This window comes from Arachis ipaensis, chromosome B7 (assembly GCF_059453495.1).
Source record: "Arachis ipaensis isolate K30076 ecotype BB chromosome B7, ASM5945349v1, whole genome shotgun sequence".
Lineage (NCBI taxonomy): Eukaryota > Viridiplantae > Streptophyta > Magnoliopsida > Fabales > Fabaceae > Arachis > Arachis ipaensis.
Window position 1 is genome coordinate 131,582,993 of NC_142442.1, and position 70,707 is coordinate 131,653,699.

The 70,707-nt window shown below is 31.3% G+C and overlaps 8 protein-coding genes across 21 annotated transcripts; 5 read left to right on the forward strand and 3 right to left on the reverse strand.

Moving 5' to 3' along the window:
* Window positions 1-346: 346 nt before the first annotated feature.
* Window positions 347-1,486, forward strand: LOC107607716 (uncharacterized). Its single transcript, XM_016309637.1, has one exon. It carries the CDS (start codon window positions 347-349, stop codon window positions 1,484-1,486), a length of 1,140 nt encoding a protein of 379 aa, XP_016165123.1.
* Window positions 1,487-13,170: 11,684 nt separating this feature from the next.
* On the forward strand, window positions 13,171-17,339 carry SPDS3 (spermidine synthase 3). Its single transcript, XM_016307891.3, has 11 exons — window positions 13,171-13,305; window positions 14,432-14,652; window positions 14,748-14,792; window positions 15,127-15,203; window positions 15,271-15,393; window positions 15,665-15,769; window positions 15,854-15,926; window positions 16,065-16,136; window positions 16,387-16,582; window positions 16,672-16,801; window positions 17,015-17,339. Exons 2-11 carry the CDS (start codon window positions 14,463-14,465, stop codon window positions 17,090-17,092), a joined length of 1,089 nt encoding a protein of 362 aa, XP_016163377.1. The 5' UTR covers window positions 13,171-13,305; window positions 14,432-14,462; the 3' UTR covers window positions 17,093-17,339.
* A 526-nt stretch (window positions 17,340-17,865) lies between these two features.
* On the reverse strand, window positions 17,866-22,916 carry LOC107605934 (cyclic nucleotide-gated ion channel 1). 3 transcript variants are annotated; one of them, XM_088493791.1, is made up of 8 exons: window positions 22,776-22,916; window positions 22,350-22,439; window positions 21,524-22,091; window positions 21,203-21,415; window positions 19,993-20,273; window positions 19,322-19,433; window positions 18,801-19,037; window positions 17,866-18,722 (listed from the first exon to the last, which is right to left on the reverse strand). In XM_088493791.1, exons 2-8 carry the CDS (start codon window positions 22,376-22,378, stop codon window positions 18,021-18,023), a joined length of 2,142 nt encoding a protein of 713 aa, XP_088349917.1. In that variant the 5' UTR covers window positions 22,379-22,439; window positions 22,776-22,916; the 3' UTR covers window positions 17,866-18,020. The 3 variants fall into 3 exon arrangements, with proteins under 3 accessions (XP_088349917.1, XP_088349918.1, XP_020961958.1); XM_088493792.1 differs by lacking the exon at window positions 22,776-22,916 and adding an exon at window positions 22,733-22,751; XM_021106299.2 differs by lacking the exon at window positions 22,776-22,916 and having other exon boundaries at window positions 22,350-22,527.
* On the forward strand, window positions 22,681-29,401 carry LOC107605937 (uncharacterized). Of its 7 annotated transcripts, none has more exons than XM_088493794.1 (10): window positions 22,681-23,093; window positions 24,087-24,302; window positions 24,590-24,656; window positions 24,814-24,842; window positions 24,932-25,140; window positions 25,456-25,574; window positions 25,708-25,803; window positions 25,877-25,952; window positions 26,200-26,353; window positions 28,831-29,401. In XM_088493794.1, exons 2-10 carry the CDS (start codon window positions 24,096-24,098, stop codon window positions 28,975-28,977), a joined length of 1,104 nt encoding a protein of 367 aa, XP_088349920.1. In that variant the 5' UTR covers window positions 22,681-23,093; window positions 24,087-24,095; the 3' UTR covers window positions 28,978-29,401. The 7 variants fall into 7 exon arrangements, with proteins under 7 accessions (XP_088349920.1, XP_016163373.1, XP_016163371.1 ...); XM_016307887.3 differs by having other exon boundaries at window positions 22,941-23,093; window positions 24,078-24,302; XM_016307885.3 differs by lacking the exon at window positions 22,681-23,093 and adding an exon at window positions 23,735-23,926 and having other exon boundaries at window positions 24,078-24,302.
* An 830-nt stretch (window positions 29,402-30,231) lies between these two features.
* Window positions 30,232-34,552, forward strand: LOC107605935 (uncharacterized). 4 transcript variants are annotated; one of them, XM_088493793.1, is made up of 3 exons: window positions 30,232-30,474; window positions 30,549-30,730; window positions 31,930-34,552. In XM_088493793.1, the coding sequence occupies exon 3, from the start codon at window positions 32,038-32,040 to the stop codon at window positions 34,081-34,083; it is 2,046 nt and encodes a 681-aa protein (XP_088349919.1). In that variant the 5' UTR covers window positions 30,232-30,474; window positions 30,549-30,730; window positions 31,930-32,037; the 3' UTR covers window positions 34,084-34,552. The 4 variants fall into 4 exon arrangements, with proteins under 4 accessions (XP_088349919.1, XP_016163369.1, XP_016163368.1 ...); XM_016307883.3 differs by having other exon boundaries at window positions 30,561-30,730; window positions 31,924-34,552; XM_016307882.3 differs by having other exon boundaries at window positions 30,561-30,730.
* A 4,622-nt stretch (window positions 34,553-39,174) lies between these two features.
* On the forward strand, window positions 39,175-49,930 carry LOC107608252 (putative trehalose-phosphate phosphatase C). 3 transcript variants are annotated; one of them, XM_021106303.2, is made up of 11 exons: window positions 39,175-39,430; window positions 44,709-44,742; window positions 45,871-45,964; window positions 47,066-47,275; window positions 47,367-47,507; window positions 47,710-47,781; window positions 47,876-48,001; window positions 48,101-48,154; window positions 48,440-48,541; window positions 48,631-48,849; window positions 49,491-49,930. In XM_021106303.2, the coding sequence occupies exons 1-11, from the start codon at window positions 39,175-39,177 to the stop codon at window positions 49,650-49,652; spliced, it is 1,470 nt and encodes a 489-aa protein (XP_020961962.1). In that variant the 3' UTR covers window positions 49,653-49,930. The 3 variants fall into 3 exon arrangements, with proteins under 3 accessions (XP_020961962.1, XP_016165584.1, XP_088349678.1); XM_016310098.3 differs by lacking the exon at window positions 44,709-44,742 and having other exon boundaries at window positions 39,300-39,430; XM_088493552.1 differs by lacking the exon at window positions 39,175-39,430 and having other exon boundaries at window positions 44,684-44,742.
* A 36-nt stretch (window positions 49,931-49,966) lies between these two features.
* On the reverse strand, window positions 49,967-51,612 carry LOC148554163 (uncharacterized). Its single transcript, XM_088492997.1, has 4 exons — window positions 51,418-51,612; window positions 50,859-51,051; window positions 50,518-50,584; window positions 49,967-50,084 (listed from the first exon to the last, which is right to left on the reverse strand). Exons 1-4 carry the CDS (start codon window positions 51,577-51,579, stop codon window positions 50,054-50,056), a joined length of 453 nt encoding a protein of 150 aa, XP_088349123.1. The 5' UTR covers window positions 51,580-51,612; the 3' UTR covers window positions 49,967-50,053.
* A 55-nt stretch (window positions 51,613-51,667) lies between these two features.
* On the reverse strand, window positions 51,668-57,574 carry LOC148554164 (uncharacterized). The gene is made up of 8 exons (XM_088495017.1): window positions 57,296-57,574; window positions 56,568-56,750; window positions 53,959-54,051; window positions 53,196-53,378; window positions 52,893-52,998; window positions 52,616-52,810; window positions 51,774-52,370; window positions 51,668-51,681 (listed from the first exon to the last, which is right to left on the reverse strand). The coding sequence occupies exons 1-8, from the start codon at window positions 57,506-57,508 to the stop codon at window positions 51,668-51,670; spliced, it is 1,584 nt and encodes a 527-aa protein (XP_088351143.1). The 5' UTR covers window positions 57,509-57,574.
* Between the last annotated feature and the right edge of the window lie 13,133 nt (window positions 57,575-70,707).

Genomic DNA, 70,707 nt, shown 5'->3' on the forward strand with positions numbered 1-70,707 from the left:
CTTGGCCTAGTTCACTACCCTCATCGCAAAGGCAAAGCACCCGATCAACCTGCTCGGGGTGACACAAAGATCCGGCGAGCCGACCAGGAAATACTTGGATAGGTTTAACGATGAGTGCTTGGAAATCGACGGCCTAACCGACTCGGTGGCCAGTTTATGTTTGACGAATGGACTTCTGAATGAGGATTTCAGGAAGCATCTTACCACCAAGCCGGTGTGGACGATGCAGGAAATCCAGTGCGTGGCTAGGGAATATATCAACGATGAAGAAGTCAGTCAAGTGGTGGCAGCCAACAAGTAGTAGCCTGCCTACCACCAAACTCGCCAGCACGGAAGCGGGGAAAGGATGAAGGAGCATGCCAAAGACAGAGTGCCGGCCAAGATATTCAAGCCGTTTCCCCGAGTCGTAAAGTTTACCAACTATACCCCCCTCACAGTCTCCATTGTAGAAGTTTATCAGCAGATAGCTGAGAAGGAAATTTTGTCGAAGCCCCAACCTCTAAAGGACAGAACCGGAGGAAACAAGAACCTTTATTGTGACTATCACAAGGGCTATGGACATAAAATACAGGATTGTTTTGACCTGAAGGACGCATTGGAGCAAGCGATCCGGGATGGGAAGCTCTCCGAATTCTCCCACCTCATCAGGGAGCCGAGAAGACGGGATCGCAACCGAGAAGGAGACGACAAGAGCTGCGCGGTGAAGCGACGTCACGAGCCCGAGGACCATGAGCACGGTCTTACTATAGTAAACGTGGTAATCAGAAGAGACGCGACTACAAGGTCGAAGTCGGCGCACAAGAAGGACGCCAAAGTCCTGGCGGTCTCGTCATCCATCCCTGCGCCAAACTCCAAGAGGACTCCACCCATATCGTTTGGTCCAGAGGACCAATGGTTTGACGAGGTCACTGAAAACCCTCCGATGGTCATCACGGTCAGAGTGGGAACTGGCCTGATTAAGCGGATCCTCGTAGACACCGGTGCCGACTCGAATACCATGTTCCGCAACGTGTTCGATGCTTTGGATCTCCGGGATGCCGATTTAAGGACTCACCAGCATGGTGTAGTAGGGTTGGGCGACCACTTTATCAAACTCGATGGGATAATCTTCCTACCGGTATCCATAGGACTGGGACAGGGGAAAAGGTCGGTAATGGCAGAGTTCATGGTTTTGCAAGACTCCACGGCTTACAACGTCATCCTAGGAAGAAAGACTATCAATGATCTCGGGATAGTGATCAGTACAAAAATGTTGATAATGAAGTTCATCGCTGACGACGGATCTGTGGGATCTATCAAGGGAGACTTGGAAACGGCAGTCGCATGCGACAATGCCAGTCTCTCCTTAAGGAAGAAATCCAAAGAGGCATCGAGAGTATTCCTCGCCGACCTGGACGCCAGGGTCGACGACAAGCCTAGACCCGAGCCGGAAGGAAATTTAGAAAAGTTCAGGGTTGGCGACTCCGAGGGAAATTCACCTTCGTGAACAGAAACCTCCCCCACGACTTGAAAGAACCTCTAATGGAAATGATCAGGGCTAACGGCAACCTATTTGCCTGGACGCCAGCTGACATGCCGGGTATAGACCCCCAGCTCATGTCACACCACCTGGCCGTCAAGGCGGAAGCCAAGCCGGTGGCTCAGAGGAGAAGGAAAATGTCACAAGAAAGGGCAGAGGAGGTAGCCAGGCAGACGGCCAGCCTTCTTGAAGCAGGATTTATTCGCGAACTCGACTACTCGACTTGGCTGTCGAACGTAGTTCTAGTTAGAAAGCACAATGGAAAATGAAGGATGTGCGTGGATTATTCTGATCTCAATAAAGCATGTCCCAAGGACTCCTATCCCCTTCCCAACATAGATGCGCTCGTCGACACAGCGGCAGGATATCGGTATCTGAGCTTCATGGATGCTTATTCTGGCTATAATCAGATACCGATGCACCGGCCAGACAAAGAGAAAACGGCGTTCATAATACCAGGGGGAACATATTGCTACAAGGTAATGCCATTCGGGCTGAAGAACGCAGGGGCCACATACCAAAGGTTGATGCACAAGATATTCAACAACCTCATAGGCAAAACGGTGGAAGTATACGTAGACGGCATCCTAGTAAGGACCACCCGACTTGAGGACCTCATAAGCGACCTAGAAAATGTATTCGCCTCCCTCCGGCAACACGGCATGAGGCTCAATCCGCTTAAGTGTGCCTTTGCCATGGAAGCAGAAAAATTCTTAGGGTTTATGATAACCCAAAAAGGGGTGGAGGCCAACCCAGAAAAATGTGAAGCAATACTCCAGATGAAGATTCCAGGGTGCATCAAGGACGTTCAGAGGTTGGCAGGAAGGCTCACCGCACTATCCCGCTTCCTCGGGGCGTCAACTGCTAAAGCTCTACCATTCTTCAACTTGATGAGGAAGGGGATAGCGTTTGAATGGACTCCGGCGTGTGAAGAAGCGTTCAAGCATTTCAAGGAGATACTCGCAACACCACCTGTTCTCAGGAAGCCCAAGAACGGGGAACCGCTATACCTGTACTTGGCCATAACTGATGAAGCGATGGCGGCGGTCTTAGTGTGAGAGGAAGGAAAGATCCAACAACCAATCTATTTTGTGAGCAAAGCACTGCAGGGAGCAGAGTTGAGATACAGCAAATTAGAGAAGCTAGCACTTGCGCTCCTGACCTCTTCCCGCAGATTGCAATAGTACTTCCAAGGTCATCAAGTGATCGTGAGGACGGACCAGGAAATTTGCCAGGTACTCCAGAAACCCAACCTAGCAGAAAGAATGATGACTTTGGCTATTGAGCTGTCCCAATACGACCTTCGGTATGAACCCAGGCATGCGATTAAAGCTCAGATCATGGCTGACTTTCTGGTGGAAGTCACAGGAGACCCAACTGAGACACCGAGTACATGGTGGAAGCTCCACGTAGACGGAGCTTCCAACCAGACATTCAGGGGAGCCGGGATAATCTTGGAAAGCCCGATGGGAGTTGTATATGAACAGTCAATCAAGTTCGAATTCCCGGTATCAAACAATCAAGTAGAGTACGAGGCCCTTCTGGGTGGCTTAGTCCTGGCTAGGAAGGTCGGAGCCACAAGATTGGAAATATGTAGTGATTCGCAGGTCGTGACTTCATAGATCAACGGAACATATTAGGCTAGAGACTCGTTACTGCAAAAATATCTAGAGAAGGTTAGAGAATTAACCAGGCAATTCGAGGAGGTCTCGGTGCAGCACGTCCCGAGAGAGAGGAACACGCGAGCAGACCTTTTGTCAAAGCTGGCAAGTTCAAAGCCGGGAGCAGAAAACCGATCACTCATTCAAGGCTTGATAAAAGAACCAACAGTTGCCCTCCATTTAACGAAGGTAGATCCCTCTTGGATGAACCCGATCACCGACTTCTTGGAAAGCGGTAAGCTCCCTGAAGACGAGAAGTCGGCAAGAGCGTTGAGAAGGGAGGCAGCCAAGTATGCAATCATACAAGGCCAGCTATTTAAGAAGGGACTCAGCAAACCCTTGCTGAAATGCCTGCATCCCGACCAAATGGACTATGTGCTTAAGGAGGTCCATGAAGGATGCTGCGGTCACCACATCGGGGGCAAAGCCTTAGCGAGGAAGCTCATCAGAGCCGGCTACTACTGGCCGTCGATGATGAAGGATTCTAAAGAGTTCGTGAGAAAATGCATCAAGTGCCAGGAGAACGCCAATTTTCACAAGGCGCCAGCAACCGAGCTAAGTTTATTGACGTCTTCCTGACCTTTTTCACACTGGAGAGTCGACCTCCTAGGACCCTTCCAGGTCGGCCAAGGGCAAGTCAAGTACTTAATAGTTGCTATTGACTATTATACCAAGTGGATAGAGGTCGAGCCACTGGCCAGCATATCCTCGTCTAATTGTCGGAAGTTTATGTGAAGGCAAGTAGTAACTCGGTTCGGTATCCCTGAGGTCGTTGTCTCCGATAACGGGACACAATTCACCGATAAGAAGTTCGGAGAGTTCCTCGCCGATTTGGGTATAAATCAAAAGTTCTCATCCGTGGAACACCCTCAAACCAACGGTCAAGTCGAGGCCGCAAATAAGATCATCCTGCTAGGCCTCAAAAAGTGACTTGATAAGAAGAATGGGACATGGGCTGACGAGCTTGCTTTAGTCCTCTGGTCGTACCGCACAACTCAGCAATGATCTACGGGGGAGACACCATTTCACTTAACATACGGAGTGGACGCAATGATACCTGTAGAAGTCGGCGAACCGAGCCCGCGACTACTCTTGGGAGGAGTAAAGGAAGCTGTGGAAAAAGATATGATAGACAAGGCTAGAGAGATGGCCCATTTGTCGGAAGTGGCACTGAAGCAAAGGATGGCCTTGCGCTACAACGCCAAAGTGCTCAGGAGAGAATTTGAACAAAATGACCTGGTCCTGCGGCGCAACGACGTTGGGCTACCGACTCAGGGGGAAGGAAAGCTGGCGACAAACTGGGAAGGCCCGTACAGGGTAAAGGAAGTAATCGGTAGGGGCGCCTACAAGTTGGAAAGACTTGACGGCAAGGAAGTCCCGAGAACGTGGAATGCGGGCAACTTAAGAAGATTTTATTCTTAGGCCAAGTGCGCCGAATAGATGACCCGCCAAGCTTAGTAAGACCCAAGTTGCTTTATGATTAAATAATTTGCTTTTGTCAAATACTTATTATTGCCACAGATTTAACTAACTGCCGATTAATGTTCGCTTGTGATTAAATTCACTTTTTCCCCTTTTATATCTCGTGTTAACGAATTTCTCATGATACATGTTAAATGTGGTGGCGATACGGTAACCCGGGACTGATCACCCCGGGAACCACCCGAATTAACACCACAACAAATGGCTATAGCAACAATAAAGCCACGACTTGGCTTCGTCAAATTACCAACGCAGCGGTAAATAAACACAAGCGACAAGCCAATACCAACAAAACGGTAACAAAATAGAACGAAAACGTGTTGCCAACTAAGCGAGGAACAAACAGTAACCATAAGCCGACTAACCGGCTACAAGACCACCTAGGTAATTAAAAGTTGCAAGGTCCAGCATGCAAAACGACAAAGTTCACAAACTACGCGACAAAGTCCACAAAAACAAAAATTACAAAATTTATACAAGAGTACAGAGATAATTTATTTGGCATATCGATAATTTTACCATCCTTAATGGTGTTAAAAACCCCAATTATCGATATGTCGAAGTCAGGAGCCACGAGTTTTACTTGGGCTTTAAGAGCCTCTTCAGTCATCAATATGGCGCTTTTCCCCTATTTCACGGTCTCCTTGTACTTCTTTTTAAATTCAGCAGCCTCAGTTTGAGCAGCCTTAGCCGACGAGGCGGCCTCATCGCGTTCCTTCTCCAATGCATCCACCCGACCCTGAGCAGCATTGAGTTGATCCTCCAAAGTCAGCTCTCGCTCGATTAGCCGGGAAATGGTGGCATCAGAAGTCTTCAATTTCTCCTCAACCACTTTGGCTTTCTCCTAGGCAGCTTTGAGCTTCTTATCCGCGCTAGACAGCTGCTCCCGAAGTGATTCAACTTCAACTTTGAATTTGTTATTGGCTTGAACAGAAGACTCAAGTTTCCTCTGAACGGACTGCGTCCCCGCCATTGCGAATTCTGCCTTCCTTGCTATGGCAGCCCCATGAAGAAGAGTTCGGTACACCCACCTCGCTTGTGAAGGAAGATCCCCAACATGAAAAAAATCCTCCGTGCCGGAAAGCAACTGGGAATCAATAAAGTTCCCGGCATCGAAGTTCCTCTCCATCACATTGAGGACTCCTTTGGGGCTGGAGGACGACCTCTTCCTCTTCGGACTGCTCACAACAACCACATCCTCCTCTTCAAATTCTGGCTGAGAGGTCGAACCCTCGCCAGTGTCGACCACTTCACCTTGGGTAGGTGAGACATGCACCTCGGCAGCATTATGAGGCAGCACCTCGGCAGCATGAGGGGAGGCACCACCTGGTTCTTGTTATTTTCAGGGGGCACCTCCTGGTTCTCATTGGCCACCTCCTCATCGCTATCGCCAGCCAGAAACGTGTTAAATAAAAACAAAAACAACAAACTCAATCATCATATCGGGAGGACAGGTAATAATAATAATAAAGCAGACACCATTTAGCAACCACTCACGAATATAGTTCCTCGCCATGTTCCGATCACCCATGAGGAGATGGGATTGACGTGATTCTTCCCAAAGACGGCCAACAACACGTCGGCAATTTTTCTGTTCTCTGGGGTCATCCCCTTGTAAGTCACTTTAGTAAAAGTATTAGCTCCCGCCCCGAAGCTCCAATACGTCGGGATACGGCATTCCCCCTCCAATGTCAGCCAGAAGGGATGCCGACCTCTGACGGGGCGAACCTTGAAGTATTTGTCCTTGAACCCATGATAAGAGTCCTCGAACAAACCAAATATCCTCCGGCCTTGGGCAGATTGGAAGGACATAAAACCCTTCTTCGCTTTTCCTTGTTTCAAGGGGTTCGTCAAGGTGAAGAGGAAAAGAAATACGTCAATGGAGACCGGCAGCTCCTGGTATTCACATACCATCTCGAAGCAGCAGATGGAAGCCCAGCTGTTCGGATGCAACTGAGACGGCACCACGTCACACCGATTGAGTAGCGTCATTTGAAAAGGGGAAAAGGGGATTCGAACCCCCAACTGGGTAAATATTGCCTTATAGAACCAAATCCAGTCGGCAATCCGGGAGGAGTGCAGGTTGAGTTCATATATCCGTTCGTGAGCGACAGGGATAGAAACCTCGTAATTAGACTCCTCGTCAGTCCCTCCGCACAAGTACCCGACTTGGCAGAACTCGGTAAGCTCCTCTAGGCCCATCTGGTTAGGGGTCTCTTTTACGTCAGAAGTCACCCAGGCATACCGGTCGTACGCGGCTCTCGCAACGGGAACCCGAGCAATAGGACGCTGGGACATACCTACAGTGGGGCACCACTCACAGTTAGCCTAAGTGATCGGGAGGTCGGAGCTAGCCCAGAAACTACATCTTACTTACTCTGTGACTACAATCAAACAAGGAGCGAAATCTATTGCCAAAGTAAATCCTAAAAGAGAAAATGATGGAATGGTAACCCCCTAACCCGCCTATCTAAATGCTGATAACGCTCGATATACGGAAGCAGCATGCACACAAAAGCAAAGGAAGGAAACGAATGGCATAAACAGCAAGGTAAAACCGCAGGGATCAAAAGACAAGAAGTAAAGCTTACCAAAATGATTATGCTGATCTGGAGAAGCAGGAAGAACAAACACAATCGACCCAAGGAATTGCAGCAGGAAATGGGAGAATGCAGAAGGCAAATGCAGAAAGAATGGGATGATGGTAAAGAAATGAGAAATGCAACTGAATAGGGAACTAGGAAACTGACTCAAGAAGCGCGAAAGGCAAGGGTAAAATGGTCTTTGCTCACGGGGTTTTGAAATAACCCATTATGAGCATTAATGGTCAGCGCGAAAAATGAGGCGTCAAACGGCACACCTCTGCTCCAAAGAAGCTCACGCGTGTGGGAAGCGCGTCCCGAGCACAAGATACCGGTAAAGCGACAACACGCACACGGTGAAGAACGCACCAACCACGGTGCTCACGACCATGGCTGGCGCGTTGGGGGCACTGTTGCGGCCTGGCACAGCTGGCCTCATGGCCGACCCGACCCGACCCGGGAAAACGGGCAAGGAGGTACCACGTGTCCGACCCTTTACCCGGACACCTCCTGAGAGCCAGCTATTGACAGCGGGAGATTAGGGAAGCTTCACGAAGGTGGGCCTGCCCTCGCAGGACCCACACTAACAGGATATAAAAGGGGAGGGACCTACCCCTCCCCCAAGGTACATCACCAATACCACATTACCCCCATTTCGCCTGCGCACTTCACTGACTTGAGCGTCGGAGTGTCTTTGCAGGTGTCTCCCCCCTTCACACGAAGTACTCAGAAGCTTGGCTGCTCTATCATTTATACCCGCATTCGAAGACAGACGGGAACCCACTTCTCCATCCCAGAGACCTCCACGAACTGTCCGGTAACCCGACCTACCGAACAAGAATAAATAAAGAGTGTAATATATGAAAAATGCTTTTTCAAAATAGTTATACAAAATCATTATTCAATTTATATATATATCAAACCAACTTTTTATAAATTAAATATATAATACTAACAAATATGGTGTTAGTTAAATTGATAAATATCTAATGTTTTAATTAAAATGTTTAGATTGGAATCTTCGAAATAAAATGTATAGGTGGGAGAGATAAATTTAAACACATATCTTTAAAGTTATATAGTTGCGTTTGTTTATAGATATTAGATATTAACATATAGGTGGGAGAGATAAATTTAAACACATATCTTTAAAGTTATATAGTTGCGTTTGTTTATAGATATTAGATATTAAGATAAAAATATAGAATTACAAAATTATATTTAGTAGATAAAATATAGATAGATATTATATCTGAAAACATTAAATTAGTGAATTAAAACTCAAAATTTATTATGAATCAATAAATTGTTATATATACAAAATAATACTTATTTAAACAGATAAATGAATTAATTAAAAAAATTAGAATATGCAAACCATTTATTTATACATTGCTCTTTTAAACAATAAAATTAGTTGGTGTTTTATTTTATTTTTTTCTTGATAATATTGTCAGACTCAAGGACAAAGATGCCCTAAAATATTGACTAATAGTAATGACATCTCTTTATTTGGATCTAGTTGTAACACATTTTTTGAAAAAAAAATAATCAAATATTGACATGAAAATAGGTTCTTCATTCGTTTTAAGCTATATATATATATATATATATATATGATTAATTGGATTTTGTAACCCCTTTTTCGTCCTTTTGATTTTTACATTATTAACCAGAAAAAACTAAAGTAAATTACAAATGAGAGAAGATATAGTAAACTAAGGACTTATATATGACAGCTTTATTAGATGCTTTTCCACCCTCTTTTGTGAGTTAAATAATTGTGTAACATTGTGATCCCATGTTGAATTTGGTGACATGAACCAACCAGGCGAAAAGAAATAAAGGAGTTGGGTTAATGGGGTTTCCTAATACGACACGTGCTATCTATTTAGTTCTTATGATGTGACACTCCACCACCACATATACTTAAACATTATTCCTTATTTTTTCAGTCCCTATTATTATTATTATTATTATTATTATTATTATTATTATTATTATTATTATTATTAAATAACAACTAACTATTTTTCTTCCATAATTAATTATTTTTATTTTATATAGGTTAATCTATCATAAATCTTTATACGTTGAATATTTTTAATATTTAAATTATATTTTTTACGTATTTAATTTTATTTTTAACTTAAAAAATTAAGTGAAAAAATAATATCGATAAAAATGGTTGTACTTCTTTTTCTTTATCTTTTTGGATTACTTCTATTTTTATAAGAATCATCGGTAATATAATGGGTAAATTTTTATACAATAGCAATTATATATAAAGCGTCTGTTGGGCTAATTGTGGGGAGTTCTCGACCACCGGAGAAATTTTAGAAAGAATCAAGCGAAAGAACATAAGATAAGAGAAACACGGAGTTTAAATTTTAAGCCGATCCAACGGTGAACAAATGAGAAACTGCCATTTGAAATTTACTGCTTTGCATAAAAACAAAAATTCTATTTTTTCTTTTTCTCTCTCACTTTGTGGCTACACTCTCTACCTCTCAATGACCCCCAAAATCTGATTAGGGTTGTCGCACAATGAGTACAAAGAGGCACCCTCAAAATGTTAAGTTGAACCTCATAAAAGAGAGAAAAAACTCAACATTATCAATTGTATTCTACCTTCATTTAGTAAAGTTTTTATTATCTATCGTATAAAACATTATAAATTATTTTAATAAGTCTGTCATTGTGGTAACAAGATATTATGCATTTATCTTATCTTTATCGGTTTTCGTAAATGTTTAAACTAAAAAAATATGAAACAATTTTTAAATAATACAACTGAATCAACTCAAGAATAGACAAAATATATTAGTAAATTTTAAAAGATAACAACACTAGTCATATTACTTTGATTCAAAAAATGAATATAATACTAAAATATAAAATAATTTTAGATAGATTTTAACAAAAACAATTTTCCATAATAATGTTTTACTATAATAATAAAAAAGATAATTCAAGGACAAATTTTATCTCATATTAGGTTAAATTTGTTCAAATCAATTTTAAAATAAGATTCTAACATAAATATTTTAATTTAATCACAAATTATATATTATTCTTAATGAGTTTTGTTATATTTTGAAAATAAATAAAATTATTATTAATTAATTTTATAAATTTTTTTAACAAAAAACTATGCTTATTTTTATTTAAAAAAAATTTAAAAATATTTTATCTATTTGTGTATTATCCCGTGAACCACACCAGGAGATACACTAGTTATATAAATAATTGGAATAAATTTTTTACACTAACTTACTATTCAAATAGTTAATGATATATAAACATTTTTTTTGACATTGATAATGAATTTATTTCATTTTAAATTTTTATTCATAATTTTTTTTAATTCATATTTATTATAAGAAACTTTGGAACAAATATATAAAAAAAGTTATAAAACAGAGTGTGTTAACAAACAAAATAATTTGATAATAGACTCTTCATACTTTTTTTTTTTTTACATTAAAATGAAATAAATATTATCTTAATATATACCGGTGGAAGAAGGGGGGAAGGAGAGAGCATTTATACAATTATACTAGTAAATGATTAAATAATGACCATCACACATTTTTTGGTTTAAATTAGACTTTTTTTTTACTAATAGTTTAAACAAAATTAGATCAAATAAATACACATTTCTTATTAAAAAATAAATGTATTATTTTCAAACCGATTTTAACCCGAAAAATTACACCTATCTTAAAATCGGTTTAAGATTGAACAAGAAAATTAACTCTTAAAAACACATTTATGATCGCGATTAAAAAGAAAAAAAACACATGTCAAATAGGGTAGCATTATTATAATTAACAAAAAAAAAAAAAAGAGAGAGAAAAAAGAAAGAGAAAAAGAGGAAGCATGAGGTATCAGGTGCACATGTTTATTGTACTTTTTTTTTGCCTCTCTCATATAATGCATTTGTTCCAAATTCTATATTAAAAAAAAGTAAATAATTATTTTAATTTATGAAAGATTTAGACATTAATAAAATTAATCATAAAAAATTAAAATTAAAGTTATATTAATATAAGATAAGTTTTATTCGATAAAAGTAATCAATTGTTAAATTTTTGTTTATATTTCAGTAAATATTCCTCCTTTACCGAATTGATTCATCTATTTTTTCTTTTTGTCACTCACTCGTAGACTTTGTAATTTTTCATCTACTGTAGCCGTCACTACATTCGCAGCTGTCTCTGAATCAACCGCCGCCACCTCTCTATCAAAACTCTTGCCATCTCGTCATCTCTCCACCTTCTTCTTCAATTATATCAACTTGTTCTTCAATCGTTCATTTTCATTCAAACATTAAATCAATAATTCTAAAGTCAAAGTAACGGTACGTTTTTCTAAATCGATTCTAAAGCAAATTATTTTTTTCCATTCAAACGGAATCAACTTATCAATTTCCTCTTCTTTTTTAAATCTTTATATGGCTTAAATTGTGTTGGATCACTCCATAGTTGAGAATTTCTATTAACAATCCAAACATTTGCCAGCAAAATAGTGAAAGAGGTGGAGTTTGATGATGCAAATGATGAAACCTTCGCGGCGGGCCTGGAGAAGTGGAGATGGTGGTTGAAGAGGTGCTCGAGAAGACGAAGCAGAAGAAGAAGCCGATGAAGGTAACTGTGTTTAGGACTTTGCTTGTTCAATTCCGTCCACGACACCGCTCTCATTAATCATGATGGCGACGAGGTAACCATCGTAGAAGGTTTCACCTCTTGGAGAGCTTGTTGCCCTCAAATTTCATCCAGGACACAATCTTTTTTTTCATCATGGTTGAGTTTAGTAACGGTATGAAGATCTCCCATATCTTGACGCGAACCACGTCGGGAGTCGCTAGAGGGCTACAAGTGCTCGAGGAGGTCAAGTTGCGACGAAGGGCAACAGAGGAGGAAGAAGAAGGAAGGAAAGGAGTGTGGAGAAGGTGAGCCATTTGAAAAACCGAACAATGTAGAAAGAAATACCAATAGTGTTGAGTGTTGAACTTCTATAATCTTTCACTCCAGGTAACAAAAAGAGAGTGAATGTAAGCGAGTTTCATTGCAAAAGTTCCTGAAACTCCAATTACATATCCAAAATTATTGTTATGATTTGAATTTTGTGGTGATTGTGCTAAGATGCAATTGGAAGAGATGAGAATCGATGAGTAAATTTGGTTAGATTGTAGATTGAATAAATTACCATTTATATATATGAAAGATACAGACGCCGACAAATGTACACATATAAAATAAAACAATAATTGTAACTATGGAAATGGCATTTGTGTGCCAAAAGTACTCGGACATTGGTTACGCAATTGGTCTATTAGGATATTTTTGGCACACATAAGCCATTTTCTATGGTTATAATTGTCGTTTTATTTTTATATAGATACATTTGTCAGCATTTATATCTTTCATGGGTACAAATAGTAATTTATTCATGGTAGATTTTACACGAGAGGTGACGGTGATTATGAAAAGAGGATAACGAAAAAAGAGAAAATGAAAAAGTATTTACGAAATTATGAATAAAAATTTAATAATTAGTAATTTTTGTCAAATGAAATTATTAGATGGATATAACTTTAGTCTTAATTTTCATGGTCAGTTTTATTAGTGTCCAATATTTCATAATAAAAAATAATTATTTATTCTTTAAAAAATTAAAAAAAATTAATATAGTGATTAATTTATTAATATATTTAAGTAAGTGTCAAAGGATTAAAATCGCATTTTATATATACAACAATCTGATAAACTTTTATATAGAATTTTAATATGTGACAAATTAGTTCTCATCTCACTGAACTTGAAGATATTGTAAAAAAACTAAAAAAATTCTTTACTTTTTTTTTAATTTTTCCTTCAAAAAGAAAAAGAAAAAGAAAAAAAGCATAACACAAAAATAAAATAAAATAAAATTGAATACAATGCCGTGGCTTATAAATTAAGGACTCCATTTCCCTGCAAAAAGCAAAGCTTTAGAAGTTGGATAGAGTGGTAGTGCCAACAACTTCTTCTTTCTCTCTCACCGACACTCACGCCTGGTAACTCTTAATCCTCTCTCACTCTCATCATCATCGTTATCATTATCATCATCATCATCATCTCATCGTGTTTTTCACCCTCTCTGTTACATTTACTTTTTATTGTATTTTCCCCATTTTTGAGGGGTTTTTGCTTTACTAAGTTTCTTCCAAAGTTCTTTGCTTTTTCTTGTTCCCTTCCCTTTTGCTCATCGAAACTCTCTTCAATTTCTGAGTTTGCTTCTCTTATTTTATTTTTCTGTTTTGAGCTGCACTAAACCACTAAAACCCTAGTGTCTTTATTTATTTGTTTGATTATTGTGGTTCTGCTAAAAAGAAATAATAAAACTTTGAGGTTTTTCAAGGGTCCACTCTAAGAACATCATGCTTCTTACACTGTTCTGTCATATTCTGCAACAAGTATTTCTTTTTTCTTTCTTTCTTTTTTTAAATTCTTCGTCTTGTTTCACCATGCTTTCTGGTGAAGGTATTTTATACTACTAATAATAATATTTATAGTGTCACTAAGTGTCAAGTGGTGTGCTATGTTGCTTTTTATGATTACATGGGAAATGGGATCCACTCGAACCAGGTCCTTTAACTTATCTGAGAAATAAAATATATTTGATTTATCATGATTTCCTTGCTCTGTACATGTACTGCTTTGGTACCTGGAAGCTAGAATGAGTCATGAGTGAATGATTGATTCAGCAATAACCAAGATTTGTTGTTACTTTTGGAGACTGATATCGACCTGCAGATTCTGCTACTTTAAATTACTCAAATCAAGTTGTGATTTTGTGTCCATTTTGCTTTGAAAAGATATTGCACACCCAGAATTTCTTTAGAAACAAGATTACAAAAGTTAATAAATGTCAAAATTTTATTTATAGAAACAGAAGATAAAAATACAGGAAATTCTTTTCGGATTTGGTATAGTACATTAATGCTTATGGAGATTATTTTCCTTTGGAATTTAAACGTGAGCCTTTTTTGGTAACTGCTTGGTTTTGTAAGTAACTGAGATTGTTCTTTTCTGATTTTAAGTAAAAGAAAAAAAGGGGGGGGGGGATCTTTCTTTGGGCATGGGGTTAATCCATTATCATTTTTTTTCTGCTTGTAATATCTAGATTTGTTATTATTACAGAGACTGGAGCCAGATAAGAAAAAAATCATCTATGGAGGACGGCGCAGGAAGAGGTTTGGGATGCCAGAAGACTATGGATGGGAAGGCGAGTAACGGGAATGGTGTAGGAAAGGAAATTCCTTCCTGTTGTTTGAAGGCTTTGGCTTCATCCCCTGAGTCTGAGGCAAAGTGTCATTCCACTGTTGTTTCTGGCTGGTTCTCGGCATCTCAGACTCATTCTGGTCATTATCTGCTATTTCGTTTTGAATTCATTGTGAGAGTACATTGGACTAAAATTTTACTTTATTACTTACTTCCACTTCATCTCTTTTTTCAGGCAAGTCAAGGAAAGTTCAATATTTTAACAATCCAATGTGGCCAGGTGTGTGATACATACACTTGCATGACTATGATGTTTGATCACAATAATTACAAACTTTTGAATTTGTAATGGTGATAGTAATTCTTCTTTTGATGCTGGTCATGGTCGACCCTTACCTTTGAAAATTTATTTTCTAGAATTTTTTGGCACTAAATATTTTGGAGTCCTTTCATATATTCAATTGTTAACATGCATCATTACCTCTTGCTTTTTTGAAATTTCAATTCTTACCAAATATCCTTTTCTATGGACACATCAAAATCACTTTGTCAAGTGTGCTGCTTCATCTTTTATGCATATGAATACCGCTGACGGGTTTGGTGCCTACTTTTAGGAGAAGCTCATTCCATCAAAGTTGAGGAGATCCTCTTCAAGGAAAAGTCAGAGTACCAAGAAGTCTTGGTTTTTCAGGTTCAGCATCTTCCACATTGTTCTCTAATTTATTTTCATAAGCAATTACCTAATCTGTTTTTTGCAGTCGGCGGCATATGGGAAAGTGCTGGTGCTTGACGGGATTGTTCAGTTGACTGAGAAGGATGAATGCGCTTATCAGGAGATGATTGCTCATCTTCCCCTTTGTTCAATTGAGTCCCCCAAAAATGTGAGTCAATTTGATGCAATGTTTTTTGTGGTTGATCCCGATCTCCCAACTTATACGGTTTCTGATTTTCCCAACATAATGTATTTGTGTTTTCAGCTCCTATGTAATTTTGCAAATGCTGGCTTCATGTATAGTCACCAGTTAAAATATTTGATTTCCTTTAGTGTGTGCGTGCGCCTTTTTTTTTTGTCGCTATTTTAGTAACTTTTCCCCTTTTGTTTTGTTTTGTTTTTATAATTTGCTAAAAATGGTTTTTGTGATGTTGTTTCAGGTTTTAGTTGTTGGTGGAGGAGATGGTGGGGTTCTAAGAGAAGTATCCCGCCACAGCTCTGTTGAACACATTGATATTTGTGAGATAGATAAGATGGTTATTGATGTAAGTAATAGCATAACTGAAATCATTTTTATGTACACTATATTTTGTTGATAAGAACAACTTCTTGCAATTGTTATCTTGCAGGTATCTAGGAAGTATTTTCCGGAGTTAGCCATTGGGTTTGAAGATCCTCGAGTACACCTGCATGTTGGTGATGGTATGCATAGTTCTATTTTCAAATATTCTTTTGTTATCACTCTTTTTGGAGTTTCCAATTCTATGGATGTATATTCATTGATCGAAGACTATACAGTTGCATAAAAACCTTTATTTGACATCTTTCACCTTTTGGCAGCTGTTGATTTTCTTAAACGTGCTCCTGAAGGAAAGTATGATGCCATCATTGTTGATTCCTCGGACCCTGTCGGTATGTCATTCTTTGAACAATATATTTCATTAAACATTCTAGTCAACAATGAATACAAGATTCGTCATTAAGGGATGAAACTTAGTGTTTTTGAGGTGTTCTATTTTAAACGCTGTTTTCACAAATTTCGTGCTACACGCTTTTTTAATTGTTGATCAGCTGTTAGTTGAAATCGATCCACTAATTTTAAAGTAATTAGTGGTATGGTAATTACATATTAAGGTTTTGATGATCAACCATGGTTATGTAGGTCCTGCTCAGGAACTTGTAGAGAAACCATTTTTTGATACAATAGCTAAAGCTTTAAGGCCTGGTGGAGTTCTTTGTAATATGGCTGAAAGCATGTGGCTTCATACACACCTTATTCAAGACATGATTTCCATTTGTCAAGAAACATTCAAAGGTTCTGTACACTATGCATGGGCAAGTGTTCCAACATATCCAAGGTATTCTACTTTCCACACTTTAATTAGCCATAAATTTGCATTCTTCTCTAATTTGAGCTTCTTCTAATACCTTTGTTGTTGGCATGTAGTGGCGTTATAGGCTTTCTTCTGTGCTCGACAAAGGGGCCTCCTGTTGATTTTGTGAAGCCCATCAACCCCATCGAAAAGATAAAAGGTGCTGATAAGCATGGAAGAGAACTTCGGTTCTATAACTCACAGGTGAGCATAGTAGCTAGAATCTCGATTAAATTATTAAAATCTTTCGATATTACGATTTTAAACGTGTCAACTGATTTTACATAATTTCTACTAGCTCGGACGATTCTACAATTTAAAAATCTTGTTATGCTTTTCATGTGAGATAGTGCTGTTTTGTGAGATGGGAGTCCAACATATTTGCAACATTATACACCTCTTTCTGTTGTTGTGCAGATGCATTCAGCTGCTTTTGCATTGCCCACATTTCTGAAGAGGGAGGTGAGCTTGCTGCGAGATAAGCTTGATCAGTAAACAAGGCATGTTTGTGTGTTGTAGCCTCTCCAAAAATCTTGGTTAAAAATTGTTGAGATTATTTGTGTTGTTAAGACCAAATTCTGTATATGGAGATTGACTCTTATGTTAAAATCTGGCAATTTTAGGTTGCTTTGTCTTTGTTGTTTACTTACTCTTTTTGGTTTTATGCTTGTAAGCGTGTTTACATGCGTTACATATATATATATAAAATTATGATGTGGTAATAATAATTTGCCGATGCAAATGTGAATTTCTAGAAACCTGTTATTGTAACTATAAATTGATTCCTTATTAATTTAGAGAATAATTTTAAAAAATTAAACAGAAAAAGATTACGAGTGGTAATATTATTTACTTGATCTTTCTGTTATCTCTGATTTAGGAAAAGCCATGATAAACTATCAAATATTAATACCTTAATAGTGTTTCTTTATCTTTTCTTTTCTTTTCTTCGTGCCTTTTAAGATCTCAACTCTGGGTTTATTTGGTAATTGAATCATGACAAAAATATAGATAATCTCTATAGATAATAATGATAGGGACTTAATGGCGAAGAAAAAAATCACAGGTCAGTCAAATACTAATATTTTCTCTACGAGACTCCAACTTAAGACCTTGTCTTATGTTTTCTTTTTTTGACTGAAGGATATTGTTACATATTCATCTATACGAAGAAATAAAATAAGATAAAATGAGAAGAAAAAACAACTCCGAACACCACTTCGACATTTGCTTTTTTTCTAATACTCCTCCCAAGTCCCAATCTAACATTCACTACAATCGGAAACTTTATATATATAATTTATTTTATATTATATATGTATATATATGTACAACATATTTTACAGACATGTTATATCTTACACTTGACTAAAGAAAAAAATGAAAAATGAAAATAAGTTCCTCTTGCAAATGTGTAACATGCTCAATTTCTCTCTTCAGCAGTAAAATCTGGTTCAGCAGGCTTCTGAAGCAGCATGGGCGGTAATCTCTCTGGCACCCGGCTCTTCCTAGTACCATTTCTACGAATAGCTCTAAGAGCATTCGCTGCGAATCTAGATGCATATATTGTGGCGCCAAGACTCGGTGAGCTACCACCAGCCTTGGCCAATGCATCTTGCAGCCTATTCTCGTCTTCCCTAAGACTCTCTTCCAGCTTCCGTTTGCTGTAACGCCTCCACGCCGCTTGTATGAAACAAGCAGCCCAAGTGCGCCATTGCTGCGAGTAGAACCTGAAAGTGTGGCGAAGCTGCTTGCTGTGAAGTCGCCGGAATTGAGATGCAACGAACTTCAAGTCGTCGGCCTTTAGAGCGAATGCTTCCACCTCTGAAAGAGTTTGGACGGTCCTAGTTGAGGTGGGAAGATTGGATGAGGGATTAGGATCTAGTGCCCATGTGAGGAGCTCTTCTCCACAGAAGTCTCCGGCCTTTAGATATTCCGAGTTAAAGAAACCTGTTCTCCCACCATTTGTTGTCACAGTCAATAGCTTTCCTCGCATTATGAAGAGCATCTCGTCAACCGGATCTCCTTCGCGGACAATGCAGCTTTCTTCTGTGTACAGCACTGGCTTGAGACGGTCACACATTGCATCTAAAAGTTGCTCATCCATTTTCTCAAACATTGGCACCTTCAAAAAAGTTCATGCTAAATTAGAATATTATATGGGAAGTGCATGACTGACTACATTTTCATTTTCCAAGCTTACTCTCATCAGCAAAGCCAAGCAAAGATGACGTTTAATGTCCCTTCTTAAATCCTTGGGAAGATCGCGGATCAAATTGTCTTCATCAACACCTCTGGTTTCTTGCCATTTGTACTGTTCGTGTCGTCTGATTCTCTCTCTCAGGCTGTCGGGGAGTAAGCGATGAGACATCCACTGTTCTGCATCTCTCCTTTTCACTCTCATCTCCTCCAACCTGGTTGTTGTTGATTGCAGATATGTCTGTTTAAGGAAAAGTATCCTTGGTGAATTAAAACTATTTAACATGTAGAAATGTGCAATATGATGACCAATATTTTTAGTGACCTAATAGCACCTATTTTCTGAGAGAAGTATCCGATAGGGAAAATCGAAGTTCAACTAGCAGTAGAAGACTCCATTACACAAAAAAGGGATAGAACTCGAGGGAAATATGGTTCTTGAAATCAAGAGTTATTCCAAAATCAATAAATCATCATTGTCAGTATTGTTAAATCATTAAAATACAAAATATATTTGGTACTAACCTGCATATTTCCGATGAGAAATGAAAACAGTACCAAACCAGCAATAGAAATGAAGATTGCAAAGCAGATCTCCCATACATAGGTACTCGTTTTCAAGTTCTGCCCAAGAGAACTGCAAAAAAGAAATCCAGCTTAACTTAGTAAAACTATGCTCAATATTTACATCTATATCAAGGCATTAAACATGTCCAAAACAAAGCCAAAACCAATTTCCACTCTGCAGCACCAAATCAGACTAACATCATCCCCATGCTTCAGATTATCCAATATTTGTCATTGAAAATTATCTCCAGTTTGAGACAGAATCAGACATGGCAAACCAATCCATTATATCTACAATCGTTACATGCCTAACCGCCCACAAAAACCTGAATTTGACACAAACATGCACCTGGGTATGCATACACTAATTTTAACGGAGGATGCTTTTGAGCGAAGGAGTCAGTGAACGAAGCAACAATATTAATAAACAATTTGTAAATTATAAGAAAAGCATACAGAGAGCTGGTGCAGCTACAAGTTGCTTTCATAACACTCATAGTTGATATCAAGTTAATCTGGTCATATCCAAATCAAATCATACAGACAATTGAACACAGTACAGTTACTTCATAACTAAAATAGTTAATAGCAGTATAGCACATACTGACAATAGAAACACTACAACATACCTCAAATTCTGAAGGCCCCACCAAAAACAATAAAAGAATTTCTGTGGGAAATCTTCTGACGCCACAACGCCAGATTGAAGGGCATCAAGGAATATTCCAAAATCGAAGAGTGTTGTATTTGGCTGCTGTATCGGGCAAGAATTATTTAATAATGTCGAGATTGAGCCCCGATAATCATCACAGTATATTTCTGCCTTGTTACACTTGGTTCTTCGACAGGCATTTTGCCAGCATGTGGTTTCTCTTTCTATAGAAAACAAGTACCAAAAGGCACCAAGAACCTAGAGCAACAAGTAAACTCAGAAATCAGAAGATATGCCAATGATATTATTTTCAACTTTTATAAATAAGATCATTTTCCGTAAAGATACCAAACATCAGTCACATCTACTCTAGATATGCTACATATTAACCAAAATATATTGATTTTAGGCTGAGGATTCGGGAAAAAAAAAAAAAAAACAGAATCCACAAAGACTTTAACAAGGATGGATGAGAGGCATGGCATGAACAATACAAAAGAATTTCTTAGGTCAGTTAGGTGTCACATAACATCTAACACAACGTCCAAGATGTACATGTGTGTCCAACCATGTGTCTACTCTGTCCACTAAGGCATGGCTCTGACTAAGTGTGCTCTGTTATGATTTTCACAAGCTTTTCGTTACAAAAAATTATCCAAATTGACATATAGAGACAGGTGCAAGAGAATTTTTTACACTCATCTATACATGATTAGGAAACATGACCTTGAATGATTGACAAGGAACTTCGCGAATCAACATGTCTAAACTTAAGGCATATAATTTATAAGTTAATTGCACTATACATCCTTTGAACTTTAGGTTGCGCAAATTATTTGCCATCCTAAACTTTGTTAAAAATTGATGGAAAACTAGCTGATGCGACCAATTTTGTGCAGTTGGGAAAGTTTAGGGCATAAAATGCCATCATCCCTAATTCATATGCACACTCTTGCAATATATTAGGCAGACAGATGTATTGGATCTGCACCCAAATATAACAAGGCAACAAATGTTTTCCCCTATCGGTCTAGAGCTTCGGATAATTAACAGAACATTTAAATCCTTCTAATATTTGCACAAACTCTACACCACAGATCCATATAGTAGAGAACAATAAGTAAACAAAATTTTTTAAAAAAATAATAAAACAGGAAAAAGAAAAAGAAAATGCAGCATGAACTTACATGACTTGCGAGCATGTAAAGAAACAGATTAAATGCAGCTCCAGCCCAAGCTGTTTCAGTTAGAATGCCAGAGCTCCTTGTAACCTCTTTATATAATGGAATTATTCTCAAGAACCGTGGCACATATTGGAAGAAGACCACAAACTTCAGCAAGTTTTTTGTATTCAATGATTCAAACCCTTTCATCTTTGGAATGATAATTAGGATCACCACCTAGGAATATTTAAGCAAGTGGCAAATCAAAATAAATTTCGCCTAAAAGGATATACAGAAGATGAAAGTCAAAATAGTCAAACAATAAAAGACTTTCATTTTCTTTACCTGTGGGAGGGGAAGAACGGCAAGAATGTCAACTAGGAAGTATGATGACAGATACCTCATAGCTATTGCCCAAGAATCTTCAACTAAAACCCCTCTTCCAAAGACTCGGGAAGAGGGAGCAATGAATCCGGTACGAAATTGGAAAATTATGTGGATTATATAAAAAATATCAGAGAAAGATCTCAAAACTGTTGCTGTAATTTCCATTTTTTTGTCCAGTGAAAGACATTTCCTGTCATCATCGATCACGGGGACATAGAAGAACAAAGGATCCAGTGATACAGCAATAAGGCAAGACAATACAAATATCTTGTTCCATCTTTGAAGGAAAGGGCCTTGCGGATCAAGGATTTTCTTTCTAGAACTGAAACTCTTAGCAAGAACATTGTTATAGGGCAAAGATTTGAAGGATTTCCTAATTCTCTTTATCCTTTCCGAACTAGACTCAAAGCCCCTTTGAAACTTCTTTGAAACCGAACCAAATGTGGCTCTGATTCTCCCCGATCGTGTTCCATTAAGTGTGGGATAGTTGCTCTCGGAACTCTTCTCCGAGCTCCAATCCTGAAATCTAAACATCACATGAACAATACACCTCAGTTGATCATTAATCTTCCACTGAACAAAACAATTTCATGGACTATGAAAGAGTACAGTTGAACCTTATATGTGAAGTTATTAAAGCATTTTTGTATTAATTGGTACATTAAGAGAGCAGTAAAAAATAGAACAGAACAAAACCTTGCTTTCAATTACAGCTAAAATGTCAATACCATCATAAATTCATTGTAAATAAACGCATGCACCATTAGAGACAGTTGATACTGACCTAACAAACTTGTCTTGCTGAAAATTCATAGCTGCTGCCTAGAGAGTTAGTATATGTTGTTCATGAAGATCAAAACTTCAGCGACTACTCCTGAAACAGTAGGATTGGATAGAGAGTGGTCCACAGTAATATCAATAGGGGGAAAAAGCGGAAAACAAAATCAGTGCACAGAATAACAAGTTTGAGAAAATGAATCAAAATCAAATTTTTGGAGTTGTTTGGTGATCACACAACGAAAACAGCTGTCATGTGTGTATGTACAGTTGTTTCCCAAATAAATTTGTCAGCGCATACATAATCATTAAATAGAATGTGTTTCAGAATCAAAGGCAAAATAAATAAATAAATAAAACAGATAAAGTACTCAAGGCAAAGGGAAATACTAGAGAATGTAACTATGGAAGGAAAGGAAGTCAAAGTGAGAACCTGAAGAAGAAGAAGAAGAAGAAGAAGAAGAAGAGATAGGGTTATGAGTTGATTGATGATGATTCATGAGAAGGTTCTCGGAAAGGGTGGTGGTGTAGTTGTGAATGTGAAGAAGGGATGACAAAGTCTTCTCTGTCGCGGGCCCCACTCCTGCAACTGGTTTCCACTTTTTTCCATTCAACGTTTTTCAAGTGCCTGCCTTCTTTTATTGGCTTACCGTTACCGTTACCGTTACCGTTACAGTTACAGTTACAGACTTACAGTTAGATATCCCATCCTAACACCGCCACTCCCAGCTTACACTCTTCCACTGTCCAGGTATCTCCAAATCTATCCTTCTGGATAATTGCATATTTTGAGATAGATTTTATAAGAAATGATGTAAAGTTTGATGAGTAAATTAAACTTTAAAACATTGACAAATTTAATCACGGATAAATGAAACTAGTTCTATATTTATGATAGTTTCTATGTAACAAAAATACTTAAATTGTTAATTTTATTTATATGCAAAATTTGTTAATATTTCAGACTTTTATATATAGAAATGATATTTTTTATTTTTTATGAGTAAACAATTAGTTTTGTTTATTCTTTTAAATTTTTATGAATAGAAATAATAATTTACTCAAGTTTAAAATTTTAATGTATTTTAATGTATTTAATAACATAAAAATTCTTATTAATAATAATTTTAATATGTACTTTAAGATATATTATAATTAAATTCATATTTTTTTATCTAAGATAGTTAAATTTCATTAATACTTAAATGAAATTAGTCAAATTACAAAAGTTTCATAGGGACAAAATAATAAAAATTTCGTATTTTTAGTACTTAAAATTCTTTTTAATCATTTTAAAATTTATTGAAATACAATATTATATCTTTAAAAATTTTAAATATTCTGGAAAAAAAAAATTCTCCTTAAAATATTCCATTCGAACATAGTCTTAATAGTTTGTTTGGTTGGCTAGAAAATCGATGAAAAGAAAAAGAAGGGAGAAAAAAGAAAATTGAGTAAAACAATATGTGATTCCTTTTGTTTAGTTTATAGAAAGAAAATAGTGACAGCAGAAAAATTATGAGCGTGGGTTCGATATAAACATCATCTTTTCATCCAAGTCATAAAAATGGAGAATAAACAAGGGTAAAATTATCAATTTTTATATTTTTCATAACTATCCACCCTTTGGATCACTTATTAAATCCACAACTATAATTATGTCATGTTCGTTGTGTTCTCTTCCAATCTTACACAGCCATGTATAATAGTAACACGCTTTTTTGTTGTCTGAAAGGAATCACAGAACTTGGCCATGATTTCGTTGGTGAAGGAGCTATGGAGAACCCTCCTCTTCGTTTTCTCAATCCAATTCTGGAGAATGGGGTTGCTTTGGACATTTTCCATTGTCTTTTCTCATTACCAATTAATCAAAGATTTCCTCTGTTCCCAAAGACCTAAATCATATTACAGATGTTCTCCTTGTGTAGTCCCTGTTAGGCCCGTTGCTGTTGTCACAGGTGTAAGTTTTCTTCTATTTGGCTTCAAAATCAAAACTTGAGTATGTTATGCTGATTTTGGAGTTAATTTTTTTTATATCTGATCATACATGATTGGATGTATGTTACAATGCATAAAAGTTAATTTATATTTTTATTGGATTTATCTTTTCTAAAGTTTTGGTTCATGAAGAATCATGCATCTTATGTGTTTGATGATATGTCCCATTGCATTTAAAGTACATGCCATAGTCTTTGGTTATGGAAATTTTGTTATATTATATGATTTGGGTTTCTTTTGTCGTTGTAGGCAACATCTGGCCTGGGATTTTATACTGCTTATGAACTTTCCAAAGAAGGATATGTTGTTGTGCTTGGTAATTGTTTATGCTTATGTCTTTCTCAATCCCCTCTTATTGTTATTATTTTGGGTTTTTGTTAATCATGCCAGAAATAGATTGCGTTGCGGCTAAACAAATAGCTTGTAATCCTAGTCTATGCAATGCATGCTTAAGATTCTAGTTGTGAATGCAGTTGGGCGATCGCAGCAGTTGTTGCTTGAGGTACCTTTTTTTGTACACATTTTGAGATCATGGTGATGATTTCCAATCTCCCTCTTCGTAAATTTCTGATGGGTGTTCTTGTTTGATAGGCGGAAAGAAAGATCAAAGATTGGAATAGAAATGCGCACCTCAAAGCTTTTCAGGTAGACCTGTCATCAGTTGAGTCAATAATAATGTTCAGAAAGTCCTTGCAGCAATGGCTGTCGGATTCTGATTTGCACAGCTCAATACAACTATTGATAAACTCTGCTGGAATACTTGCAACTTCACCTAGAATCACAGCTGATGGATATGATCAGTAATAAACACTCCTCTCTCTTTTTTTATCTCCCCTAACATTCGCTCATAGTATTAATTAGATTTTAGATTAGTTATCGAATGTAAAAGCCTCTTGAGGCAATGTTTGTAATGTATGATCAACATGAACTTTGTGCTACCGAAACAAGGGAAAGACGCATGAAAGTGTTGCAAAAATGAATTTATTTTCTGGGTGTCCTTGATTGAGAATAAATAGCTGTTTTGTACCAACACATTACACATTTGTCTGGCATCTTAGTTTCATAATTAATAGTGATTTTTAAAATCGATGAATGATTCACACCCTTCCTCTCAGGATGATCGGTACAAATTACATTGGTGCATTTGTTTTGACAAACCTTTTGTTACCACTTCTCGAAAGCAGTAATGTATCTTCCAGAATTGTGAATGTCACATCCTTTACTCATCGAAATGGTATGTGTAATTATTATAATCATTACTTTTTTGGTCTATATTTTTGTTTGGTGACTATGTTGCATGAGTTCGAATCTTCTCAATTAGATCACAGTGCTTCTCCTACAAACCCTGCTTAGGCACTGTTTTTCAGTTACTGATATGCAGGTTGATGATCGAACTGTATCTGGGAAAAGATTTTTGAGTTATATGCAATATCCATATGCAAACATCTATGAGTATTCTAAATGTAAGCTATATTTGATGAATTTATACAGTATGTCTTTAGACCTAATTCCTAACTAGCATATAATTTGTTGAAGTATGCCTTCTCCTCTTCACCTTTGAGCTTCATCGACAGCTTCGCTTGAGGGAAAAATCTCACCAGATCTTTGTTGCGTATGTAGTTACAAATCTTCTTACTTACGTTACCCTTTTTAGTCATATTTTCTAGTGCTATATGAAAATGTTGTTCCCAAGTGCTATGTTGTACTTTTCTTCTGTTTTGCCATTTACTTCTCCAGCTTTCATGATTAAATTAGAAAAATTAATTATTTGTGTTAAAAGTCTTGTGTTTAAGCTTCATTATTGTTAACCTTGGGTTCTACTTCACTTTAACATTCAGTTTCTGTAATGTTGACATTAGTGCTGCAGATCCTGGAGTTGTACAAACGAATATTTTGAGAGAAGTTCCATCTCTCCTTTCCTTGTTGGCCCACTTTGTACTGAAGCATTTGGGCCTCTTGCAATCCCCTGAATATGGGGTCAGTTCCATAATTGATGCTGCCCTTGCACCTCCAGTAAGTACTCTTTTCATGGTACTAAGTAGGTTTCTTTCATTTTCTTTTTTTTTTTTCTTTTTTTTTTTTTTTCATTCTACATACAACAACAACAACAACAACAACAAAGCCTTTGTCCCACTAGGTGGAGTCGGCTACATGAATCAAATGGCGCTATTGAGCTCTAGCATGTATCATGTCTAAAAAAAGACCGTTTACATTTAGATCTCGTTTGACCACCTCATGGATGGTCTTCTTAGTTCTTCCTCTGTTTTTCACCATTTGTCCATCTTCCATCTCATCCACCTCCTGACTGGGTGCTTTGTCGGTCTTCTTCTCACATGTCCAAACCACGTGAGACGTGATTCTACCATCTTTTCCACAATAGGTGCTACTCCAACTCTCTCTCTCTTATATCATCGTTCTTTATTCTATCCAATCGCGTATGACCACTCATCCATCTCAACATCTTCATCTCTGCCACATTTAGCTTATGTTCGTGCTCCCCTTTAGCCGCCCAACACTCTGTACTATAAAGCATAGCCGGTCTGATAGCAGTGCGATATAATTTATCTTTAAATTTTAAAGGCACTTTTTTGTCACATATAAACCAGACGCACTCCGTCATTTTGACCAATCTGCTAGGATTCTATGATTTACATCCTGTTCAATCTCTCCATTATCCTGTATAATGCACCCAAGATATTTAAAACTTTTAACTTTTCGTAGGATGTTTTCTCTAATCTTCACCTCGTATTAGGGTTTTCCCTTTGACGGCCAAGCTTACATTCCATATATTCCGTTTTACTACGGTTTATGCGCAAACTATACACTTCTAGAGCTTCTCTCCATAAATCCAACTTCTTATTTAGGTCTTTCCTTGACTTTTCCACAAGAACGATATCCTCGGCAAAAAGCATGCACCATGACACAGGCTCTTGAATATGCTCTGTGAGTACTTCCAAGATTAATGTGAAAAGGTATGGATTTAAGGATAATCTCTGATGTAATCTTATACAAATAGGAAATTCCTCTGTCATACCACATTGAGTCTTTACACTAATTGTAGTCTCATCATACATGTCTTTAATTGCACGAATATATGCGATCCTTACTCTCTTCTTTTCCAAAACCTTCCATAGGACCTCCCTTGGCACCCTATCCTACGCTTTTTCCAAATCAATAAACACCATATGTAGATCCATTTTTATTACTACGATACATCTTCATCATCCTTCTTAACAAGTATATTGTTTCAATGGTGGATCTGTCTGGCATAAAATAAAATTGGTTCTCTGTTATTTGTGTCTCTTGTCTCGGCCTCTGTTCTATCACACTTTTTCATAACTTCATGGTATGCCTCATGAGTTTGATCTCTCTATAGTTTTCGCAACTTTGTATATATCCTTTATTCTTGTATATAGGTACTAAGGTGTTCTTTCTCCACTCATCTGACATTTTCTTTGACCTTAAAATTTCATTAAAAAACTTGGTTAACCAACTGATGCTTTTCTCTCCAAGGCCCTTCCAAGTTTTAATCGGGATATTATCGAGTCCTACTGCCCTGTCATTTTTCATCCGCTTTAGAGCCTCTTTTACCTCGAAGTCTCTAATTCTTCGATAGTAGTCGAAGTTTTGATCTTTTTCCCTCGTGCATAACCGACCAAGGCTCGGAAGAGTCTTCTGTCCTTCATTAAATAACTCGTAGAAGTAGCTCTTCCACCTTTTATTGATCTTTTCCTGTTGAGCCAACACCTCTCTATTTTTGTCCTTTATATACTTAATCTTATCCAAGTTTCTCGTTCTTCTTTCATGACTCTTTGTGATTCTGTATATACCTTTTTCTCCTTTCTTCGTACCTAAAGACTGGTAGAGACCCTCATATGTTCTTGTTCTTGCTTCACTTACAGCCACTTTTGTCTTTTTCTTAGCCGTCTTATATTTTTCTTCATTATCTGCATTGCGGCACAAAGACCGCTCCTTAAAGCACTTCCTTTTTGTCTTTATCTTTTCTTGTACACTCGCATTCCACCACTAGGATTCCTTGTCTCTTGGTCTTGTCCCTCTAGATTCACCAAAATTTTTTTTTGCTGTTTTTCTAATAATTTCTGCCATCTCCTTCCACATCTCCTCCGCGGTTCCATCTTCATCCCACTTTGCCTCTTCTCCTACCCGTCTTAGAAAGCTTCTTTGTTCCTCACCTTTCATCCGCCACCACCTCGTCCTTGAGTTCTTTGTATGATGTCTTTTCCTCAACTTTTTCCGTTCCACATCAACTCTGAAAATAAGCAGAAATTTTCTCATAAAGTAGGAAACTAATACGAAGGTTCATGACAAAGAATTGAAAGATTTTGTTCTTTTTGTTGTGTTAATTTATACTGCAGTTTGCACTTGTATGCATACCTGCATACATGTGACACTTTTCTTGTATTGCATGTGATCATTTATTATAATCATGTATAAATTACGGAATATAGTTAGCTTAATATTGATTTCAGGGAACTTCTGGAGCTTACTTCTTTGGGGGAATAGGTAGGACTATTGAACCTTCAATACTTTCAAGAGATGCTGGTTTAGCACTTAAGCTCTGGGAAACTACAAGTAATCTGCTATCGACGACCCCTTTTGGCGCTGAAGACGATTAACCAGATGTTAGCATTGGATCATGTGTTAAGACGTATAACAAAGTGCAGATGTGGCACTTGCCTGATGTAGATTGATAACCCGTTCTTCGAATGAAGTTCTGTGGTTTTTGGCTCTTGGAAGCTACCACCATTATTCCTGATGTGGTAGTATAGTCCTTTAAATGTGTCTAGCCACTAACACAATGTTAGTATTCAGTTTTTAATTTATCAGATTGAATGTGAGACACTTTTTTTTTGACAGTCTTGCACCCTATATTTATAGTTCATTTTCAATGTGACTTTGTATTTTGCATGGCATCTCATAGGTCTGCTACAACAATATAGCATACTTGTCGCACTATCACATGTAATGTAATTATTTGAGGACTATGCCAGCAAAGAAACTTAAAGGAACAACTAATAATGCAATTAGATCTTTTATTTATACCATTTTGCTTGTGACACATCATTTAATAAGTTAGTTCACATATTGATGATATATCAAATTTGCAACAAAAGAAAAGGCACCACCAAAAGAGTTAGGATTTTCTAAAACCTCTGTCGTTGCATGTATCATATAGTAACAAGGACCACAGAAAACCTCTGTGAAAACGGAGGACCTCAACCTCCTTGGGTGAACCCTTTAGGCTTTAGTATTTAATGTGGAATGTCTGTTACACATATTCAATGTTTATGATCAACTGTCATTGAATGGAAGATGCTTTTTACTTACAGCAATTTTTAAAGAATACTCATTTTATACAATGATTGATGGAAAAATATTGGATCTACAATCTACTCATTTTTCAAGTCACATTGCTCTTTGCTCAAATAATTATCTTTACTTTGGATTCACATTCAATTCTTCAGGAACTAAAATATGCTCAGAGATATCTAACATTTTTCATGGTTGACTACTCTGTACTTATTTAAGAATTGTGGGAGCCTAAAAATGGTGTAGTCCCATACTCTTCTAAAAGGTCAAATTATAAGTGTAATGGCTTGGTTTTGATCTTACAAGAATAAAGTTTATTGCATTGCCTTAAAAAAAAATACAATTTCCTTACTTGACAACATTTTGTTTAAGAGAAGATAATTTAAAAAAGTGGTAGATGGACAAAAATTTTAGGGAGAAAAAAAAAATTGAAATTAAAATTCCTTTAGCATATGTTTGGAAAACCATCCCTAAAGACCATGGTTAAAAACTAACCCTAGTTAAGGTTTTTATGGGTCCCAATCATTATAAAAAGGTGTATTTGAGTTAAGAACTAAAGTGAGAATATTAAAAAATATATATGTATATATAAATTGAGAGAAAAAAGAAAAAGAAAGGAAAAATAGAAAAACCTATTACCAGCACAACATTTAGTTCTCCCAATTTGAGTAGTAATTTGGGGCAAAATTAGATTCTCCACAGTTTTCTGAGGGCTTTTGACAGATGGGTCATTGTACATGGTGACCGTCTTCTCAGATTCAAAATTCTTGAAACGTCACTCAAACCCTCTTTTCTCCAATTAGGTAATTTTACTCTTCCCGTTTCACTTTATCATCTTCACTGCACCGAAAAGCTCACGACTTTACTGTGTTTTGAGCTTGTTCGCCAGATTCGGGGGTTCCTCTAGGGTTTCCAGCTCAACAAGGTAGCTAGCTCAGATTTGCTGAATTCGAAAACTGGGGTTTCGACCGTTGCTGCTACTGATTTTGAAATGCGCGCCCCTGTAGATCCGTGGCGGGATTCATTTCTTCCTTGAATTCAATTCACTGTCTGAACGAGGTTGATTTCCAAACAATTCTAGTTTCGTTGTTTGAAGTTTGAACCTTTTTTTTCGGGCTTGAAGTAGTATTGTTAGGACATTTTGGGTATTCTGAATTTCGCACGTTAGTTGGAGTATTTGTGTTTTTTATTTTATTTTTGGAATATATGGTTCAAATTCTAAAGGTTTTTTTTTTCCTGGGTTATTTTTACTGTTATATTTTGTTTAATGATTCAAAGTCGGTGTCTTTCTATTTGTGATCGCTTGGTGCTAGTTGCAGAAGGCATGAAATACGGTATTTACTAATGTGCCCTTCTTAGGATCATTGCGTTGAGCTTAAGTTTACAATTGCATAATTGATTCTTGAAAAGCATTTTACTGATCATAGTGATCAGAATAAGAGAACGTGCTGCTATTATAGTTTGTATGATGATTGGCAGTTTGCAGTTCATTTCAGTGTAGATCTGTTTTTTCCCGCTCCCAATTTTTATAGTAAGACATACTTTGGGATATGTTAGTTGAATGCAATATGTCATAATTCATTCATGTTGAAATATTACAGTTTCTGCTGTTTAAACAAGGTACTTGATTGTTTGATTAGACCTTTTAAACTTTATGAGTCAACGCTGAATACGTTTCAGATATTGATATGCTGGCTTAATATTGCCTATGGGTTTTCTACCAAATTAAGGATCTGAACTCCCTGTTATAAAACAAGTTCTAATATATCAACATTGTTCCTGCACATCTGGTTTGTTATGATCACGGGGGTTGATAAGATATCATGGCTATATCTGCAAACAGTATGATATGACGCTATGTGTGTTCTTATCATTTCTCCCCAACTTTTCTCCTTTTCTCCTTGTGAATATGTCATTACTTGCTATGTACTTTTCCACCTTTTTTCAGTAGATGATTATGTCATTAAATTTGTGTATTCTCTCTCTTTGGTGCATCTAATTTTCATTTCATGCTACTGACTGTATGGGTTTACTATATTTTGCAATGCTAGTGACCTAAAAAATTTGTCAAACAAAATGAAAGTTCTTATTTGAAGTTCTTGCATAATGTCATAAGCCACAACTTTTTTCATAGCTAACTTTTACATCTTTATATGATGCATCCTTTGAAATAGTGTTTTACTTATAAATGTCACTCAAGCACCAAAATTTTAGGAACTTCAGTAACATATCTCAGTTTCTTTTCTCTTTAGGATCAGGTGCAAAATTGACGGGTTTTGTCGAGCAAAGGGGGCTTGTTTTAGTATCTGGTGTTTCTGGTTAAATTCTGTCTTTTAGCTTGTGAGGAAACAACATATCAAAAAGTAATGATGGAGTGCAACAGGGATGAGGCAATTAGGGCCAAAGAAATAGCAGAGAGGAAATTTTCTGAAAGGGAATATGTTGGTGCAAAGAAGTTGGCTCTCAAGGCTCTAAATCTGTATCCGGCATTGGAGGATCTTCCCCAGTTTTTGCAAACAATTGAAATTTTTATCTCTGCTGAGAATAAAATTAGTGGAGAAATGGATTGGTATGGTATACTTGGTGTGAGCCCTTTTGCCGACGAAGAGACTGTTAGAAAGCAATACAGGAAGCTGGCTCTCTCTCTCCACCCCGACAAAAACAAGTGTTTAGGTGCAGAGGGTGCATTCAAGCTGGTTTCCGAGGCATGGAGTTTGCTATCAGACAAGACCAAGAGACTAGAATATAATCAAAAGAGGAGTTCAAAAGGTTTTCAACATAACACTTCAAACCATGTTGCATCTCAATCAGATACACCTAGTTCAAATGGTTATTATAATTTCAAGAAGGATAACACGAAAGCTGGAAATAGTAACTCTCGGAGATCTTCATCTTCAGTTCCACCTACACACAGAAGAGCTGAAACCTTTTGGACTATCTGCAATCGATGCAGGACACATTATGAATATCTGAGGATTTATTTGAATCATACCCTTTTGTGTCCCAATTGCAATGAAGCTTTTGTAGCTGTGGAGAGGGGTCCACCTCCCAATGTCTTTAAGTCACCAAATTGGTCTTCTCGACAACAGCATCAGGGTTCTCGACATCAATCTGGAAGTAATAACTCGAACTATCAGTGGAGTTCTCAATCGAGAATGGCTGGTTTTGGTAGCACAGATGGATCATCTTCCGTTGCTGCACAAGCTGCTAGTGTTGTGCAACAGGCAAGTGAGAAGGTGAGAAGAGACGGAGCACCATCAATTGCTGAATGGGAGAGGAGTCAACAGTCTAAAAGGAATGATGGTTCTTATTATAATTCAAAGAAGAGGAAGACTGATGATTTTCATGTTAATGGTTATCAAGGATACACGGCAAATCAAGGTCAGGTAAACTTGGAATCCGAAAGGCATTATGGTTTTTCAGGTATGACTGGCGGCAAGCCTTACAGCACAAGAGAATTGTCGATGTATGAATTAAGAAACATGTTGATGGATAAGTCACGGACTGAAATCCGTAAGAAACTACAAGAATGGAAATCAATAGCCGAAGCTAAGATTGCCAATAAGAGACAGAAAAGCCCAGTTACTGGCAAAACCAATGGTAATGGTAATAGGCATGTTGAAGTTGGTTCTTTCAAAGACCCATCTGATGATACAATTAAGAACGCAGTCTATGTTACAATCAATGTTCCGGACCCTGATTTTCACAACTTTGACTTGGATAGAGCTGAAAATTCTTTTGACGAGGACCAGGTTTGGGCTGCGTATGACGATGATGATGGAATGCCTCGATATTATGCCAAGATTCACAAGGTGATCTCTACAAAGCCATTCAGAATGCGGATCAGTTGGCTTAACTCTCGTAGCAACAGTGAATTGGGCCCCATGGACTGGATAGGGTCTGGTTTCTACAAAACTCTTGGGGATTTCAGAACCGGCAAGCATGAAATAACTGAATCACTGAACTCATTCTCACACCAGGTTAAGTGGAGCAAAGGGAACAGAGGAGTTGTCCGAATCTTTCCTGGAAAAGGCGAAGTCTGGGCTCTTTATAGAAACTGGTCTCATGATTGGAATGAACACACCCCGGATGATGTGATACACAAGTATGATATGGTGGAGGTGCTCGACGATTTCACCGAGGAGCAAGGCGTCATAGTTACCCCCCTTGTCAAGGTTTCCGGTTTCAGGACCGTGTTTAAGAGGCACCCGGACGCCGATCAGCAAAAGAGGATTCCCAAAGAGGAGTTGTTTCGATTTTCACATCAGGTTCCTAACTACTTGCTCACCGGCCAAGAAGCTGAGAACGCCCCAAAGGATTGTCGAGAGTTGGATCCAGCTGCCACTCCATTAGACCTCCTTCAGATAGTATCTGGTGATGCCAACAGAGCATCACTAGATAACAATGCTTAGAGAACCTAAGCAAGATGCACACCATAGTTCAATGAAAAAGAGAAATACTGCGTTTCATTGTTTGGGGAGAATTCAAAACCTTGTATAGCAGAAATGTTAAACGAGGAAGGATGACACAGAATAGGGAAGTGGGTGTGACTGATGCTGCAATATAGGCTTTTATTAAAATTGATGATTCATGAAAAAAGAAAATACTACACTTTCTTATGCGACTCTTGTTAATTTTGGAAAGCCTGACCCAGGATAATTTTTATAGTGATGCTTTTTCGTGTTATAATTGTGGATCAAAGTGATCCTCAGGTATTCGGTTTTTTGTTGTATAATTTTTCTTTTTATTATAAGACCCTTTGTTATTGGTAGACTGGTGAATATGTTCATACTCAAATGGTGAACGCAGTTGTCAACAGTTCCTCATTCTGTAAGCAAAATGATTTAGACTTAGTTCATATCATTTTATCAGTTCTACTTACATATTCTCTGTGAAAATTCACTTATTCTTATATGGTTGAAGATGTGTGTTTAAGAGTTAATATGAACGTCCAATTGATATGAAAAGTTGTTACTTATCCATTGAAGTAGTAAAGACTTTTGGTTGGAGAATTCAATCTCTTAAAAAAGGAAAGCTTACAGGTTAGTATTCACTATTCAGCACCTCAAAATAAGGAAACATATTCCATTATTTGCAAACTATATCCTTTAACTTCAAAGATAATTTGAATGTCGGTGTGGTAGAGGATACCAAAATCTTAATGAGGATCCAAATTCATGAAGAGTAAATTTTATTAACCTCTTTTCTCCCCGAATTTCCAAGCATGAAAGGTCAACGATTAATCTATCACCGATAGAATTTCTATTTAAGGATTTGTCGTTGATCAATAAATTGCTGGCTCGTTGTATGCATAAGGCGGAATTTAAACTCTAGACATTTTTTTTTTTGGTTTCCTACAGTATCCTCTAACCCGGAAGGTCAGTGTTGAACTCTATTTAAGGGTTTATCGCTAGCCAATGAGTTGCTGCATGGACAAGGCGGAATTCGAACCCTCGACACTTGCTTAAACTCTAGACATTTGTTTAATCAGATAAATGAGCTAACATTTGACTAACCCAAATCAGTTAGCTTGGTTTTTTTTTTTTTTTTTTATTGTTCAGAGGTTAGCTTGGGTTGGAGGAGATAAATTTCCTTTCCCAGTTTGGAGTGTTCACCGCAAAAGTGAACCCGTTTTTCTGTTCTGTTTTTGTCATGACCCTTTTTTTCTGGTTTATTGTCACTCTTGGATGATACGGGCTTTTATGCTTACTAATGAAAGGGTTCAAAACTCACATATTTCATTAATATTGGGCCGGATAAAGCCCATTAGTTATCAATCTCCTCTACCGACCAAAAAAAAGGTTTCTCGTTTTAGTTATAACCTTGGTCCGTTGGTCGTCCACATCTCGGACTTTGGTTGAGTGTCAATATATGCCTTTTAATATTCTGCACCTTCAATGGCCAAGTTATAAATAGAATTCTTAAATGTGTATGTGAATTTGTGATATCTAAAATTGAGAGTTGTCTAATCTATCTGAATACAAAAAATACTTTGGTAGTCCTGAATTTCTGTTGTATAATATTTGAGGCAACCGTCCTTTAAATATCTTAATTTAAAATATAATATACAAATGAAATAGAAAATGAACTAGCTTGGTATTTTGTGAAGACTGAAATAGTGTGACTATTAACCTAGAAATTGTATAGATGGTGTCTCTTCTCCATACACAATCCTGCTAAAGTCATTCGCATGAGACACAGAATCCCACGGGCAGGTCCAATGCCAGAATTTATTATGTGGAAAAATCATATGAACACATTGACCATGCACGTAATATTAATGTTAGGGGAAGGTTCATTGAACTTTCTCAATAATAATAAGAATGGGTCATATTCAAGGAATTTGGAAGGGAAAATCTAACAATAATTATGTTGCTCCCAAATAAAATCTCAATGCACGACAAAAATCTTAATGATGCTTCTTGTTTACTACGTTGTTCACTGTTTTCCCATCACTAACAAACGTCTAATTAATTATGACCTTATTTTAAACCAATTTTGTGTTTCCATAACAAGAGACCTATCTAGGGATAGGGGTGTTTGGGTAAATAATGTAAACTGTTTAATGAAACTGTTGACTCCATTATGTCCTTCATATGGTTAGTTAAACCATGTGGTTCTTCTAATATATGTTGCATTAGTGCTTAATTGAAACTTTGAGATATATATATCACATGGGGTTTTATTTTTCTTTCCCTATTTCTTTATGATTCTTTCTGATTTTTTTTCTTTTTCTGAAATTAACTTGATTGGAGTTTGGGGATATGAATGATATTTCACCATCTTTTCTAATTTTCTTTGGTTACCCTGTGGATTCAAGATTGTCTTAGCTTGGATGTTTTTTTCCCCTTTCTAAGTCGTTGTTAGTTTGCATTTGAATGATAGTGTAGATATATTTTATTTTATTGTGATACTAAATTACCATCTATTCATCTCCAAAGCAAAATAACCTGTTTTTCTATGGGGTTATTTGGGAGTTGATTTTGGAAAAGATAAAAAAAAAAAAAAAAAAGAAAAGAAAAAAAACAAACAGAGAAGGCAGGCTCGTAATGTAAATCTATCATATATGTATATATAAAGAAAAATACTATTTGTACACTAAAATCAGCTAATAATGTATTTATGTATAAATATGTGTGGTTTAAGTTATTTTTTATGTGTATTTATATTTTAACATGTATTTTATACTGGTGGCTGACTTTAGTGGCTAATTTTGGTGCACACTTAGCATAACCCATATATAAAGAAGCCTTATGATATGTTTTGGCTACTTATTAACTAATAACTTACATGTAATTTAAAAGAAAAAAAAAAGTCTCTTAAGCTGCGTTTATTTACAACACGGACACAGAAATATAAAATACACAGAAACATAAAATTATATTTGATAAATGAGATATAAATAGAGATATTGTATTCAAAGACATTAAATTAGTGTATTTTGTATTCATCCTAACTGAAAGAACACTAAGATATTAATGTGAGATATAATTTATTTTTTATTTTTTTATTATTCTTATTAATTTGTTATAATTATATTTTTATTATTATTATATTTTTTTCCTTAAATTTTTTGAATGAAAAAAAAAAGAGAATAAATTAGGTTTTTATAATTTATTATAGTTTATCATTAAATAAAATATAAGAACACTAATTTTTGTATCTTTATCTTTTATATCTTGTTCTCAATATCTTGTCTTATCTTCTTCTCAACACAAAAATGTAGCCTTAGAAAACTAATTAGAAGCCAAACCAACTCTAGTCTAACTAACTAGTTAAAAAATAAGTCCAATTAAAAAAAATTCTCTATTATCCTAATTTTTCGTATTTCTAGATCAAAAATAAAAGAAAATTAACTTAATTAGTTTATAATATATTATAATTGATGTTTTAGACTTTTCAAAAAAAATATGCTGACAATTCTTTATTCTATTGGAAGAAAAAATAAAATGTGGCTACTTACTATAAAATTTATTAGAATAATCATTATATGAAGATAATAATTAAAATTTGAACATGTATTATATTAAATTATTTAGTCAATATATGTTAAATTATTTAATAATTTTTAATTAACTATCACCTTATACAAAAGTATTTTAACCATTTTCGTCTCAATCATTATCTCTATCTTTCATATCTTAATAGGTTAGTTATAGTGTGTTCTTTTTTTATTAGAGATTGAAATTTTAAATCTCTTGGTATTATTAGTTCAGTACTTGTCTCATAACGTCCTCTTATTAGCGGTGGAAGAGAATAATGTCCACATTTACAATTGTAATTATCAAAATTTAATCAGTAAATAATTTTGTAAAATCATCGAGTTGTCAATAGTAGTCAACTAATATTTTTTTAAATTTAATTATATAAACATATATTATGATAATTCAGTTGAAGATTTATCTAATATATATAATTATTAAGGCTTATATACACAATTTCTACTTTGCTTAGTGGCTTATATTTTGGAATTAAATCTACAAGTCCGATTTGATTCTGGCAATTATATTTACCACGCTTATTCTTTCGTGAATTTAGCTTTTACATTGAATCTTTGAAACAATAACAATTTTTTATTGAAATTATTTTATTGATTAGAATTTTTTCTGAAATAAAATTAAAAAAATTATTATTTTTCCAAACATAATATTTCAATTTTAATTTTAGAAATGTGATTTTTTTTTATTAAAGTGAGTTCGTCCAACTCCGGTGAATTTTTATAATTGTATTTCAAATCGTCTCCAGAAATATATAAATACATATGAATATGTCATATTTAACAAAAAAAAATTAATTATAAATTAAAAAAATAACTATTTTTTTAAAAAAATTATGACTTATTTCTATGTATTTTTGTACTCTTGTGTACTCCTGGAAATTAAAGTTAACAAATCTTGTTTGGAAAATTAATTTTTTTTTATTTTATTTAAAAAAAATCCTTTGTTTATTGTTACATTTTCCTCCAAGAATACATTTTTCTGTTATGTTCTTTTCTATTTTTTCCAAATTGATTTGATGTATTTTTTCGCGTTTTGTTGGAGAATCCATTTCTTTCTTTATACTAATGACTTTTTATACTACATGTTATAATTTCTCTCTTCGAGAAAATGAAAATCTACCTGTACTGAAATAAATGTTTAGAAAAAAAAAATCAGTATATTTACTTTTGAAAAAGAAATAAATACTAACTAAAAAAGTTACTTCTTTGTGTTCCATAATATTTATATTTAACAGGAACATTATTAAAAAACTAGATCACTAATACATTGTAACATAATTTCATAATTACCCTTATTAAAATTCTATTTTCCTTATTTTAATGAAATATAATTTTTGGAGTTTGACTAAAACAATAACAGATATGAAATGCATAGACTAAAAAAAGTAAAAGCCAGCAACATAGAAAAATCAATTAAGAGTAACAAATATTATATTTTCTTTGATAGTCACGGAATATAGTAGAATATCCCCAAAAAAAGAAAAATAAATAATAGCATGCAAAAATGAAAAGTGGGTGGGCCCACCAATGGCACTTGGCATTCACCCAAACCCCAAAATCTTCTAAACCCTCTTCTCCTCTTTCTTCTTCAACTTCTATAAATAAACCCCTTCTTCTTCTCTATTCCCTCCCCTTTCTCCTCTTCAATTCTCCTTGTCTCTTTCGTTATATCAACGTTTTCTCCTTTTCTGCCTTCAACCGCAAAAGCCAGGGTTTTCTCCAACACCTGATTAATTTTCATTTCATCACAATTTATCTCGGTAAGTCACGTTATTCTTCTCTTTTGTTTTCTCATTATTATGTTAATCAATGAATTTTGCAATGCCATTAATTGTTCTAATTCCAGCTAAATTACTATTTGTTTTCACTTCATTGCGTGTCATTAGCTAAGATTCCATTCTATTTTATTTTATTTTTCCAATAATTTGTCGGTGGGATCATATTCATATCTCGAATCTGGTTTCTTCCTCTTCATCGGTGTTTATTTATTTATTTATTTATTTGTTGTTGTTGGTTTTGATTCCCTCTCAGTCACGTCTCTCATTGTTATTATTGATTTCATTCTACTCCTTCACATGCTTTCTCTATTATTGTTTTCATTTTATTTTATTTTTTAATTCCATTAATAATAATCATGGTTTTTTGGGTTTATGGGAAAAAGAAACACAAAAAAAAGAAAAAAAAAATATAAAAGGTAGTTGCGAGAAACGAGAAAAGCAGTTGGAATTAGTTTTTTTTCTTTTCCCTATTTACCGAAACAACTAACCACTCTGACCTTTTACCCCACGCGCTAGCTTCTCGGTGGTCAGCGCGTGTTTCACTTTGATTTTGACCACGCCACCGCGGGCTTCTCCTTGGGCTTTTATTAGGTTGGTGGGCTCTTCTGAATTATATATCTAACACATCACAAGATAATGGTTGGCTCTATTATACTTAAAATGCTTCTTAAACTATATATTTAACAAATTATTCCATCTATATTTAACAAATTCTTAATCTGGAGGATGGAAATAGAACTTGTTTGGGAAGGTCGTCCATTTTATATGTTTTTGTAGTATTTAAGGGGTTAGTCATTGGATTTCTAGCCTGATAAATACCCTGAAGCAAACAAAAAAAAATTCTTCCATCTAATAATAGAACTGAGGTGTATTTTTATTTCAAAAATAAAATGACAAAAATTTAATTTAAAATATTTTATATCATTATAAAAATTCTCAAAACTTACAAAATAGATACCTGAATTATAGTTCAAATTACATAGTTTCTTTGTAGTTATCTAAGAAGTTGTTGGTTCTATTTTTGGTAAAAAAAATGCTATAAAATTTATTCATTCATTAATTATAATATAAAAATATAAATGATTGAAAATATTTTAAAAATATACTATGAATTAATATCAATAATTAAAAGCACTAAACAAAATATTTGATGAAAACTTGCATGTAGCTGAGTTTTTATCCATCTGGAAAAGAATTATATATGAGTTGTATGTTAGAGGTTAGGAGGATGAAGTAGGAAGGGGCAAAGAGATTAGGTGAAAGGACATGTACCTACATAACGGTTAAAGTTAAGTCATAGTTAGATAGATTGCAAAATGAATAGGACATGTTCTGTTTCTGTTTCTCTTTTAAGTGGATCGCCACCAGTTCTATGCTGACACATACCCTCTTTTACATGCACCTTTCTCTTTCGTGTCTCTTTCTCATAGTCTCCTCTATTCTTCACATACTCAAATATCCTTTTGCTTCTTTTTAAGCCTTTTCTATTTTTTTTAATAAATTATAATATCAAATTTTTTTTCTGTTTATAGATGCGTCTGTCTCTCTATGTGCTAGCTGCTGTCGGTTTCAAGAGTGTTAAATTAAATATTAATGCTATATATTAAAAAATTTAATATGTTTTATATGAGTTCATGCCCTATAAAAACCGAGGGCTGGATTTTGTTGCTTTTGTTTAATAGCCAATAGGGCAGAGTGCGAGAACTCTATTTATATATCTATCTATGTTTTCTTAAAATTATATTTTAGAAAGCACCTGAATCAACGGCAAAAGTTTTTATGCCAATCTCTTATTGCAACTGGGACAAGTCATTGACCGTAGAAATTAATATATGATTACTTGTTAGCATGTATTTATATGCTGCATGCATGCAACTTTTATTCTATACCTACTCACTCACCCCAAGTTTATAGTAAAAATATATAATATAGTTATTTATTTTTTTAATTATGAAGAAATATACATATAGGTGTAGACCCTCCATGACAAGATCTCACGTATATATCTAAAGTGTGTCTCTGACCAAAGACATGCATTGGCCCTCTCAAGTTCCAATCAATTGTTTATTCACCTGTCCCTATTTTACTTTTGTTTCACGCCATTAGGGAATCTCTGCTGCAATTTTTTTCTTCCATTATAATCAAATTAAATCTCTTCTCTAGTATTTTAAGCCCATACTCTTTTCTTTCCGTTAGTCCATTTTTTAAACTAATTAATTGACTTCCAATTTCTAGGCAATCAAAGTTTGTCATATTTTGTTAAAAATTAGCATACATTTGACATGTAGTTTAAAAATATTTATAATATTTAAAATTCACATAAAGATAAATAATTATTCAAAGCATGTGTATTTATTCATGCAATGTATTAAAAGATAAATATTAGACGATCAATGTTTTTTGTTTTATTTTTTATTTTTTTCTACTAAAAGTAATAATACTTAATATTTGTCATACTAATTAATTCTGTGCTAGAAGCCTTATTATGAAGCAAATTTATTAGAGGAGAAGTACATAAACTTCAACTTTAACAAATCTCTCATAAGTAGTTTTCATTGGATTTGACCAATTTGTCGTTACTAGTATGTCTTGATTTCTTGATACAACATTCACGTATATACGTGTGAACCTTACAACTCTCAACTTTTTACCTTATCATGCATCAACCGACACGTGAAGAATCTCTTTTGTCTTTCTAAGATTAAATTAAATTAACTAGCATCCATTACATTACTTTACATGTTAGTCCTATTTTTCGTTTATAAAACTTTCGGCTTCATGAATAAAAAGTCAAAAGGCCTATTTCACTTGGCGTAACTTCAACCGCCTTTTTCTTTTTTTCATTTTTTTCTTTTTTTTTTCTTTTTAAGTGATAAAAAGTATAAGTGAGTTTTTCGTTACATAGGATACACGTGTACTCTTGTTGCGTGGCATTTGTCTTATTCTTCATTCTTTTACTTTAATTTTTAGTCTTTTTTTACTCTTGTAATGATATTCTCTTCTTTTTATTATTTTTTTATTTATTCATTTTCCTCTTTATATAAAGGTTATTCAGGAACTTGAGTTCACCTACCTTGCTCAACATAGTTTGTCCTGTTTTTGTCAATTGTCAACCAGCATGTTTTGTTTCTTCTTGTATCTATGGGTACAAGTCATGCTTCGTATGATAAAAAGTAATAAAAAAATGTTTTATCCTTTTGTGCATTATATACTATAAAAAGTCAAATATTTTTCTAGACACAATAATATATATTTTTTTATGAAAAAGTATAGGTAAACAATAAAAATATTAAACAATGTAAACAATAAATATATCAAATGTTCATTTTACTAGTGTACGGATGGTTATTTTAATATTAAAATATAGAAGGTTAAATTAGAAGTGTAGTATATTTTTATCTGATTAGTGGTTGTTTATATTGTTCAACAAAGTCATTGTCCCCTAACATTTTTTTTTATATAGTAATTATTGTACATAAAAAATTAAATGTCTTCTACTAACGACATATCAATGAAAATATGTAGCGAGTACACACACTTTAGATATAGCCTAGCTATATAAACTTTATTTAATTATTAGTATTATTACTATTAGTTTTGTATGTCTAGTGAGTAGTGACCCTTTTGTCTCAGTTATGAGTAAGGCTAAATATTTGTTTATTGAATGGCAGGTAGAACATATATATTATTTTCAGTGGAAATCCTTTTACACTCGTTTGATCTGGGTTGATCTATAAGGAACATACAATTTTTTGTGGCTTTAATATCACTATTATTATGTATGTATGTATGTCAGTATGTGCACTCCAATAAGTAGGTCAGCACATATTTGCTGTAGTTTCACATGGCACAGCTAGCATTATTCCTCATAAATCATAATAATGCTCTTTATTTATTTATTTAACACAATTTTAGTGAAAGCTATTTAGCTAGCTACTAGTATATGCATCTTTCTAGCCATGACCAGTTTATGGCTCTGTATTAATTATTATCAAGTTACATCATGATGTTAATTAACCATTTCAATTACCATACATAGAATTTAGTAGTTTGTACTTGTATAGTAAGAGTAATAGTAATTCAGTACAAGTAGTAGAAGTAGTATACTTATGTTAAGAAAAATAATTGAATAGAAAAACAAAAAAGGTATAATTATTGTTGAAACTATTGATCTCATAATGAAATCCACTAGCAATAGATATAGCATATCCAACTCATAGTGTTATGTCATGTTATATATAATTCATTATAGGTTGGCCATATCCAAAGATTTGATATAGTTGGTAGTTAGTTAGATTATTTAATTATATAGAGAGAATATTGTGATTAGTGATTAGAGATTTATCTTCAATAAAAAGGATATTTTAGTTTATCTGTTTTTATTGTTTTTTTATGTTTTTATATTTGTATGTTTGCTCCAGTTAAATGTGTTGAGCTTGATGTGTTTACAAAAAAAAGGATATTTTAGAAATTAGTTGGAGGAAAAAAATAAAATGGATTCAGTTGGAAGGTAGTCGTTGGGATTAAAGAGGTAGTTAAGTGGAGCCAAAAAAAAAAAAAAAAAAAAGAAAAACAAAGTAAAAAAAAAAAAAAGCCTAACCAACATATAGGTTAGTAAGCCTTAGATATAGGCTTTGGTTGAAGAACTTTAATGATGTTTTTTAAGCTTGTGTCACTCTCATCTGAGTCAGAATCGACTAATTTCCATTCTTTTGCGACAGTGGTCTTACAAACTTTGCCATTGTGTTCAGACAAAGTTGTCAAAATCTAAGATGTTTCAATAATGTACTTATTACTATTACCTTTTGTTTTTGTTCTTGTTTCTTCTTGTTTTTCTTTTTAAACCGGCAAAAATCTTCATGTGGAAAATGACCTTCATTTGGATTTGCATACTTTATTCCTTAATTGCTTGGCCCACTGGAAAATAACATTATTTGTTAGGTTATGGTTTTGAAAGCGAAAACACAGCATTTTTCTATATTATAATTGTTGTTCGAAATTGATGGGTGCAACTTATTTTCATATTAACTATATGATTTTGATTGATAATTATTTCTTTATAAGTATACTATTATGTATTATCATATTAAGTCTTTTATTCTAAAATAGTGAAAACTTTTTATTTTTGTTATTCACGTTATTTCTTAGTTTAGCAGGAAAGGATTTGAATTTTTGACACTTAATTGAGTAGATAAATGAGTTGATGTTAATGAAAATTATTTTTATATCAAACATTTTAACTATTTTTTTATGGATACAGTGCCAACAAAATATAAGTCCTCTTTCTTTTCAAGGTAATTTTTAAGATTATGCTAAATGGATTCTTGGTGGACTACTACTTTAGTACGTAAAGAATTCGTAATATTTGACTAAAATTTTTATTTTATTCCCCGGTAAACAATATTATGAAACCTTAATTTACCTTGGTGGTTAATCATGTCTCGTAAACAAAAATGTTATTTATACATTAAAATTAACTATTAAAATCGGTCATGATATATTTATGTATTGTATAAATACATGTGTCATTTAATTTATTTTTAATATAAATTTTGTATTCCAAAATATATTAGTGACTGATTTTGGTGGTTAATTTTAGTGTAAACGTCGCTTATGAAAATATCCCTCATCCATAAGGTTACATTTGAAACCGTCAACACTAAACTTTTTAATTGAGGTGACAAGAAATAAAACAAATAAATAACAATCATGAGATTTATATTATATCACAAATACTAGTTACTTGGGTAGCTTAAACATCATATTTTAAATTCAATCCTTAAAAACAAGGTTTATTAAGTACAATTAAGATTACGCCTAGTGATGCAAATAATAATAATAATAATAATTAAAAAAAAATGGCATTCGTTTCCTTTATTATTTTACTACCTATTTACATATTTCATCGGAAAAAAGGAAAAAATTTACAAAGTTAGAACAGGTGGGAATAAGTGCAAAAGAGAGAAATTCTTTGGTCAACTTTTTATTCCTATTCACTTGAAAGAGTCTTTTACATTTTTTTTTTCTTTCTTCTCATTTTTGTTTAAAAATTCTTTTACATCTTATCTACCTTATTTCACTCTACCCACATGCAATGTTTTGATTAATATGTCTATGGGTTTGTGCTTACCAAATTGCAATCGGATTTAAAGCCCATGATCAATTACAGGCCCAAAAATTGACTTCCTCCATATTATTATTATTATTATTTGAACCAAAAAACTGAGTAATAAGAGTACATGGAGTCATTAGTCAAATAAATATAATTAATAAAACAAGGAGAGTACATAGAGTACTTATTATTATTATTATTATTATTATTATTATTATTATTATTATTTCTTCCAGTTGATTAAACAATTGGTAAAATTTCTGTTAATATCGTGGAATTAAATCATTTACTATTTGTTTATTTTATTCAGGAAATTAGTAGTATCTAAAGGAGTGGAAAGGAATTGTACTTCTCAATTCCAATTGAACATGAACTATATGTTTATTCTTATTGCCACTTTCAAGGTAATAAATTTATTTTCTAGTTTCTATTGTTTGTATAATTCCACACAAAAATACAATAAAATAAAAGTGAAAAATTTATCTGTAGTTGTCTTCAAATTATTAGTGAATAACTGTTAAATAATTTGATATTTTTAATTAAATTATTATTTAATAATTTTTAACTACTTACTTTACATAAAAATAATTGTATGTAAATATGGCACAAAAAATATTTATTTATTTATATTTATGTCTAAAATATATTTTTAAAATAAATTATTCATAAATGTATTTAACTTATATAAAACAACCTCGTATATTTTTTTGTTATTTATATTGATTCCAAACAATTTATAAAATAAAAAATTATAAAGTACTTAGATTTAAGAAAAAATGTGTAGCACGCAATAAACAAATATTAAAGTGAATTTTATATATATTTACTAAATATTGTCAAATTAATAATAATAATAATAATAATAATAATAATAATAATAATAAATATTAATTTAAGTAGTAGAAAAAATCAACTTAATTATTTAATGTTATGATATAGAACGTTGAATTATTGACAATTCTCGTTAGTTAATCAGTAATTGCTAATAAATTTTATAATTATTAAAAAGATATGACATAAATATTATAATTATTGACATATCTCATTATATATAATTAATTATTAAAAATTAATAAATCTAATCATTAATACAAAATACATGCAAGTATACCGATGCCACAATGTTTGGAGGTAAAATAAATTTATTGTAAAATAATATAATGATAATAATTGTATATTAACTATATCTCTAATCCAATTATATATTGTGATTAGTTCTTCCATTAAATAGATCGAGTAATGCTACGTGTACACTAAAATTAGTCATCAAAATCAGTCATTAGATACATATTGAAATATAAATACATAAATATATTGGTGGCTGATTTTAGTATACAAATAGCATTTTTGAAATAGATCTATAGAAAAAATTCATTCTAAAATTTGCACCAAAATGTGTCACACATTAAATTCTCAATATCAAGTTTTCTTTTCAATCCTTCAATTGTAATTAATTTTTTCATTCTTGTTAAAAAATATTAATTATATTAATTTTGATTTAACAGATTATAAAGACGAAGATAACGAAGTTACAAGAGGCAATGGGAGTTCCAACATCACACAGCACTAAAAGGATAACACAACCTATTTTCAAAGTAAAAGAAGACGCATCATTAACAGATTCTAACGAACGCACTCTAATTCGTCGAAGGATTCTCATGGATTCCAATAATAATGACACTTGTTCCTTCTCCTTACCCTATGATTCATGGATGGTAAGTGCCGACTTTTTAAACAAACTATATTTATTAACAAATATATAATGAATCAAATTCATTAATAGAAGTTTGCATGATTAATGATTAGGTAAAGCACCCTTCAGCATTGCACTCATTTGATAGATTGATGAAATCAGCAATGGGGAAGAGGATCATTGTTTTCTTAGACTATGATGGCACCTTATCACCAATTGTCAATGATCCTGATCGAGCTTTCATGTCTGATGAGGTAATTAATTACTTAATTACTTAACTAATTAATCAAGAATTTAATTTTAATGCAATGTCAATGGTTTTACGTGCATTCAATTATGTAACGATACATCAAAATGTAATTATACGATTATATAAAACATTTTACACTATCCCTACATCAAAATTAACTTATTAATTAATTACAAAGACCTTATAATATTAATTGTGTATGACAGATGCGTGCTGCAGTTCGTGAAGTTGCTACTTATTTTCCAACAGCAATAATTAGTGGAAGAAGCAGAGAAAAGGTTATAAATAAAACTTTAATTTTAGTATATATCATTTTTTAATTTCTTTTCTTTTTTTTACTATTTAGTTAAATAATTATTATATTTTATTTAGGTAAAAGATTTTGTGAAGTTAAATAATTTATATTATGCTGGGAGCCATGGAATGGACATAATGGCACCATTAATGGCAATTGGATCTTCTAATGCTAGACATTCTGACATGAACCTTAACACAAAAGTGAGTAACACTTTTAGATTCTTGAGCCCTTTTTGGAATTTAGCTTTTTAAAGATACCAATAATAATATTAATATTAATGTATATTATTTTAATTTTAGGGCAATGGAGTTCCCTTTCAACCCGCCAAGAAGTTTTTGCCGGCAATTCAACAGGTCAGCAAATAAAATAAACCGACATGTTTGGTAACTAAAGAAAATCAACTAAAATTAGTTATAACTTGTCTTATTTAATATTTATTAATTGTCGTGATAATTAATAAATAATAAATAAGATAAATTCTGCCTGTTTTTTTTGTCTCTTTAGCATTCCTCTAAAATAAAATAGTTTATTGTAATAAAAAATTCCTAATATTATAATTAAATCATATATAGTATTGGTCAAAATCAAACATTTTTAACACTTAATTAAGTAGTGTATGATTGTTATTATTGAAACAGATTGTTAGAAGATTAGAGAACGAAGTAAAGGATATAAAAGGTGCAAGGGTAGAGGACAATGGATTCTGCCTCTCTGTACATTTTCGACAAGTTCAAGAACAGGTAACCATTAATTAATTACTATAATTATTTTTTCCTAATTATTGGTTAACAATAACAAGCAACTAATTAAGCTATGTTTAATAATTCAGGATTATGGTGTTTTGGAGAAGAAAGTGAAATGTGTGCTTGAAGAGAATCCACAATTTCGGTTAACTGAGGGTAAAAAGGTCTTGGAAATAAGACCATCCATAGAATGGAACAAAGGCAATGCTGTTGAGTATTTTCTTGACACTTTAGGCTTAAATTCTTCTACCAATATCCTTCCTCTCTATATTGGAGATGATCGAACTGATGAAGATGCTTTTAAGGTAATAACCAACTTATCAATCTCACATTTTATTACTTTAATTTCTAGTATATTTTTATCTCAATACAAGATCTAAATATATTGATTAAAAAATATACTAACATATAATAGTGACATAAATCAAACTATACATACTTGTTTTGCATGTTTGCAAAACACTTATTAATGAATAATAAATACAGCACAAGTCGGTTAAATACTCTATGAGTAAGTAATAATTTGTGAAATTTTTTTGTTTTCTTAGAGCAAATAAATGGTTTTACTCTGTGTCATTCATGTGAAAAACAATTAATTCGCTAAATTAAAAGCCCTATTTACTTTTAGAATATCGAAGAATTTTCCGTAGTTTAGTATAGTGAAATAGTATGACAACATGGCCAACAAATATTATTTTAAATTAGCGTCTGATCAATAATAATTTATGCATTTACAGAGATTTGTATGTATAAAACACATAATTTACAGTTATATTTACTAGAATTTACGTACATGAGTCAACACAATTTGTATTCATATTTACTAGAGTTTGCACACATAAATCGTAAAATTTATTTGTTGACGACAATTTAGTATTTTTGCTAGTTAATTACTGATCAATTTTCTTATAGTAAGATATATAGTAACAAGAGGCTTGTTATGTAGGTAATAAAGAGAAGAGGGCAAGGGTATCCAATTCTAGTGTCTTCAATTCCAAGAGAAACAAATGCTTTCTACTCTTTGCGTGACCCATCAGAAGTACTAATCTTCTTGACAAAGCTTGCAAAATGGATGAAAAGCTCTTCTATCCCAAAACCATGCCCTTAAGTTTTCATTAAAGGGCACAAATTAAAATAGGTTCATCATCATCATCACAAAGTGAAGAAGATTTTTGGCACTCCACATATAGTTATTTCCCAAAATGGATTTTGGTGAATGTGGGATATAACTATCATAATTATTTAATTCCCTTTTCAGTATAGTACTTGGGTTTGTACAATATAAGCCTTGTATATTTCCCATGTTGTAAATAGGTTTCATGAAAGATCAACTTGCTCATCTAAATTATATATAGTCTGAAAATAACAATTTTATAAATGTTGTATATAAAATTATTATAATATCCTCCCAAAAAAAAAGATAAATTGTATATAGCATTTTTTTATCAAAATAATAATAATAAAAAAAACACTCTGGCTCTGAACAGGGAGAGGAAATCAGCATCATCTTCATTGAGAGGTAGAGTCTTTCATATTAACCCTGTTGAATGCAATAAATAGTCATATTAGGATCACATAAAATAATTTTGACAAGGTGGCATGAAAAATATCATAAACCTACAAATAACAATAAGCATTGAAGTTCCTAAAGTTAAATTAGTTTTTATTTTTTATTTTAAAATCGATTCCACACTTTACTATCTTATGAAACATATTCATCTATGTCTCGAGCAATAGTAGTTAAGTAAGAAATATTCAAAAGAATATAATGCACACAAATTAGGCAGAGAATCAATGACAAAGTTTACCAAACTAAACTCATCAATCAAAATCAAAGAAAATAACCAAGCAACTTAAGATTAATTTAGTTAGCTAGCTTAATTTGAGTTCACAATCATTGTCAACATAGTCAATTACCACGTCAAATAGCAGCTGATTATCAATGAAAAGATTCCAGATTAATTGAACATTACCCGCTAATATTGGGGGATAAGGGCTGATTAGAAGAAGAATGTGCAAAATCCTCTTCAGAATTTGTACCTGAGAATTGTCCAACAAAACCAAATTTTCAATTTACTCTAAAATCACATAAAAGTTATTATGTGATGTAAATGTGATAAATAAAAGTACTAATTAATCAACCATGCTAACTGTATACTAAAATCAACCACCAAAATCAGCCATCAATATAAAATATATATTAAAATACAAATACACATTGAAAATAAATTAAACTATACATGTATTTTGACTGATTTTAGTAGTTGATTTTGATGTACAAATAACATTTTTATTAATTAATTAAGAGACTCACCAGCAGTTGAAGAACTAGATGCTTCTTTATGGTTTCCAATATTCATGTAACGCTTAGTCTCCACTGGCTTCCATACAAGGTTCCCATAATTATAATCAGCGCCACCACTATTTGTCCTTTCATATTCGTAATTGAACCTACCTTCCCTAGGACGGTCATAATTACGCCTTCTTGCTTGAAATTTAACCCTTAGCTGCATGCAAATTTTAATGCAATCATTAACATCATAATCAGAATTAGTCTTTGATAAAGAAGAGAACTGAACTAAAATTTCTCCTTCTTTATCGTTGATATTCGAGAATCAGAATTCTATTTTATCGTCAATTCAATCACCATTTATGACTTTTTTTTTCTTTATCAAAGAATAGATCGCTTTACTTGTATGAGCAACAAAATCTTACCACCTACATTTTCTCCTCAAATCAAATGTAGAAACAATATATAGAATTAAATTCATGAAGCCAAATCAAAAGATCACAAAATAGATAGTAGCACATTATTAAGGTAGCTAAGAACAAAAAGAGCAATATTATTGTGGATCATATTATTAATAACTAACCTTGTAACTCTCTGGATCTGGAATAAATGTCCCAGTTCCAACCTGATGTCTTGGATGCTCACCAAAACCAAATGGAACACTATCACAATTGGGTCCAGAATTTTGCATCATAGGAAGCAAAGGATGACTCTGACTCATGTTACCAGAAGCAGGTAGCATCATATTTGGCACAATACCAGCACAAGTAAGAAGAGGAAAATTTCCCAACAATAATTGTGACTGAAGTGGTGGTATTACAGGTGAACTAGAACTACAAAATGGACCCTGCAAGTTTCCATCTAAACTTAGTCTTGCATTCTGCATGTTCTTCCAATGGCTTGCAAAATCACCCTCCAAAACATCAACTAATAATGTACTTTCCATGTTCATAGCCATAGGGAATGAAAATGGTGTCACATTATTATTATTACTATTAATTGGACCAGGTAATAAGCCTTGGTTATCACTCTTTTCTTGTTGAGCTTGGAGATTATTATTATTATTATCATCATTATTGTTGTTACCTAGCTTCAAATTATTGATTTGTTGCTCAAGAAGATACAGAGGTAGTGCATCAGGGTTAGAGCAAGGCATGTTAACACCGGAAAGTTCATTGTTGATGATAACATTTGAAGCACTATCTCCTGATTCATTCATTGAAGAAGAATGATGATGATGAGAACCTTGATCAGTAACCATGGCTGCATTATTATTATTATTATTATTTGTGTGATCCTTTGAGCTCCATGATGATGGTGCAGCATCAAAAGAGGTTCCAATTTCATTGACATGTTTTGATGAAGAATTATTATTCTCATGAAATGATGGTATCCAGTAACCTTTGCCACTTCTGTTCCATGTGTTCTTGAAGAAGGAATCAAATTCTGCTATCACATTCTCTTCTGCAGATTCCAACAATCTAATTATCCTCTCTTCTCCATTTGCAATTGCACTCTTTATCCTAACACCGCTACCTGATAAGACAAAAAAAAAAAAAACCACAATCACTGCAATTAATTAAGCTACTATTTAATCAATAAAAATTCGCATACAGTTATTTTCATGTGAAGTTGATAATTGAAAATTATTAGATGATGATTTAATCAAACTTATCAAATCATCTAACGATTCTTAAATATCAACTTCACATAAAAACAGACAACTGCATGTGAGTTTTCACGCAAAGAAAGGATGCATAATGCATGTAAAATAAAAATACCCCTGCTAATGCTTCGGCCCAAGTTGTTGTTGGGACGCAAGGGATCAACAATATTGATGCATTTGAAAACAAAAGGTCGCTCTTCAACGTTATTATTGTTTTCATTGATTCTTGGCACACTGTAACAGCTTATAGAACTTCTCAGAAACGTTTCACTCAGCAGCAACACTTCCCTATCCCCTCTTGGAGCTTCCGCTATCTCATTTCAAACAACCAACTTATTAGTCAAATTATATATACCATCTTAACACAAGAAATTAATTAAATTAAAATGTACCTCTCATCATCTTCGGAACACACTCTTTATGCACTGGTCCCCACAAGCTAATGCAATAGTTATCCCAATCAAATTTGTTAAAGAACTCCAGAAATCGGAAAAGTACCTGACATAATTATTGCACCAATTGGAAAAATAATATCAAAATTTTTTCTATTATGTTAAATTGATAGTTAAAAATAGTTAGATAATTTTAGATATTTGATTAAATGGTCATCTAACTGTTCTTTAACTATCAATTTCGGCGTGCGAGTTTGTACTTAAACAAAAATTTTGTTTAATTTGTTGTTGTAAAGTTGTAACCTCTACTGGACCAGAAAATGGCTTATTGTAAACATGAAATATGTATATGACTAAAGTTTCGAGTGCATAGGTTGACATTAATCTATAATATGCTCCCAAGATTTGGCTCTCATAGTAACACCAAGCTTTTATCAATATCACACTCCTTTTGAACAAGTGATTATGTCCAATCACGTTGTCAACCTGGAACATCATAGAATAAACAAGTAATAGTATAGTTAGAACAATACACGATTAGTTAAACTTTTGTATTTTGTCTCTCTTTTTTTTTTATATAACTATTATTAGATAGACAAATTTTATTTGCATTTTAATTACTGCTTTTGGGTGCATATTTTAATTTTCAAACAAATTTATGTCCTGTAGTATTTTATTATATTTTGCCAAACATATAACCTTTTAGAAAATTTACAATCAGAGAGTTAATTTTTGCAACCAATTTTAGTCAATTTTTTTAAATTTTAAATTTTAAATTCTAAATCTTATATATAAAAAAAGATTAGAGTTAAGAAAATAATTTTATAATAAAAAATAGAGTAAAATTGACTAGCTAGTTAAAAAGTAGTTTTCTGTACTTATTCTTTTTAAAATTATGATATATGTCATATGCATTTTTGTAAAATCTAATTGAATTGATATTACAAATATTTCATGGACTAAACTATAGTACTAATTACTATAGCATCTTGAGGAGTACATGTATAATAAATAAAGAAAAAATATGAAATTGAGAATTAAAGGTTGGTGAAAAATGAATATTCACCTCGTCAAGAAAACAAAGTGTACATAAGCCACTAAGCTGATTAAAAGATATGTCCACTACAAAATTTTCTACTATGAACTTTACTATCTTGACCTGCAATAATAACAATAATTCATGCATGTATTAATGCAAATAAACATAATATTGAATAATAGATAGAAACGTAACACATTACGGTTAAATTTTGTGTATACGGATAATTTTAGTATAAAATACGAAAATATTTTATCATTTTAATAGTTTATATTGTTATAGTTTGTAATAAAAAAATTTAATTATAAAAAGATAAAACATTATTCACGTTTTGTAATAATTTTTTTTATTATAAAACAAAACATTTAACAGGTTGTAAAAAAATATTATTTTAATTATAAAAAAATAAAATATCATTGATGTTTTATATTTAATAATTTAATATATTATTTAAATTTTTTTTATTAATTTAATATTAATGATAATTTATTATAGTAAGAATAACATAAGATTTTTTAGTTTTTTTGGATTGTGTGGGAATTGACAAAGAAATGAATGAACATTGAAAAAGGTTGCTACATACTACATATACTATAGGAAGTATGGTCTGTGTTATGTGGAAAAGTGCAGTATTGTCAATAAAGGATGGAAAATAAGTAGGACTGACATTCTAGCTATTAGAATGGGTAAAAGAGAGCAAGTAGTGGAGAAAAGGTTTGTGTGTATTCAAATTTTAAGCTTTTCCAGCTCCCAAAAGGTTCCGAGCGACTGTATCAGTCCCATTAGGAAATTGTTGTTCAGATCAATGTGGAAAAGATTGTGACACAAGGAAAGCTCATCTGGTATTGGTCCAGAGTGAATTTCTTGATAAGTCTAACAATGTCATTTCAATCATTTTCCACATCAATGTCCTTGGAATTTCAACAGGAAATCTATTGTTATACTTAATCTGAGCCTATCAAGAGAAGGGGAATTTCCCAATTGAAACGGAATCACACCATCAAATTCATTATGAGTTACATCAAAGGAAAGAAATGAACTTGAGCTACACAATCGAGCCAAACTACCATTAAACTTGTTCCTTGAAAGGTTCACTCTTGTCAAGTTTGCTACATTTATAAGCATGAGCTGATCCAATCCTCTCAGGAACCCTAATGTTGCGGGAATTGAACCTGATAGCTGATTATTTGCCAGATCAGTCATCATCTTTTGACAGTTACCAAGTGTGGAAGGAATTTTCCCCTCAAGGTTATTATTCCTAAGTTAAACCAATTCAACTCTCTAAGCCTTCCAATAGTGATTGGAATCCCACCACTGAGTTGGTTTCCAAAAAAATCAATCAATTGCAACCCTAAACAGTTACCAATCTCCAAAGGTATCTGTCCAGATAATTGATTCTCAAAAAGGGACAAACTTTGCAACTTGCCAAGCCTCCCGATCTTTCTAGGGAAAGAACCATTCAACTTGTTTCTGTACAAATAAATTTCTTCCAAATTTGTAAGGTTCCCACTAATGAAGGGAGAGATTGAACCAGTGAGAGATTTATTAGCTAAATCAAGAACCTTCAATGATACACACTGAGCTAACTCAATTGGAATCACACCATGAAGCCCACAGTCTGAAATACTCGAAGGCACCAACTTTGATGCATTATTGGAACACATAGTACTAGGAATAGTACTACCATGAAATTGGTTCCAAGAGAGACTCAAGTTCTGTAACGCTCTCAAGTTTCCAAACTCACCTGGAACCTCTCCAGTGAGATTGTTTGTTGACAAGTATTGAAGAAACAATGACTTCACGTCCAAAAGAATCTTGAGAGTAGTTTCAATTACATTGTTGGCGCCATTAGAAAGGATCGGGAAGAAGAATAGTAGTAGTATCATTAGTGAAAGGTTCATATTAATTATGTTCATGATAACCATGATGGTGTTGGTATTTAGTTTGTGAGAAAAAGAATGAAGTTGATAGTAATATTTGATAATGATGAAGGTAAGGTGAAGTTAATGTTGGAAGGTGGGAAAGCGGTGCCATCAGTTTTTTTTTTACTAATATTTTTAAGTTTTTTTTTTTACCAAAGATAGGAGACTCGAACCCGCAACTTATTAATTGAGTATGTGGAGACTATGCCATTTGACCTATAACTAATATTTTTAAGTTAGGATGGTTAGATTTATGCATTTTAATTTATAGGAGGGTGTTATCTAAATTATTTGTTTATTAGTTTAATGTGGATAATAATTAATTATAATAAAAGTACATAAAGAATATATAAAATTTTTTATTTTTTTATTTTTTTCATTAATTTTAAAAATTTTTAAAATGAAATTGTTATCTAAATTATTTTTTTATTTATTTAATATTGATGGTAATTAATTATAATAGGAGTACATAAAGAATATATAAAATTTTTCTGTTTTTTTGTTTTTTTATTAATTTTAAATTTTTTTAAAATGAATGAAAAAACAAAAAACTGAAAAACCTTATGTACTCCTTATATACTTTTATTATAATTAATTATCATTAGTATTAAACTAATAAAAAATAATCTAAGTAGCACAATACCAAAAAAAAGTTGACGCATTACATTTATACCATTATATTATATATATATATATATATATATATATGAATACCTCAGCCTGTATATACTGAACATGTTGGACACGAAATTGAGCATCGAGTATCTTCTCCTGAGCATGTAAAAGATCACGAACCTCATTTATCAAAGTTTCGCAATTGTTATTAGTGAATGCTGCTAGGTCAATATCTCCATCAGGTAGATAAGTCTTCAATGGTACAGACCCTACTTGGAATACCTATATCCCAACACAAAACACAAATCCGTCGTTTATAATAACAAACCCTAACAAAAGTCATATATCACATTTAATTAACAATTCCATTATTTGTGTAAAAAAAAATAAAATTCTAAAATAGTCTCAGACGAAGTATAATTAAAATTTACGTCATGTACTGATTTTATTATCATTTTGATGTTACACTGGACATTGATAAAATTGTGTAATTTGCTTTTGAAGCCCAGTAAAAACAAATTTGATATATGCAAAAGCCGTTTTAGTTATCAATATATATCGAAATAATTTCGTATTTATTTTTATTAGGTGCCAAAAACTAATGATGTCATTTCACCAATTTTTTTAATGTGGTATTAAAACATCAGTTTATCATTCTGTTAATCGAATCACTATCAAGAAAGAATTAAGATATACAGAAATTAATTTTCAGGTGATAATAGTATAATTAGAATCTCAAAAATCACTTTCAAAATTTAGTCAAAAATCAATTATGGAATCAATTATAGCTGATTTTTGGTGTCACTTAAATTTTTATAGTAGTAAACCTGACAACAGGTAGAGCAGTGAGTGGTGATGAGGCGTTGCAAGTAAGAAATGATGTCGTATCGACGTTGTTGTGTATCTAAGTTTGGTCGAAGATATAGAAGCAATTCAGCAGCTCTGCGTTCAACGAGTAACCATCTCTGGTACTCAAACAACTTCGGGGTGAACCCTACCCTCACACCATTTGGACTAAAATACCCCGCATTCCTTTTCATTGTCAACCTCTTTCAACTATATAGAAAACAAGAGTAGAGAAAGAAGAGAATTAGAACCTGAAATGTTACAGAAGAATTTGGGTTATTGTGAATGAAGCTAACCAAACATGCATGCTAGATGCTACACTATATTGATTAGGGAGAAATCTAGGAAAAAATATATAATGCAGAGAGAGAAAAAGAGATGTGTATATTTTCTTTTTCTTTCATTTATTGTTTATTCATATTTAGGCCATTTTGGCGTCAATAATAATTAATTACAATAATGTTAGGAAGATAAAAATATCTAACTTACCTTGTTTAGTAGAGTGTAATAAATTATGAAGTACGGATATTTTTGGACACGTTTGGACACACTTAAATAATATATATTCTTGAAATAAATTTAGATATAATATATATTATTATTTATTAAAATAAAAAATATTTTAAATACTTGATATAATTAAAATAAGATATTAAAAATAATTAAAAAATTAGCTTATATTTTAATATCAATAAAATATCAAAATATCATTACGATTTATTTAAAAAATACTTTATATTTTATATGTATGCGTGTTTCCGTATCTTATAAGATTTTAAATTTGCGTGTCTGCATGTCCCGTTATCGTGTCCCGTGTCCGTGTATCATAAGTAATAAATAAAATTGCAATAAATTTTTATCAATAATATTTTTCGTTATTAAATATTCTCGAATTAATTAATGAAGAATGTTAGAAGGTCGTTAAAATTCAGTTAAGAAGACAAAAAATTCAGAACTTAATTTATTTAACATTTATTAATTATTTAATAAATATTAAATAAAATAAATTTTAACTATTTTGGGTTAATTTTTTTGTTACTAAATATTTTCATTCAGAATTTATTATTTTTTGTTATTAGTTAGTCATTAATATTTAAAAATATAAAATAAAATATTTTATTAAATTATTAAATTAAAATAATTAAATTAAAAAAGTTAAAATTTTTTTTAATAACTAAATAATAATTAAAAATAATAAATTTTAATACTTAGCATTTTTCTTAATTAATTGGATAAACCAATGCGAACATTTCTTGCCTCTATTTATGAACCAAATAATACTTCCTTGTATATATAGTCCCCAAACATATCTTTGCAGGCTTCCATTTTGGATTCTCTAATAAAATTGCCATACAAAAAAAAAAACACTTTTTTTATTCTTTTATTTAACTTTTTTGTTATTCACTTGAAGCATTTTAGTACCATATGAAGCAAATGTGAAAATTCTCCTTTATTTATTGAGTTTTATAATGCTTATTACAATCAATAAGTATCAAAAATTAATTTTTAACTAGTCAACATTAGTTAATTTTTATTTTAAAGTTATTTGTTTAATTTTTACTTTTTGGAGAGTTTAAGATTTACTTTAGAATTAGAATTTATGATTTAAAATTTAAAATCTAAATTTAAATTTATTATAAAAAAATATAATTTAAAAAAAGGCTATCTACACATAAAAAATTAGACACTATATAATTAAGATAAAAATAGATGTATTGTTTAACTAATTTTAATATATATTTTTTATTTTAACATGTATTTTATATGAATAACCGATTTATTAATAACTATTTTTTTATATGACATAATATGATTATTTGAAAAAATTATTTATTTAAGTGAAAAAAATAGCGTCTAATTAAATAGTTTTTTTATTAAAAATAATCTGCCAATATATAATTTTGAGAAGAAAAAGTCTATGGGATCAGTAGTTTTATTAAAATTTAGTCAATACTTAACCAATAAAAAAAAGTAAATAATTTTATATCATTAGATGTAATCTCACATCATTAAAAATATTAATAATAGCTAATTAATAACTACAAACTATAAAATTTGCTGACGCCTAATACTCTCCGAAAAAAAAAGTCTAAATATCCGAAACATAAACAATGTGTCTGTTTTTCAAATATTAATACCTAAGTGTATATATGATGCACAAAAATCATGTTAATCTTTAGTTGAATTTTAATCAAATTTAGCATAAATATATTACAATTAATCTAGATAAAGATTAAAGATTTGGATTTTTTAAATTTTGAATTTTATTTTAAAGGATAAAGTGTGATATCTTATTTTTGAATAGTTTTTTTTTATATTTTCTCTTAATTTCGCCTATAAAATAAATAATAAAAAATTATATTTTATTTTTTAAAATAAAATTTAAAATTTAGAGGATTCAAATTGAAAGATTAACATTATTTCATTGTCAAAGGCTTTTTCATTTTAGCTAGCCTTAATTTCGTTTTGACTTTTGATCTATCTTTTCAATGAAAATTATATATATTAATGTATGTATGTATTATACGATGAGTAAGGGGAGCTGTTGTTAATTACACGAACTAGAGACGTGTCCAAACAGCACTCTCATATTCTCATTCATATTAATTTTATCAATAAAAATTGAACATATATCTATTTTAAGTTTTCATTTATTATTAATTTAGTGATTTAATTTATGAAATATTTTTTAACAAGTGTCCCATTCTTAATAATAAGTTATGAATAATGAAGAGATGGTAGTGAGATAAATTATTTTCTAAATATTAAATATTATTTAATTTAAAATGATAAACACAGTTAATGAATAGAGAGAAAATACAGATTTAGTTTTTAATAAAGAGAGAGAAGAAATAAATTTAATTATGTATAGACTAAATACTACTACTCTCCATTAGGATATTAAAAGTAAATAAGTCAATTTATGAGTTAATTCAAATTTGATTTATTAACCGTTTGATAGGTCAAGCTTATAATTTTGTGAGTTAAAATTATTGATGAGTGTAAATTTAAATTCGTATATTAAATGAGTCAAATTTAAATTTAGATAAGTTTAATTAATTAGTTTGTAAATTGGTTTGATCGTATATTATTTATTATAATTATTTATATTAACACATAAATGATGTATTTTATATTATAAATTAGTGTATGTTTTCGTGTCTTGTACGGGGTAATACATAAAATTATATAAAAATTTTTTATTAAAATTTAAATAAAAAATATGTATAGTAATTATTATTATAAATACTTTACAACTTAAAAATATTAAAAATAATTAATATTTGTTTTAATCGATTTGAATTAGTTGAATGGTCATTTCATTTGTCTGCTTAAGTAAATATTTGGAGTTCAAATCTCATCTTATGTGTATAACAATCCATTAGTTAACGACAGACCCTTAATAAATAGAACATCAATATGTGGTGAATTAGTCATCGACTTGCCAAGTTAAGAAATCCGTAGAAAAAGATTATATTTGTCTTTAAAATAGATTAATTTTTCATTAATAACAATACTTAATATGGACTTTTATCTTTGTTGAAATTTACTTGGGACAATTTTATTTATTGGTATCGTATTCATTATTGAAGTCAAAACAATATGATCAACATTGTTACTTGTTAAAACTTCACATTTTATGAAATAATTTTTAAATTTTCAAAATTATAAACTTATGTCATTATAAAAGTTATTAGATCGATTAATATTTCTTGGTAACATGGTGTACCAAAACACCATCATTGAGTATTAGTTAGTGTGAAGATAAACCAATAATAACTTTTATCATTCATTCTTATAATTTTTTACACCATTTTATTTGACAATATTTATCATTAAAAAATAGTAAATGACCATATTTTTCTACAATATATATAATGTACAAAATAATTTCTTATCTTGATATTAATTCTAGTTAGTGAGATAAAATTTAATTTTTTTTCTTACTCAAATTTAAATTTAAATTTAAATTTGATTAACAACTCATCCTTTTTTAATTTTAATAAAAAAATAAATTGATTAAATATAAAATATTCAGCATTTAATAATTTTAATCATTTAAATTTTAATTACCAAAAATTGGGTTAAAAATTAATTATAAACTTAATAATCGATAATATATATAAAATATAATAATATCCAATGTATTGATTATTTTTTTTGATAGAATTAATGTATAATCTATTGATAATTGATTTATTATCCAAAATTTTTTCATAAACTTTGTAATATGTAAAAATAATGATCTTATTTTTTATTATTATTTAAGAAATTCTTCATAATTTTTTAATTATGTAATTAACTTAATTAATAACCTTGATTATTATTTTTATACAAAAAAAATATCAATTTATACTATTTATGTATTTTTCACTACTAATAAATAAATAAGTATTTGTACTATTATATTTATTGTCCTAGAAGATGACTTAAGTTACTTATTTTGTATGTTAAATAATATTTTATATGTTAAATTTATTAAATATTAAGATAAAAAAATTGTTCAATAAATTATATAGATAGTCATTACAGAAAAGAAAAAAATTATATATCATATATAATAAATAATTCTTTATATATATAGTGTGATGTATATATTAAGATTATTTTTTTTAATTATATGAGTGATTATTATTATTTTTACTTTTTTGTTATATTAAATAATAATATTTAAAACTAAAAAAGAGATAATTAATTTTTTTAATTTGAATTAAAAAAATGTCTTGTAAATACATCTATTTTTTACATATACTAAGTGTTATAATATTAAATAGTATAATATTTATTATAACAATGATTCAAAATATTAATCCAAGATATATTTGGACCTAGTAAAACCTTAACGCAAGCAAGATCAACTAAAATTCATTGTTAGGGTCCCAAATTTGATTTAGGTTCATTACTTTAAAGGCCCAATGCAGATGAAGTCCACACGTCCTCTCTTAAATCGGATCAGATTGGATCTCCATTGCTAGTTAGATATGGTAATGAGTACTCAGGAAAGCGTGAGAAATCCCCTTCCCATCCCTCGCTCCTATTTAAAAAGAAATGCTCCAATTCCGTCTCTGTCATTGCAAGTTCCTATTTAATTATCCCTTAGGAACGCAGATCTCCTTGGATATCTACGAATATTTTTTAAAACTTTTTAAAAAAATAACACAAAAAGACATAATATAATAATCATAAAATAATCAATTCAATATAATTCAACACAATTTATAACATATTCGTTATGAAAAATAACATTTCAAAAGGAAAAAACATAAAAATATATTCCAACATAATAACATAACATAATATTTGTTGGATGATACTAAGCGACGTAGTGACGGACTTGAGAGGCAGAGAAAGTGAGTTAGAGAGAGAGGATTGAGGCTGAGAATGAGTCTGGAAGAAAAAGGAAGAATTCGAATTGGATGCAGAAATTAGGGTTACTAAATTCAAGAAATGGATTTATGTATATATAAATTAGAATAAATTAATAATTTTATATTTACGTATATTTAATAGGTTTCATTGGACGGTACTTATGTCCGTGTCCCATTAGGGGTGGCAAACGGGAAAGCTCGCCCTGTCTCGCCAAAAGCCCGCCATCTGGTGGGCTGACCTGCCCCGCTCCGTCTATTAAGGCGATCCTGAATTTCTCCCCGCCCCGCCTAATAGTAGGCTGGCGGATTGGCGGACTCTCTTTTTTTTAATAAACTATTAAATATTAAATAATATATAATTTCACAAAAATTTCAATAAATTTATAATTTCTAAAAACATAAAAAAAATTATAATTTTTAAATTCATACACATTAAGTCTTTATAACTATAAATATGTAATAAACATAATTATAAACCAAATATTTTGAAACAAAATAATAAAACCAACATTACCCAAAGTAAAACAAATGTTATCCAAAATATATAATTAAACATCTTCAAGTTTATAGTCAATCAAACATAAAACATAATCCAAAATATAACTTAGAACATCTTCAATTATCATCTTCATCCTCTTATAGATCAATAATATCATAGAAATTTGTAAAAAAATGGCCCTGACAAAATAAAAGCTTGGCCCAGTAGGAAAGCCTGCCCCGCCCCGCCCCCGTCCCACTGAAGCCCGCCAAATCCCATGGATTAGGCGGTGCGGAGTAGACATGCTTTTTAAGTTTGGCGGTCTCAAATTTCCAGCCCAACCCATCTTTTTTGGCGGGTTATGCGGGCCAACCCGACGAGTTTCGACCTATTTGCTACCCTTAGTCCCCATCCATTTTCGCGTGGCAGGTCATGAGGATTTCACGAGTTTCCATCCATCCCAAAATGCGAGTAATCTCTGTAAATATCCGTTTTGACTGTTTTTGTGATCATCCCTATTGCTAACATTCATTGGTTCGTGACGTGAAACTATTCTAACCGCTCAATAAATTCTCAGATAATCAAAGTTTAGGTTATATCATTTTTATAAAATCACATGTATCCTTGTTATAACAATATTAATAGAAGATAAACGGATAAACAATAAGCTATTGTTTGGATATAAGATGGAAAATAAGAGGAAAGAAAATGAGAGAAAAAAATGAAAAAAAGTATATTTTTTGTGTGTTGTTTAGATGAAGAAAAAATGAATGAAAAAAAAATAGAAGAAATTTTTTTTTTGCTTGGATGGAAAGAAAAGTAAAAAGAAAAAAAATTATAATAGAATAAAGTTATATTAATGTTTTATATATTATATATAAATTATAATTCAAATGCTAATTCTGTATTTTTACCCATGTTTATATTTCTGCATCAGTTTTCTTTGCAACTTTGAAAAGAAAAAATTTACATGAGCTCCACATACACTTTTATATTTTTTATTCAATTTCTTTGTTGATCCAAATAATGAAAAATTAATTTTTTCATCTATTTTCTTTTTCAGCATTTTATTTTCCTACAAATTCTTCTAATTTAGACAATGCATAAATAAGTCACATTTTTCATATATATAACAATAACTAATATCACATATTAGGTTAATTTACATTGATAAACCAAAGCCACCCCAAAATTACCTGAATCTCCCAAACCCAAAAATATTTCCTAGTTGTCTCCATTTACATTTCTATATAAATCAAATTTAATGAATTCGAATGAGGGTAATAAGTAGTAAATCGAATCTATAGGATTCGAATTACTTGACATTGTGATTTGAAAGTAAATTGAATTTAAAGAATTCGAATTATGTCATCCCCTACTAAATCGAATCTATAAATTTCTATTTATATGGTCCATGCTAAATTGAAATAATAAGGTTCAATCTATACTCATTTAGTAGCAATCCAACTCATTGTAAATCGAATCTCCTTCATTCGATTTAGTAGCATAGATAGCATCCAAGTAATTCGAATCTTATAAATTCAATTTACTACAAAAACACATAATTCGAACTCCATAAATTTGATTTACATAGATATATAAATTGAGACATGTATGTAGCCTTTTTTACTTTGGGGAATATTAGTAAAATTAGTTTGCAAATGATTTATAAAGGTGATTTACCCCATATTTATAACTTGTGAAATCATATATTTTGAGAAGTGATGTATAGACAACTTAAATGTTGATAAGTCTGAAAAATAAAAAAAAATAAAAATATCAAAAAATTACATTTTGATCCATAAGGATTTTTTTTAAATTTGTCTATAATCTATGATTAATAATTTTAAAATTATATATATATATATATATATTATTTATTTTATATATATTTTTTTATTTTATAGAGACTTATAATTTATTATCGGCGATGTTAGTGGTTATAGAGAAATTTTTATCTTTAAATAAATTATATAAAAATTAAAAATAAAATTAGTTGCTATTTTTCTGACAATTCATTTAGTTGATAAAATACACGGTAAAAAAATTAGTATAATTCATGAATATAAAAGATGAAAGACAAAAATTAAGATATATTTTTGTTAAAAAATAAAAAAAAATATTGTGAAAAAGAACCTATTAATCAAATTTTATAAAAATATTATAAAAAATTTAAAATATTAATAAATAAAATAATAACTCCTTTAAGAACTATTAATCAAAATAAGCACATTCTAATTCCTAGATATAGAAAATAATAAGAGAATAATTCAAATTAAATTTATTTATTTTATTATTTATTAAATAATTTAATATTTTGGTCAAATCAGATAATATAATTGAAACATGTTGAAACTCTAGAGGTAAAATTAAAACTAAATGATAAAGATAAAATTAAAATAAAATTGTTTTTACTATCTTGTAATTTTTTTTAATAAAAATCTTATTTATACATCTTTAAAATGCATCACTTTAGTACAATGATATTTTTATTAAAAATAAAAATTATGATAAATATCTCATATATTCGTTAGTAAATTATATACAAATATTTTTTGAAGCATATCACTTTTATTATATGAAAATAACTTAAATACTTTTAAATATAATTATGATAATTTATTAAGTATTTTATTTTTTTACTAATTTATATTAAATAATTTATCTCTAACTTTTAATTATAGTAAAAATGTAAGATATGATGCCAAAAAAAGTAACATAAATTTTTTACTAATAAAAAATAATTTTTATTTCATTTTTTAGACACGTATCTATTTTTTTAAGTTATACATTTTAATTTATATAAATTAATGACAATCAAATATACAAAAAAATACTAATTAATAAAGAAATAAAATTTAAGATAAACATGTCCTGAATAAATTGAAATAAAATAAAGACTTTTAATTATAATCATTAGTTATAATTACATATATTTACTTCAAGATTTATACTTTAAAAATTCATTATATTAATATTTGTATTTTTATTTCTCAATTTTACATTATCACAAACATTAGTTACTCTCCAATAATGATAATGCTTTTAAAAAAATAAACATAATTAAATGATCTTAAAATTATATAATAATTTTTAAAATAACAAAAAAATATATAATTATCTAAAATATAACATTTGTGTAGTAACTGAAATTTAATTGCCAATATGAAAGTAACATATAATATTATTTCGTAATGAAATAAGTGTTTAATCAAAGAATTTAATATTTATATAATAATATGGCAAAATAAATTAAAGTTTGAGTTTAACCATAGTAAATGCTCAAGTTTAAATTTTCATAAATTAATTTATTTTTGTTAAAGTGAATTGCGCAATAAAAAAATTCATAAAAAAAATTCATATATTAAAGTAGAAAATAATTTAATTATAAATACAAAATTAAAAAAATTATTCTTAAAAGTTGAATATACAGATAAAAAAATAAATTATAACTTATAAAAATTATCTCTAAAATTTATTATAATAAATAATAAAATTGTAAAAGTCATGTATCTATATAAATTAAATCATATTAAATTATAAGATATCTAGATATTTAATCAACCTAATTAATTAGTTTGTAACTGATTTAATTTAATTATTTAAAAAAAATCTTGAATAACCCTTTTTAAAAATATTCTAATCTAAATAATATAGATTGAAGATAAGAAAAATATAACTAAATTATATAATACCACATAATATATCCAAAAATTTGTTTTATAACAGATCTAATGCTAAGATATTTATTATCATCTGTGGTATAATTTAATTTCACAATTATTTAAATGTTATTTTTATGAAAAAATCACATTATTTATTTAAAAAAATATTTATTCACTATTATAATTTAAATAGAATATAAAATATATATTAAACTAATTTCTTTTAATAATTACTCAGTCACAAATATCCATTAAGAACATGTGATTTAAGAGCATACAAAGTAAATATAATACTTACAACTTTTACACTACCACGATAAGATGATTATTATAAGTCTTTTCAGCATAAATTAAACAAAACACCATATAATAATAAAGAAATAATCAAATCCAAAAAAAATTACAGAATACCTATCATACACTATGACTGTTAGTATTGAAGAAGTTTTAACCATTTATTCTTTTATTAGCTATTCTTTTATCTACTTTGCATTTCATCTACAAATATATTAAAAACTAAACCTATGCTTCAACCTTTCAAAATTCTATATATTCTTGCCAAACATAATATTATTATGCCTTTTTTCTTTATAGAAACCATTAAATGAAAGAACCGCTGGTAAAAAGATGAGGTTCTCTTATAATATATATGGCTTTTTATGATAATAAAATAAAAATGAAAAGTATGAAATAATGTGTATATTTAAGTTAATTTTGATTTTTTTTAATAACCAAATTTGTCACAACGTAACTGATAAATAATGACAGTTAATACGGATTGGATATGTTTTGAGTATGCTATACATTTTATGACTTTATACGAAACAATATTAGTTTTAATTTATATATTTATTATTGAGTATTAAAAATAAAAATTATTTATATTGTTAGCATTTTTCAAACTTTTCTCAACTCTGACCGTGATTAGACTTAAAAGATCACCTACCTTGTTGGAAATAATGTAATCCAATCAATTTTCATCTGATAGTACTATACATTAGCATAATCATAGGAGAATTAACTTTAGCGAGATAACAATATGGTATTTAGTTACCACATGAGTATTTGTATATATAGAATTATCAATCAATTATGTATGGCTTCTGATGAAAATAATCTATTCAATATGGATATTATTTGTTAGGTAAAAGATAACAAAATGACAAAGAAAATTAATTACAATGGGTATATTCATTTTAAAAAAATATTTTTTTACGTAATACTATAAAAAATATCATGGTCATTCTGAATTACTACAGGTTCAACTTCTATCGACAACGGCAGAATGCCTAAATTGAGACATTTTCAGACTATAACATTTGTCAAACAAATAATTAATGAAACACTCGTCCATACCTTTTCATTTTGAGTATATTTATACATAAAAAAGAGTTGAAAAAGTAAAAGCAATAAAAAAGATTATTTTTATAATTTTGTGTGGCTATTTATATATAGAAGACCAGAAGACCATGATTATCTAACAAAATTAATTTTATTTATTGCATTCAATTTGAATAAAAAATAATCTTATTTTAGTTTAGTCCTTAATTCAGATGATTTAAATTTAGCTCAATATATATGATTTGATTTGATTTAATTATTAGTGAAAAATATCTCGAGAATCTATTTTATTCATAGATTTATTAATTTAATTATCTAATTAATTAATTAATACAGATACTTAGTATAATTAATTTGGTTTAATAAATTAAAAAAATAAATTAAAAAATACTAATAGAACATTAAAAGAAATAAATTAAAAAATACTACCAAATCAAATTGATATAAATTATGTAATATTTAAATATTTAATAAAATCAATTAGTTAATATAGTTAATTTATCATAATAAATTATATTTAATGAGTTAAAAGAGACAAATCGCTAAACACTCTCATAAGCATGTCACATCAACTCCATTATTAAGTGCAAAAACCTTATTTTTATATAATAGAATAGATAATAAATAGAATATATGAGAATATGATATGTGACATATTTTAATTATGAAATTGGTATTATATAATAGATTTTTTCTGAATCTTTATTGCTTGTTCGTTGCTAATTTTTACATAATTATTTAATAATTTCTGCCTATGAAATTTTTAACTACCTAATATTATGATTTAATTAATAAGAATGATGACATTAATATTTTTTCATAAGTCTTGTTATTATTTATAATTAGGAAATAGTCATAAATAAATTTATTTTCTTAATGAATGTTAATTTTGTTGTCGAATTCTATATTACCTTTAAAATTTTAGCGTAATTGAGTCTAATTTCTATATTTTAAAATAAATTTATTCAAAAAAATTAATATATAAATCACATTATTATTACAAAATTATTTTATAATATAATTAGTGGTACTTATTTGAACCATTAAATTTAGCTTCTAATGATATTAAATTCAACCTATTTTATTATCTTGTACCTTCAAAGAATTTACATGACTGACATAAAAATATAACAATTGAAAAAAAAATTATTACAATGAGTATATTTATTTTAACAAATATTCTTCTATCTAATACCATAAAAAAATACATTGGCCACTTTGAATTATACATACATAAAGAAAAAAAAAAAAGAAAAGAAGAGTTGAAACAGCAAGAGCGATAAAAATCACGATTCTTATAATTTTGTGTGACCATCTATATATAGTAGACCACACAACTATAATTATCTAATAAAATTAATTTGTATTTATTGCACTCAACTTCAATAAGTAAGAAATTATCTTATTTTAATTTAGTCCTTAATTCACATTATTTGAATTTAGCTCAATATATATGATTTGATTTGATTATTAGTTAAAAATATCTCAGCTGTCTATTTTATTCATAGATTTTTTATTTTAATGACTAACAAATTAATCAAATTAATTAATTAGTAAACACAATAAATTTAGTTTAATAAATTAAAAAATACTAACAGAATATTAAAATAAATAAATTAGGAAATATTATCAGATCAAATTGATATAAATTGTAATAAATTATATGATATTTAAATATCTAATCAAATTAATTAGTTGATATAGTTAGTTTATCGTAATAACTTGTATTTAATGAGTTAAAAGAAATAAATTAGGAAACACTCTCAAAGCATGCCACGTCAGCTCCATCATTAAGTGGCAGAAATCCGATTTTTATATAATAGAATAGATAGAATAGATTTATAATAATAGTAATCATAATAACAATAATACAATATAATCTTACACTAACATGCATAATAACTATAATGTTCATGTTTGTTAAAATATATATGGGTGCATTATTGTTTTTGGTATAAAATTTTATAGTCATTTTTTATATATAATTTTAAAAGAGGATATAAACAATAATTGATAGATAAGTAATATATATATTTTATGATATTTTTTATATATGTTATAATTTATTTATATAAAATTATAGATTATATTTATATTATTTGAGTTAGTTCATAAATTTTTTGTGAGTGGAATTTAAGTTTTATAATTAGACTCAATTATTAATAAATGAGTTGAACCATGCTTTTTGGTTTCAACCAAGAAAGGAAAGGAAGTCGAATACTGTCAAGTTGGACTTTTGGAACTTTGGAAGAGGAAGCAGTGAATCGAGGTTCGAGCATACTCAGAGAGGACCAAAAGAATTGATCGAAGACTCACCTTGTCGAATCTCACTAACTACTAAAGAAAGTGTTTTATACAATTGACTCAGAATTAGAGAATGGAGGTTGACATATTTTTTACAATGAAGCATGATAGTTAGCGGCAAATAATTGCTTCCTTGAATCTGAATCGATTTTGGACAAAAAATAAAAACATTTATCCACAAGAGTAAGAAAGCTACGTACTCACTATAAGTTACAGGTCATCCTTGGAACCCATGT

Bases quoted from the DNA above. Each gene is read 5' to 3' on its own strand.
- LOC107607716 (XM_016309637.1), top strand. From the start codon at position 347: ATGAAGGAGCATGCCAAAGACAGAGTGCCGGCCAAGATATTCAAGCCG.
- SPDS3 (XM_016307891.3), top strand. From the start codon at position 14,463: ATGGAGGACGGCGCAGGAAGAGGTTTGGGATGCCAGAAGACTATGGAT. The intron at 14,793-15,126 runs GTGTGTGATACA...GCCTACTTTTAG, and splicing joins TAACAATCCAATGTGGCCAG to GAGAAGCTCATTCCATCAAA. The intron at 16,137-16,386 runs GTATGTCATTCT...ATGGTTATGTAG, and splicing joins TGATTCCTCGGACCCTGTCG to GTCCTGCTCAGGAACTTGTA.
- LOC107605934 (XM_088493791.1), bottom strand. From the start codon at position 22,378: ATGAATTTTCAGCAAGACAAGTTTGTTAG. The intron at 22,092-22,349 runs GTCAGTATCAAC...TGTGATGTTTAG, and splicing joins CAGCAAGACAAGTTTGTTAG to ATTTCAGGATTGGAGCTCGG. The intron at 19,038-19,321 runs GTTAGTACCAAA...TTCCTTAAACAG, and splicing joins TTCTCATCGGAAATATGCAG to ACATATCTGCAATCAACAAC.
- LOC107605937 (XM_088493794.1), top strand. From the start codon at position 24,096: ATGATTTCGTTGGTGAAGGAGCTATGGAGAACCCTCCTCTTCGTTTTC. The intron at 24,657-24,813 runs GTAATTGTTTAT...TTGTGAATGCAG, and splicing joins AGGATATGTTGTTGTGCTTG to TTGGGCGATCGCAGCAGTTG. The intron at 26,354-28,830 runs GTAAGTACTCTT...TATTGATTTCAG, and splicing joins ATGCTGCCCTTGCACCTCCA to GGAACTTCTGGAGCTTACTT.
- LOC107605935 (XM_088493793.1), top strand. From the start codon at position 32,038: ATGATGGAGTGCAACAGGGATGAGGCAATTAGGGCCAAAGAAATAGCA.
- LOC107608252 (XM_021106303.2), top strand. From the start codon at position 39,175: ATGAAAAGTGGGTGGGCCCACCAATGGCACTTGGCATTCACCCAAACC. The intron at 47,276-47,366 runs GTAAGTGCCGAC...ATTAATGATTAG, and splicing joins TACCCTATGATTCATGGATG to GTAAAGCACCCTTCAGCATT. The intron at 48,155-48,439 runs GTCAGCAAATAA...TTATTGAAACAG, and splicing joins TTTTGCCGGCAATTCAACAG to ATTGTTAGAAGATTAGAGAA.
- LOC148554163 (XM_088492997.1), bottom strand. From the start codon at position 51,579: ATGATGCTACCTGCTTCTGGTAACATGAGTCAGAGTCATCCTTTGCTT. The intron at 51,052-51,417 runs GTTAGTTATTAA...ATTTGCATGCAG, and splicing joins CAGATCCAGAGAGTTACAAG to CTAAGGGTTAAATTTCAAGC. The intron at 50,085-50,517 runs GTAATGTTCAAT...TGCATTCAACAG, and splicing joins TTATCCCCCAATATTAGCGG to GGTTAATATGAAAGACTCTA.
- LOC148554164 (XM_088495017.1), bottom strand. From the start codon at position 57,508: ATGAAAAGGAATGCGGGGTATTTTAGTCCAAATGGTGTGAGGGTAGGG. The intron at 52,999-53,195 runs GTTACAACTTTA...TAATTATGTCAG, and splicing joins CATTTTCTGGTCCAGTAGAG to GTACTTTTCCGATTTCTGGA. The intron at 52,371-52,615 runs GTATTTTTATTT...TTGTCTTATCAG, and splicing joins GGGCCGAAGCATTAGCAGGG to GTAGCGGTGTTAGGATAAAG.